General features: G+C 47.7%; 1 protein-coding gene across 2 annotated transcripts; it reads right to left on the bottom strand.

Annotated features, from left to right (window-relative positions):
- Positions 1 to 812: 812 nt before the first annotated feature.
- Positions 813 to 29,409, bottom strand: LOC146356537 (major histocompatibility complex class I-related protein 1-like). 2 transcript variants are annotated; one of them, XM_084841249.1, is made up of 9 exons: positions 29,234 to 29,409; positions 26,820 to 26,967; positions 19,921 to 20,193; positions 15,931 to 16,203; positions 7,061 to 7,345; positions 5,678 to 5,758; positions 3,265 to 3,297; positions 3,034 to 3,074; positions 819 to 2,322 (listed from the first exon to the last, which is right to left on the bottom strand). In XM_084841249.1, exons 2-5 carry the CDS (start codon positions 26,896 to 26,898, stop codon positions 7,116 to 7,118), a joined length of 855 nt encoding a protein of 284 aa, XP_084697375.1. In that variant the 5' UTR covers positions 26,899 to 26,967; positions 29,234 to 29,409; the 3' UTR covers positions 819 to 2,322; positions 3,034 to 3,074; positions 3,265 to 3,297; positions 5,678 to 5,758; positions 7,061 to 7,115. The 2 variants fall into 2 exon arrangements, with proteins under 2 accessions (XP_084697374.1, XP_084697375.1); XM_084841248.1 differs by lacking the exon at positions 29,234 to 29,409 and having other exon boundaries at positions 813 to 2,322; positions 26,820 to 26,969.
- Between the last annotated feature and the right edge of the window lie 31,539 nt (positions 29,410 to 60,948).

The raw sequence follows: 60,948 nt of genomic DNA, 5'->3' as shown, positions 1-60,948 counted from the left end.
TTGCAGTCAGAAGGGACCTGAAAGAGTTGCCACTGCAGCTGGACAATAGTAAAAGGTACTGCACTAGAGGTAATAATGACCAAGGGGAAATAAGGAGCCTCTGGTCTTAGGACAGGAAAAGTGTTCCAGGATTTATGAATTGAAGCAGAATCAAGGGCTGGATGAAGGATGGCTGGCCCTACCATTAGGCTGAGGGGAGCATCTACCTCAGACAGCATATCCTGGGGAGGAAAGAGAGGGGACACGATGTTGACAGACAGAGCTGTGTTTACCATGAGCCCTGCCTTGTGCCCTTAAGTTAGACTGCTGACTCCTGGTCCAGAGGGGGATGGTGCCCCATTCGGAGTGGTGCTGTAAATTTCTTCTGCCAGACTGGCCAGCATTGGTATGTGGAATTGGGGTTTTGTGGGGGGATAACCCTTTCTCCTTTGACTCTGGCAGCAAACTGTTGTGAGTCGGTCATGGAAGGGGAGATCATCAACCTTTGATGATTTTGTGCACACACCTTGGAAACGGTGTATCATTTGGCATGGCCAAAAACACCCTGTGCTTTCTTAAGTTTGGCTCCGAATACCTATTGAGGGAAATGGAGAAGGCTTTTTTCAACTGTAATAAAATGGGGGGTGGCTAAAGATGATTCTTCATACCAATTCCTCATGTGTTAAAATGATCGCATGACAGACAGACAGACAGACTCTGGGAGTGATCACAGCTCCTTTGTAGGCACTACAGAGGAACTTACCCACCTGACTCAGATTTTCCAGGGCAAATAAGGGAAGCGAAATTTTCTGAGAAAAGAAATCCATCCCAGGAAAGATTACTAACGATTTTAATATTACGTATCTCATATTTAATATTTAATCATTACTATGAATAATTTTGCAGACTAAAACTGATTTACTATGTAAGCATGTAACATGCAGTAAAACCTACTACATCTTTGCATGTGACCAAAAATAAGAAGAAAAACTCTCTGGTCTCATGCAACAAAATTCAACATTGATTTGGAATTCAACGTCCTTGTCTGGAACGAAGTATCGTCTGCATCTGAGCCTCCACGCTGAGCTTGAGAGGGACTGTGTTCAGCGGTGGAGCCTCTGCTTTGCATGCAGAAGATCCCGAGTTCAATCCCTGGCATCTCCAGGTCGGGCATAGAAAGAATCCTTCCTGAAACTCTGGAGAGCTGCTGCTGCCAGTCATTGTCGACAATACCGGGGTGAGATGGACCAAGCGTCTGACTCAGGAGAAGGCAGCTCCCCAGCTTCATGTTTCCTGTGTCATGTGCTCCTTGTCCCCCAGGTATTTAAGACAGGCCCCTTGCTAGAGGCACAAGGCTTTGACATGACCAGACGGGCTGTTTTTTCCCCCTCCTGGAATGCAAGAGTGGAGCTGGAGCCATGTTCTCACCTTGCCCTGGGGTGGGGTTGGGGGGCTTGAACTCCCACCTTTTGCTTCCAAGACCTACACTGAGTCACTTGTCTTAGGCAGCAGATTGGGATGGTTAGTGGAATAAGAGCCCTCTTCCCTGCTGCATTACCAGAGTTACCAAAGCAAGGGGGCGCCCTCCATGCAGCACTACTTGAAGTCACGCTGATGGGCACATCCTGCCAACCAGGCTGTAGGAGGCTGCTGGTGGGTCACTTTCTGTTCTCATCGAAATGCAGCCGCTGCCACACTTCAAAGAGACGGGGAAGCAAAGGACAGTGGCTAGGGTGGCCACGTGTCCTCTTTTAAGGAGGACAGTCCTCCATTTGAAGGGCTGTCCTGCCTAACTCCTGTTTAAAGATCAAGCACCATAGGGAAGTGGAGATAGTTCAATGGTAGAGCAGAAGCTTTGCATGCAGAAGGCCCTGAGTTCAATCTCCAGGTTGGGCCAGGAAAGAGTCCTGTCTTAAGCCTTGTCAGTGAGTCTTGGCAATACTGGTCTCAATGGATTCATGGTCTGATTCAGTATCGGGCAGCTTCCGATGTCTTTAAGAAATGCTTCCCAAGAAGAGTTAACACCACGACTGTCATTCCTGGCAAGAAATTCAAGGAGAGACCATTTTTTCTCTGGGCGATTTAACAGAACTCCAGTCCCAAGTTTTCCCTCTAGTATAAATGTGTCTTGGGCCTGGAGGTGTCAGAAAGCAATGCCAAGTCCACCCAAGCACCAGGCAAGCAGTCAATCAAAGTAGGACACCGCTAGCTTGTTGGAAATGAAGAAGACGTTCTCAAAGGGCACAGATGGATCCAGAGATCAGGAGGATCCACTCTGCCTCTCTCTCCTCACACAGGGGGACCTTCTATCTCCAAAGTCTGCTGGCAGCATGGGTCTTCATGCTGCAGAAAGAAAACAAAAGAGGGAGGGAGTCCATCTGGGTTGAAGTCAACATGATGAATCTACAGGAGCCAAGGGCTGGATCAGGGCAATGGTGCTGTGTATGGCAGGGCTTTCCTGCAAACCTGATGGCTGGAGCTGGGATCTCCCTCTGGAGAGTTTTGTTCACTTCCTGTCCTTACAGATCATGCCTTGCCCACCCATTTCTCCTTCTACCTTCAGATCTGATACCTGGCCAGGTTGCTCACTGGACTGAAGGGACCTCTGGGGATTTGCATGGAGCTTGATCCGCCTGTGATGGATCTTCAGATCAACCCAAGCACCTCCACATGGAACACCTCCAACTGTTGTCACAATGGATCTCTAACACTTCAGGTCACACATATTCTGGATGTGCTTCAGCCCTAACATGGCTGACAAGGACCAGGGGGTGCCCTGCCCTCTCTAGGACCAGCTTCTCCTAGCAATAAGTGATCCAAACAAGGTAGAAGAAGGGTCCAGCTGTCTCCAGCAGAACTCAGAGGGCAAAGGCATGCTCTCTGGATGTGCCTTATAGGTGGGTGTTTGTCTGTGTGAATACAATCCCAAAGGGATGGAGGATGTATTTGACTTGAGAAGCTGGTCTCTCTCTTCCACAACAGTCTTCCCCAACATCTTCCCCACAAGATGCAACTTTTCCCTGGCTATTTGGGATGGGATGTCCTCACACTTACCCCTGCCAGAGCAGTCTGGCCATTACACTGTTGGTTACATGCTGGAAGGAGAAAAATGAGATGGAATCAGTTGTTTTGGTTTGGAGAGGATTGGGCGGGAGGGGGCGTGATTCTCCCCAGCTTATCTTTCTCAGATACACACATTATTTATTCCTTTCATACAAACAAAGCTATTATTTGCCCCAAAGAACTCGTAATTATGTCAAAGTAGGGAAAAGGGTGAACACTCACTTGATGTTGCTTTGCATCCAAACTGCTTTTTCTCTGCAGGAACAGAACCAGAGAGGCAGAGTTAAAGGATACCTCCAAAGATCATCCAGTCCCTCACATTGCAGTGAGGCAACACACTCAGTTGCCCAACCCTCCCTGGCAAATGGTCCTCCAGTCTCTTCCTGAGCAGTGGGTGGGTCTCACTATCTTCCCAGGCAACTCTTGTTTCTAGAGTTTGGAATGCTTTCCAGGTATCAACCCACACTGCATGGCCTGTGGCCTGGCCCTCTGCAGCAATTCAGATTCCTAACAAGTATTTCCAGATATCAACCCCCACCCTGCTGTGCTCCAACTTCACTGCCTCGGTGTAGCAGTAAATTTGGAAGTGCAGGAGCTCATCGTGACAGCGGCCATTGTCACATGCCCAAGGAGAGTCCAAATATGCAGGCAGCTGTCATGATCATTATCAAGGAACCAGTTAGCAGTTTTCATCTCCACCAAGTGCAAGTCTTTGGAAAAGCTAATGTATCTTAAATGCCCATTCGAGGCCAAGCACCCCAAAGCATTTTGCCAAAGATATCAATATATTGTTTTTGGAAGAATTCGTTTCCCCCATCTAGGGATGTCAGAGAATTCCGCCATGGACTCCAGTGAGAATCTAAAGAATCCGCCCCACCCCCCGGAATCCACGGCAGAACGGCCTCCTGCCCCCCGCCACCCTGTGGAATCCCCCCGGGACGAAGCTTACCTGGGGCTGATGCGGCAGCGGCGGCTCCAGCTGGTCTCCTGGCCAGCCACTGCCAGGCTGCTGCAGCTGCAAATGGCGGCCATCATAGCGGCCGCCATTTGTGTGCTTGCAGGTAGCTGTGATAGGCTACGTAAGTATTTATGTAGCCTATCACGGCAAAGAACAGAGGTGCAAATGGCATAGCAGCCGCCATTTGCATCCCTGCTTTAGCCGTGATAAGCTACGTAAATATTTACGTAGCCTATCACGGGCTACCGTAGGGACGCAAATGGCGTTCCCTACGCAGGACACCATTTGCGTCTGCACCAGCCTGGCAGTGGCTGGAGGCCATGCTGCAGAGCCGCCAGCTGGGCCGGATTCCAGGAGGGAGGACCGGATCACCTCCCCCCCATCAAGGATTCCGTGGGGAGGAAGAGATCTCCTCCCCCCGCAGCAGATGCCCAGACCGGAACCAGGTAAGGGATTCCCAAATACTGTGGGGATTGCAGCTAAGCTCATAAGGAGCACGGGATTCTGAGCTCAGAGGGAGCATGGGATTCTGAGCTCAGAGGGAGCATGGGATTCTGAGGGGGGGTGATAGATGACATCAGCATTGCTGCTAATCAAAGAGCACTGGTGCTGCATCCCTGCACTCAATGACATCACTGTCTTTCCCTCTAGCACATGACCCTGGAGGACAAGTTGGGGCAGCATTAGAAAATGCCATTTTGGGTGGGCAGTAGTGATGGACGGGTGCCCCCCCCAATCTGGGACCTGCACTCAAGCCGCACGCCCACTCACCAAGTCATCCACACTTACCCAGGCCTGGCCTCCTCTGCTGTGATTGCAATAGACAAGGTACCCATAGACTTATGTGCGAAATGGCGCCACGAATCTTGCGTATATTGGTGATTCACAGTGCCAGTTTTGCGTATCAGTCTATGTGCAAAAAATGCGCATGTAGACATGTTTTTCAAAACATGGCGATCATGATGGAGGCGGATGGGGCCTGGGTAAGTTGTGGGCAGCTCAGCGAGCATGGGAGGGGGTTGAGTGGGGGCAGGGGCTCGGCAGGAGCGGCTTGGAGGGCCTGGGCATGGGTCCTCCACCAGAATCCCGGACCGAGACGGACACCCACAGCATCCCTAGTGAGTAGGAAAGGTTCTGAAGGGCTGGGAAAACAGTGAAAAACCTACAAGCATCCCAGTGCCTTCAGATATGACTGAATACCCTAGGAAGAGAGCTGCATATTTGGGGCTTGGGATACCAAGGCTGTAGGCTGCCAAGAGGGAGGGGAAAGTGCTCCATGCCACTGAGGTCACTTGGGCCTCTCAGAAGGTTGGATTAAGGAACACAACCGTATGGTCAGCCTGCCCTTTCAAAGGGAGTGGAAGCCCCCTTTGGATCTGGAATGTAAGTATGAGGTCTTCATAAATGTAAGCCTGGGGTCTTTAAGGGAGTCTTCTTTTCATCTCCCCAAAACCCTCATTCAGACTATCCAACCATTCCAGATTGAATCAGCCATCTGCAGTTCGAGGCAGCCTCTTCAGTCTGTTGTTAGCAAAATGATTTAACCCTTTCCATGCAAGAGTAATGCAGGTCAAGTTGGATCTCATCTCCCCAGACTTGGAAACCATCCACCTTATGGATACCGTCCTGAGTCTTCAGGTACCTCTTTGCAGTGACGCTCTACAACAGTTCACTTACTGACGAAAAATGTGATGCCAGCCACCATTAGCACGGCAGCCACGATCCCCAAGATGACTCCCACAAGGTGACCCACTGAGGCTGAAATGGAAAGAAGCAGAACAGAATAGGTGAAGGAAACCCCAAACATCTTCCTCCATAATTCTGTTGCAAGCCTACCCCATGCAGCACCAGCAGAGAAGGAGGGAGCAAAGCATCCCTGCAGCTGCCCAATAAAATGTTAAGAAAAATGCAGGAGCAGTCAAGGAGCAAGGTGGGCCCAGAAGTCACCTTGCTAAAGGCCCCATCAAACCTCTGCCTCCCATTCAGCAGATGTATTAATGAACTAACAAGACACTCAAACCTGCGGTGGTTGTATGTGTCTGAAAGGTGGTGGATATGATTTTGTGAGGAACTTTATTATATCCCTGTGGAAGCAGAGGGTTTTGAATGAAGGTTCTACTCTCTCCGAGCCAAAACAATCGACCCTCACCCAAGGTGGATTTGATCTCCTGTTTCTAGATCAGCATGGCCGACCCCCTGGAAGCAGTCACATCCCCTCCCCAGCTTACCTTCAACACGAGGGCACATCACCTGTTCTTCACTGAAAAGCACAGACATGTTTCTATTGGCTCTTGTTAATGCTGTGCGGGGGGCCCCGACCCACCTCGGACCGATCCAGAGCTGGGCCAATGAGCTTTGGCCTCTGGAACAAAAGTGAGATCCAGACAGCCAAAGCGCCTCCCAACTGCCCAGCCGCATGAGGCCCGCACCCACTCCCCGCCCAGCCACACAACCCCCCAGCTCCTCCTGACCTAGATCCATGGGCAACTCTCACAGCCACCACCATTTTGGAGGGAGCCGCCATTTCGGCAACTCTTCTTCTTCTGGTAAGTAAATGGTATGAAGGTTGTGGCTGTAAAGGGGCCATCAATGCATCATTACAGAAGTAAATGTCCCATTTATGCCTATAGTACTGCACAGGTGGCCCCTTTATGGCCTCAATATATGCACCATTTACTTATCAGAAGAAGTAGAGCTTCCATGGTGAATCCCTCTAAGATGGTGTCCGCTGCTGATGCTCCCCATGGGTTTAGGAAAGGAGTAGGGGGCTCACGCGGCTGGGCAGGCACCTTCCAGATCAGGCTGAAGTGGCCTAAAGTGCTTCAGGAGCAGTCCAACCCACTTCAGGGCACTTCGGTCCATTCCAAACCCACTCTGGAGCCAGACTGTTGTAGCTCGAATCACCCCGACCTGCTTCAGGATTCAGGATTCGGGCCGAAGCGGTGCATAGCCCCCGTTCTTGTGGCCTGACTGGCTTTTCTGAGTCTGTCCCTCCCCACTGCCCAGACTCCACCCCCTCAATACTCATGGGAGCCACTTCCCACCTACACATTCTCTCACCAGACTCCTGCCAGGCCAGGTCTAGAGGTTCCATCAGGCTGGCATGTTCCACTTGTCACTGGTACCGGTCCCTGTCCTTGGGGTCAATCTTGACATTGATCCAAGTGTGGTAGGTCCCATCTGAGTTGGGGACGACACCCCCATAGAAGGTCTCCTGCTCCCAGGGCATCCCGTCCTTCCTCCAGATGGCACTGATCTCCTTGGGATAGAAGCCATGGGCACGGCAGGTGAGAGTCTCCAGGCCATCAGAGCTCACCTTGTGTGTCACCTTCACTGTCGGTGGCTCTGTGGAAAGGTCAATGAAGGTCTTTACATAGATGGGGGGAACACTGCAGATAACACTGGACAGACACTGAAGAGGAAGCAAACCAAAAGGAAAGCCCATGATTTCATTATTTCTCTATTCTATAAATGAGAAGACGGTACCAGGAATTTTTTTTCTTAAAGCTGTTTCCTATCAAAAAGGAGAAGCACTGAGTGTATCTTCAGAGCTGCTTTGCTGTTGAATCCTGAAGAATAAAACCAACCTCCAATTTGCTGGAGGTAAAGCAGCCTGCACATCCTCAGATGCCCACAGCCTGGCATGCAAGAATAAACAAAAAACATGGCAACCCGGGCCAACCTCAAGGGTAAAATACTTGCAGAGAAGCCTCTGTGTGAAGGAAGAATGGAGACTCTCCCCTCCTCCATAAAATATTAGAGACCCTTGCCAACAAGGGGGAATGTACTGGGCTGAGCAAGGAACCCCTTTGGAAGGATGGGTGAACTCCCTCATGCCCACCTTGTACACAGCTTGCCAAACCCTGGCGGGCACACGCTACAACCCACTGAATGGTCCATGGGTGCCCAGTGAGAGCTCATGGTGTTCTGCTTGTCCGTTCTGCCATTTTGCGCTCTTTAGGGAAATCTCCATTTTGTGCAAAATGGTGGTTGTAAATACTGTAATTTATGCAAAACTGAAAGAGTAAATTATCTTTGCATAAAGTGTGCCATTTACAGCCGCCACTTTGCACAAAATGGTGATTTCCATAACATGCAATTTTGCGCAAAATGGTGGCTCATGGACAAGCAGGAAACCACGACCACGCCCAACTTGGGCAAGCTCGGGGATTTTCAAGCTAGTGTCCAGGGGGCTGAGCTGGTGAAAACTCCCTAGTTGACCCCCAAACCGGATTCATCCGACACCTCTACCCAGCCCCACCCCAAATGGAGGAGTTGCTACTTAGCATAGGGAGACAGAAGGGGACAGAGGAAAGACCAGGGGGGCAGGGGGTTCATTCAAAGCAGAAACAGATGATGGAGGATAGATGCTGCTCTCTATGCAGGAGTATTCAGACATGCAACACACTCCCCACTTAGCGTCGGAAATGGCAAAAACCTGCCCATGAATGATGTGTATGTTGATAATATTGTTAACCCCCTCACTACCACCACCATAACAAGCATTCTGTGGGCAGATTACAAACAGTTAAAAGAATGCAAGTCTTTAAAAGAATGTAATAAAATGAAATACAAATGACAAATGGTGCAGAGAGCTTCAGCTATTGGGCATTTTATCGTTGTTGTTGCGAGGATAAAATTGATAAAATGCGAGGATAAAATTGTTGTTGCGAGGATAAAATGGAGAGGAGGTGGACTAGGTAAGCCACACTGGGTTCCTTGTAAGAGGGGAAAAGTCAGGATATAAATGCAATAATAAATAGCTAAATAAATAAATAAATAAATAGGGTGTATTACCCCTGCAGTAGGCCTCCTAATTTAGAGGTGCCAAGATGGCGATATGTCAGATCCAGATTTGCTTACAAGGAGCCTTAATTGAGTACTTACAGCACACAGGTGTACCCAATGGTTGGATCAGACAGGTTCTCTGAACCCAGAGCCAAGGGGTACAATGGGTTTTATACCACACATGTTAGCAGTGAGGCAGCCTGACAACAGCAAGCGTTATTTAGCATTCATCTACAACTTTTCCCAGCATAGGCTAAATAACTGACTTATCACTATCTGACTTATCACTCTCTTGGCCCTTCTAAATTAGGAGGCCTACTGCAGGGGTAATACATAGGGTCACAGCAGCTTGGGGTGTAGGGAACAGTGTGGTTGTAACAGAGCTAGAGATTATTCCAGCCCCTTCATGCAACAGCACCCCTCTTCTAGGGCCCAGATCGAATGCCTTGGTAGTGTTCCTGACTAGTTAAGCCACATGGGGAGGGAAAAACCTCTCTAAATGAACTCTTTCAGACACCTCAGTCACACACTTCTCATCCAAATTAGAAAAAAGAAGAACAGAATGTTTATCAAAAATGGTTTTAAAGAGAAAAAAAAGGAGAACAGAGGTGAAGAGAAAAATAAATCTAACCTTTTAAACTATCTGCACAGACTCCAAACTTACTCCCCCACAAAAATCACCAGGGAAGGCTTCACATACCGCCACCTCGGTGTCAGGAGGGGAGCCAGTGTCCAGAACCATAACACATCCCGCTACCAAGAGATCCCCAGTCTCAAGGGACTAAGAGAAAGCCGAGTAACTCTAACCTGAAATGGTGCAGTCCACAATTTTACATGTTAATCTAGCACTGAAAAGGTTAAATAATTTTGCTAACAAAAGACTGAAGAGGCTACTTCAAATCAACAATGTGACCTGGAATGGTTGAACAGTCTGAATGAGAGTTTTTGGGAGACCTACAGGAAGACCCCCCCCCCCAGAAGCCCCCTGACTCATATTTAGGAAGACCCCATACTTATATTCCAAACCACTGACCCATGGACAAGAAGACCCTGAAATTTGGATTCTATGCTAGTTAATGTTATGGCATTAAAATACCTCTACCTAAGGCTTCTTCAGCAGTGACAGATTTTATTTTCTTGGGCTCCAAGATCACCACAGATGGTGACTGTAGCCATGAAATTAAAAGATGCTTGCTCCTTGGGAGGAAAGCTATGGCAAACCTGGACAGCATAGTAAGAAGCAGAGACATCACCTTGCCGACAAAGGTCCGCATAATCAAAGCTATGGTTTTCCCAGTAGCAACGTATGACTGTGAGAGCTGGACTATAAGGAAGGCTGAGCACCCAAGAACTGATGCTTTCAAACTGTGGTGCTGGAGAAGACTCTTACGAGTCCCCTGGACTGCAAGGAGGTCAGATCAGTCCATCCTAAAGGAAATCAACCCTGAGTGCTCATTGGAAGGACAGATACTGAAGCTGAAATATTTTGGCCACCTAATGCGAAGCGAAAACTCTCTGGAAAAGACCCTGCTGCTGAGAAAGACTGAAGGCAAAAGGAGAAGGGGACGGCAGAGGATGAGATGGCTAGATAGCATCACCGATGCAATGAATGTGGACTTGAGCACGCTCCGGGAGAGAGCGCAGGACAGGAAGGCCTGGCATGCCATGGTCCATGGGGTCATGAAGAGTCGGACATAACTGAACGACTGAACAACAACAAAGGCTTCTTCAGTCTAGCTTTGAAAGGAGAGGGTGGGGGGAATGGGGTTACCTTTTGCAAGCGGCTTCTGTAGAGCAATAGTGAGGTCACGGGTGAACTGTGCTGGCAGAGATGCTGATATTATTGGTGGAACCGGGGAACTGATGCACTCTCAGGTACCAACAAAGAGGGAAAAGCCCTGATAAAGCTGATCATTTGGTACACCTGTCTGATCGGAGATGCTGACGCATGCCCTATTGTTTAACCATAACAACAAGCGTAAAGAGAAGAGTTACAGCAGATGTCGCTGGATTTGTCCAAGCTTCAAGAAAGATGTACCGGGGAGAATCATGTCAATCAAGATAACATGCCAGATGGTAGACCTTTAGCAATATTTTAGGAAGTTCCACATTCACCTGTTAGGGATAATGCCAGAGTTGTTCCCAAAACATGGGGTATACAAGCTCACATTGCTGGGAAACAGATAGACACCTCACTACTAATTGGTGAGCAGGTGGTCTAACTACCCATTTTTGATTGGAAGATGATTGTCTCATCACTCATTGGACCCCCACCTCTGGCCAGGACAAGCACAGCAAATGACAGCTCTTTTTCTTCTTCTGCTTCACTTCATAGAATCATAGCATCATAGAATAGTAGGGTTGGAAGGGGCCTACAAGACCATCGAGTCCAACGCCCTGCTCAATGCAGGAATCCAAGTCAGAGCATCCCTGACAGATGGATGTCCAGCTTCATCTTGAATGCCTCCAGCATGGGAGAGCCCACCACCTCCCTAGGTAATTGGTTCCATTGTCATATTGCTCTAACTTCTATTTGGAAGTTCTCCTGATGTTCATGCTGCTTTGCCTCTGATTGGCTCTGTACCACTGGACCTAAGCATTTGGGTATCGATGGACCTCTTTAGACTCTTAGCCTCTAGAACTTGCAAACAACTATTTCTTGTCTAAAAATGGGCCTGATTTCCAAACTTGAAGCTGTCTTACAACCAAACTTGATTAACCCTTTTCATCTAAATGTGGTTAACCCCTTCTCTCTCCTTTTTATATTACCTCCTTTCTTTCTCTCTTTTTTTCTCTATTTCATTATTGATGGTTCCTCTTAAGAATACTGTAATGTTGGAAACTGTAGAAGATGATTATGTTGTTGGTGTTCCTTGGTTCATTTATAAACATAAAAGTAGAATAAAAAGTATTAGGGGAAAAAATTGGTTAACCCTTTCGATACCAGAAACAATTTTATTTAGATCCTGTCTGGCTTCTCCAGTCAACTGCTAAATCTTCACGTGCCTAGAGAAACTTAGTAAGGCTTTAGCTTAGCTTTTTGCATTCAAGTCATGTGAAGGAGGAAGAGAGAGTTAACAAATTTAGCATGCTTTAGTTTAGCTTTGATCTGCAAGTAGAATGCAGGAGGGCGGTGAGGAGGAGTCATAACCATAATGGTAGAAGCAGAATTTCTTATCTCACCCGCTACGTTTGTAGTGCCAGTTTTGTCAATTGCCATTCTTTTAGTTAATCTCATCTTTATGTTACGTTCTCTTTCACTACCAATAACATGATCACAGAGAAAACTTCTAATCCTCGTACAAACATCGTGCTAATTTTCTTAAGTTTGGTAATTTTCTTAAATAAAGCATTCAATGGATTCCAATTTGATTTTTGGTGTCTTTTTAATGTTTGCCTGTTTGGACTTGGTTTAGTGACCCACTACGCTTTCTAGTAGGGATGTTAAGAGTGCCCAGTTGGGTCCAGACTGGCCAGCAGACTCCCCCATGCCCCACCCCTGCCTCCACCTGGTCCCTGCTCCTGAGCCATGGGGCACTGATGGACCTGGTTGGCGAGCACCCCAGAGCTCCGCAAGCAGCCAGGAGCAACCCAGACTCCTCGCCTCACACACATCAACTGCTCTCCTCCTTGCAAGGAGTGTCACCCCTGCTCACCGAGCTGTGCACCCACAACCTCCTATCCTCTGTGTGATGAGGACTCTGGCATTTAAGCCCGCATGTGCATAATGCCCAAAAGGGCTTCATGCGCACAAGGGCTTGACAGCCGAGGTACTCATCACCAGGCATGTGCCAACCACTCTTGCCATCATGGCACAGAGGAGGGGTGCTTGTGGGGACACAGCTTGGTGGGCAGGGGCAATTCTCCTTTCTCCCTGTCCTATCCTGGGACAGCTACCATGGCGGCGGCACCTTGACAGGAGGAAGAGGAGAGGGAAGCCCCTCTCATCTTCCTCCTGTCAAGGTCCTGCCTTCCCGGTAGCCAGGGTGGGAGGGGGAGAAAGCAGCATTGCCCCTGCCCACTGAGCTGTGTGCCTGCAGCTGCCCTTCCTCAGTGCAAGTCACCATTGTATGTAGAAATGATGACTCATTCTTTTTCGTAAATTAAACCTTGTGCACGATGGCTGGCCTTAAAATGCCAGCCATTGCGCACAAGATTAAATTGACAGAAAACAGCAAGTTGACATTTTTACGTATAATGGCGACTTGCACAGAGGAAGGGTGGCTCGGGCATCTTGGCAGGCACGGAGGCTCAATGAGCACATCTGGGCCACACGAGTGAGGTGAGTCCATCCATCCATAGTTTCTAGAACCTGATTAATATTAGGGATGGCAGAGAATTCCACCATGGAATCCCCCTGGAATCCATGGTGGAACGGCCTCCTGCCCCCCCCCAGAATCCACTCTGATGGAACTTACCTGGGGCGGATGTGGCAGATTCGGCGGCAGCAGCGGTTCCAGAGGTGGTGGTGGCTCCGGAGGCTCCAGCGGTGGCTGGTCTCCTGGCTAGCCACGGCCGGGCTGCTGTGGCCACCATTGCCATCCTTGCAGCTGTGATAGGCTACGTAAGAATTTACCTAGCCTATCATGGCTACCCCCCCAAAAAAACAGCGTATGCAAATGGTGGCGGCTATGGCGGCCGCCATTTGCATTCCCTATTTTTCGCCGTTCTAGCCTACGGAAATATTTACGTAGGCAATTATGGCGAAAAAAAAGGGAACCACAAATAACGTAGTGGCGCTATTTGCGTTCTTCTTTTCCCCACCGTTTTATCCTACATAAATATTTACGTAGGTTTTTATGGCGAAAAAAACAAGAAACGCAAATAGCGCCCACTACGCTATTTGCGGTTCCCTTTTTTTCGCCTTAATTGCCTACATAAATATTTACGTAGGCTAGAACAGCAAAAAATAGGGAATGCAAATGGCAGCCACCGTAGCCGCCGCCATTTGTGTACACTGTTTTTTTTTGGGGGGGGTGGGCATGCCATGGTAGACTACGTAAATACTTACATAGCCTAGCACGGCAGCCTGGAAGGATGCAAATGGCGGCCGCTATGGCGGCCGCCATTTGCGTCTGCAGCAGCCCATCTGCGGCTGGAAGTCCAGCTGTGGACGGCCCTGGCCAGCTGCTCTGTGGAGCCGCCGCAGAGCAGAGCTGGCAGAGCAGGATTCCGGGGGGGGAGGACCGGATCGCCTCCCCCCCATCAAGGATTCTGGGGGGAGGGACGGAGCGCCTCCCCCCGCAGCAGATGCCCTGACTGGAACCAGGTAAGGGATTTATACATCCCTAATTAATATACGCTCTGAAGCTGAACAGGACCAAATGACAAGGCCCAACTTCAGTACTGCAGTGGGCTTTGTAGGTTATAGCCAGGATTTGATCAGAAGTAGCCTAGCTGGGTTTAGGCTTATTCAGTTTCTGGAATGTCAGAGTCTGTGTGAGCTTATCTCTATCAGTGTTCCAAGAGCAGAGCCAGGGGGGGTCACCCAACTCCCTGTCTGCCGGCTGGTCTGGCCTTGGCCTGTGAGAACCTGACAGAGGAGGGGTGGGGTTTGCAGAAGGGTCACCCAGGTTGAAGCGTAACTGCTGGAGGGCTGAGCTGTGCTACCCTGTTTATGCAGGGGCCTTGCTGAGAAGCTAAAGGCCCTTGTCTTTCAAGGGATCCAGAGGAGGTGTCCTACAGTCACGCCTTCCCATTTAAGCTGGTGCAGAGGCGAAGTGCCTTTGCTAGGAACATCTCGTCTTCTTCATTGCCTGAAGGCTTCTCTGTTTGGAACCATCATCGTCTGGGCTTTTGGAGGCACTCTGCACATAGACTGGAACTTTGGATTGTTAAAGACCTGCCATGAAAAGTACTGTGAGGGTTTTCATAGACTTGAACTGTTGTTGCTGTGGATTGTGTGTCTGTGTTTGTAGTCAGCTCAGGGTTCGACAGGCTAGGTTTGCTCTACAACTTTTGGACTTCGCTCTGCCACACCTCATGCAGCGTGGAGTTGCCAATGCGAAAGCCATGGCCTGGAACTCCTTGCATGTGTGGGCATGCCCTTCCCTTGATCTTGATGGGCCTTGACCATGTAGCCTGGAGTTATCAACAAAAGTTTCAAAGTTGGACTCTCTATGGGTGCGGGTTGTTTAGGCCTTTCAAGAAGTTATCCCTTGATTGCCTGATGGGTTCATTCCAGGAATCATTCCCTTTCCATGTCCGGGGTTGGAACCCTGTGAAAGGATTGTCTGGGTTAGGTACCCAGGAATCCCGAGTAGGGATGGGCAGATTCCCTACCTTCTGATCTGTAGGAGACCAGTCTGTACCTGGCAGTCTGTACCTGGTCTCCCACAGGGAGGAGGCGATCCATTCCTCCCCCCCAGAATCCTCTTTGGCCGGCTCCGCTCCACAGTAATTCCACAGAGCTTCCGGCCACTTCCGAAGCACCAGCGATACGGCTGCCATGCCATATCGCTGGCTGAAGGGGACTTGACTGCGGATGCAAATGGTGTGCTGAACATCATTTGCATCCATGCTTTTCATTCATGCGATAGGCTATGCAAATAGTTGTGTAGCCTATTGCGTGAAAAAGAAGGGCTGCAGATGGCATCCAGGACACCATTTGTGTCCCTGTTCTACGTTTATGGCTGCATTTACCTTAAACTAAGGCCTTTACAGCCGCAAATGGTGTCCTGGATGCCATTTGCGTCCACAGTCAGTCTCTTCAGCTAGCGATATGGCATAGCGGCTGTATTGCTGGAAATCCGGAGCTGGAGGAGAAACTATGGCAACGGAGAAACTATGTTGAGGATCTCAGTCACGGTAGCAGTGTTTTGGACTGCTCTGGAATTACATACAGCCTATAGCTACTGACCATCAGCTATATGATTTCTGAAGAGTGTAACCATTAAGGTTTTGCTATGGGATTCCCTGCAATAAAGAAATCTCACTGACTTGGGTGTCCAGTGTCAGATTGCCTGAGCGTGTGCGCTGGGGGGATTGGGAAACCTGACACCAAATTAGTATGACGCACACACCACAATCATGTGATGATCCAGTCTTGATTCCAGGGTTTGTACAGGAATGGGTGGGTGGGGGAAGAGAATGCTACCTTTCCATTGAACAAAGATCCACACACACACATATCCCATCCTCACCATTCCTCAGCAGAGTTTCCTTCCTGTACTCCCAGAATTTCTGCAGCCACTGATAGCAGTTCTGAAGCAATGCAACCCTGATGTGGGAAAAGGCTGGGTCAGCTTCCCACTCCCTCTTGATCACTTCTGCAGCCACATTAGCTGCAGTCCAGGTGAGGGTCTCAAAGTTGAAGTTGAGGAAATCCCTCCCATTGTAGCCATATTGGACAATCCCTCTTTTGCTCCCGTCCTCGCGCAGCTCACAGCCAGACCTCTGCTGCCAGGTGAGAACCCCTAAAGGAAAGACAGATGGCAGAAGCTGAGAGCAGACCCACATTCCACTCTATCAACCTCTCTTCAGGTTATATCTGTTCCACCATTGACCTGCATTGCCCAGCCCACAGGTTTCAAACTATTAATTTAGAGGTGCCAAGATAGTGATAAATCAGACCCAGGTTTACTTACAAGGAGATAGTTTATTGGGTAACTTACAGCACACAGGCATACACAATGGTTAGCTCAGACAGCTTCTCTGAACCCAGAGCCCTGGGGTACAATGGGTTTTATAGCATACATGTTAGCCATGAGGCAGCATGACACTAGCAAGCACCACCTAGCATTCATTCCCAGCATTAGGGATGGCGGAGAATTCCACCATGGATCTCAGTGAGGCTGAATGCCAGTGCATTCGGCCCCCCGAAATCTGTGGCAGAATGAAGCCCTCACACCCCCAACCCACGAAAGGCACGTGAAATGGAGCACTTACCTGCTGCTGTCCATGCTGACTTGCGAATGGCGGCCGCCCTGCGGCCACCATTCACTTCTTCTTCATAGCCATGATAGGCTACATAAATACTTACGTAGCCTATCATGGCTGATGCAGGGACACCTTTGGCATCCCTGCAGAGGCCGTGATAGGCTACGTAAGTATTTACATAGCCTATCAGGGCAAGCAAAAAAAAAAACACGTACGCAAACGGCGGTGGCTATGGCGGCCGCCATTTGCATTCCCTATTTTTTGCCATTTTAGCCTGCGTAAATATTTACATAGGCTATTATGGCAAAAAAAAAGGAATACAAATAGTGTAGTGGGCGCCATTTGTGTTCCTTTTTTTCCCTGCCGTTTTAGCCTACGTAAATATTTACGTACGCTGTTGTTTTTGTTTTGGCTTGCCGTGATAGGCTACGTAAATACTTATGTAGCCTATCATGGCAGCTTCGCAGGACGCAAATGGCAGCCGCAGCAGCCGCCATTTGTGTCCACAGCAGCCCGTCCGCGGCCGGAACTCCGGCTGCAGATGGCCCTAGCCGGCGACTCCGCAGAGCCGGCCAGGGAGGATTCCGGGGGGGAGGACCAGATCGCCTCCCCCCCGTCGAGGATTCCAGGGGGAAGAACGGATCACCTCCCCCCCCCCCAGCAGATGCCCCGACCGGAACCAGGTAATGAATTCGTACATCCCTATCCAGCATAGACTAGCATTGCTTGGTTCCCAGCACAGTCACCTGCAACTTTAAGGTGAACAAACTTCACTTCCCAGGCACATCTTGATTAGATACTCTACTCATTAGTATGGAATGTGCTAGGCCTCGCTCTCAGCCCTTTGACTCATCTTTACATGCTCAGAGGCTTACTAGCAAGGGAATTGCACTAATAATGAACTTAAGCAAGGTAATATGGATCTCTAGGCCCCTCTAACACTACAGGTGACTTGGTTATGCTCCTGGGGCCAATACACAACAAACTCTAGAAGTTGATATCAGAGGGTGGTGTCTCAAGGAATTTAGAAGTTGACTGGAGAAGCCAGACAGGATCTAAATAAAATTGTTTCTGGTATCTAAGGAGTTAACCAAATTTGGATTAAAGGGGTTAACCAAGTTTGGTTGTAAGACAGCTTCAAGGTTGGAAACAAGTAGGGATGTGTGAACTCACCCCATCCAGGTTCTCTAGATGCCCGCCCAGCCCCTGCCCCTGCTCGCCGGTCCCCAGACCACACCTGAGCTCCTCCGATGCTCGGTGAGCAGCCCGCACTCACCCCAATGGCCTCGTCAAACTCCGCAGTCGCTGTTTTTTTTAAAAAAAGAAAATGGCGATCACAAAAATGCACATGACTTTGTATGCATGAAAATGTGCATTTTGTGAATGTACATATTCTCATGTGTGAAATGCATAGTTTTGTGAAGGTGCATATTTGTGTGTGTTCAAAAATGCGTATTTGTTGGAAAATGCGTAATTTCACGCATAGGCGAATGTGCACATTTGCAAAATGCACATTTTCACGCATACAAAGACATACGCATTTTTGTGATCACCATTTTATTTCTCAAAAAATGGCAACCATGAAGCTCGACAAGACCAGTGGGGTGAATGCAGGCCATTCACCAAGTGGGGGCAAGGGGCGAGCAGGGGCTCGGCAAGCAGGGTTTGGGGGTGCGGGCAGGGGTGGTTCTGCTGGATTCCCAGACTGAATTGGGCGCCCATGCTATCCCTAGAAATGAGGGCCATTTTTAGACAAGAAATAATTATTTGCAAGTTCTAGAAGCTAAGAACCTAAAGAGGTCCATCAATACCCAAATGCTTGGGTCCAGTGGTCCATAGAAGATCAGAGGCAAAGCAACATGAGAGCGAAGTGAAGCAGCAGAAGAAAAAGAGCTGTCATTTACTGTGCTTTTATTCACTTGTCTTGGCCAGAGGTGGGGGCCCAATGAGTGATGAGACAACCATCTTCCAATCAAAAATGGGGTGCATGGGTAGTTAGACCACCTGCTCACCAATTAGTAGTGAGGTTTCTGGAGGAAAAGGCTATCAATGGTTACTAGTGTTAGACAGCATGCGTGCTTTTAAAAAATGCATAGAGTTCAGAAAGAATACATTTCAAAAGGCATACGTTTCAAGATGAGTAGATTTCAAAAACGTGCACAAATATGCTTTAATCATGGAAGGGGAATGCATACACTACAGAAATTCGCACAGTCAATGCGTACCTTTAGAAAAATGTGCATGGATTTTCTTGCCAAAAGAAAAGGAAATGCTCCCAATCTCATACAGAGTTGAATCAACACAAGCTTCAAGGTGTAATTTCAAGATCTGTGGCAAGCACGCTTTTTGCCGATTCTCACATAACTATATCAGATTCTTGAAGCATTGTCCTCAGTTTAGTTGACATCATTAACCTCCAGGGTGTCTCCCGCACCAAATGACCTTTATTCCATTTTCAAAAAGATTGGAGATAATGAGCTATCAAATTGCAGCGCTTGTGTTCTGCTTGAGTTCCCTCCGTGAAAAGAAGAAAATCCGCCAGAAGAGGAGCTAGACTACAGCGCCATCTAATGGCTGTAGAATGAAACATATGGAAGACTCAGATAAGGGGGGGAGGGGGGGGGAGGAAGCGTGTGTAACAAGAGACCATTGTGATCCTGCATTTTAAACAGGTGCAGAACGTCCAATTTTAATTGCAGGATTTTAGGCTGGTGTAGTGATGCTCATAGATAGAGAGATAGAGAGATAGAGAGATAGAGAGATAGAGAGATAGAGAGATAGAGAGATAGATAGATAGATAGACAGACAGACAGACAGACAGACAGACAGACAGACAGACACTTACATACATACAAACATACAAACATACACACACATACATACACACACATACATACAGGAAGGGACTGCAAGCAGTAAGCAAAATGAAATGTGTTTTGGCCCAAAGTTACATATGAACATGTGTTCTATACAAACTTTTACCCAATATCACCTAAGCCGGGGCTTGAGTGCATGCCCGGCCCAGCTGCCATCTGGGGGTGACTCTTACTTCGCCACCATGACTGCCCAGCATTTTGCAAGAAGGGGGAATGTCTGTGCTCCCATCCAAGATCCCCATCCTTAGAATGTGGGGGAGGGTGTGGATTGTACATTTAAAAACTACATACACATACATACACATATACCATGTCTGCCTCTCCCCATCTCCTGAGAGGAACCTAGAGGGATCCAAGCCCCTCCTGCCTTCTGCTCACCCTCACTCTGGTTGTAGTGTTTCCGCAGCAAATGCAGGTCACTTCTGAACTTCAGCTCGGTGCTTGATACCCTATCACTGTTCCAGTCCCAAAAGGAGGGGTCATCCTCCTCAGCTTTCTTTATCCAAGGGCCCTGAGGCAAGACCCGCCTCGTCCTGCTGTCGTAATGACCCCAGGGCTCGTCATCCAGGTATGCTGAAATCAGGAATGTGGGCAGCCCTTGGCCAGAGTCCCATATTACCGGGGAAAAGTACAAGGAATGTGAAGATAATCCTGCAAGGGATGAAAGGGGGACAAAGATAAAAGGCTGCAATCAAGGGCACCCAAGACCACCTCTGAATACTGTAAGAACATAAGAAGAGCCAGGTTGGATCAGACCAAGGGTCCATCTAGTCCAGCATTCTGTTCACACAGCGGTCAACTAGTGGTCGACCAGGAACCCACAAGCAGGGCATGAGCACAACAGCACCCTCCCACCCATGTTCCCCAGCAACTGGTGTACATAGGCACACTGCCTCTGATACTGGAGGTAGCACATAGCCATCATTACTAGTAGCCATTGATAGCCTTTTCCTCCAGGAATTTGTCTAACCCCCTTTTAAAGCTTTCCAAATGGGTGGCCATCACTACATCCTGTGGTAGAGGATTCCATAGTTTAACTATGCGCTGTGTGAAGGAGTCCTCCCTTTTATCTGGCCTGGATCTCCCAACAATCAGCTTCAAAGGATGACCCCATTGGGTTCTAGTATTTTGAGAGAGGGAAAAAAATGCCTCCCTGTCCACATTCACCACACCATGCATAATTTTGTAGACCTCTATCATGTCTCCCCTGACCCTCCTCTTTTCCAAGCTCAGCAATCCCAGCTGTTGTAACCTTCTCTCATAGGGGAGATGCTGCAGCCGCTGGATCGTTTCAGTTGCCCCTTTCTGCACCTTTTCCAGCTCTACAATATCTTTTTTTAGGTATGGTGACCAGAACTGTACACAGTATTCCAATGGTGGTCACACCATAGATCTGTATAGGGGCAGTATGATATTGGCAGTTCTATTCTCAATTCCTTTTCTAATTATGCCTAACACAGAGTTTGCCTTTTTTTTTTTTTTACAGTGGCCGCACACTGGGTTGGCATCTTCATTGAACTGTCCACCACGACCCCAAGATCTCTTTCCTGGTCAGTCACTGCTAGCACAGATCCCATCAGGCTATACTTGAAGTTGGGATTTTTTGCCCCAACATGCATCACTTTACACTTGCTTACATTGAACCACGTTTGCCATTTGGATGCCCATTCTCCCAGTCTGGAGAGATCCTTTTGGAGCTCTTCACAATCCCGTTTTGTTTTAACATCCCTAGGGATGTACGAAAGTGACTTACCTTTCCGCGGATTATGTTGATAGTGGGGGGAAGCGTTCCTTCCCTACCCCCGGAATCCTGGCCGGGGGGGGATGCACTCCGTTCCTCCCCACCAGAATCCTGGCTGGCCGGCTGTGCTCCGCAGTGATTCTGCAGAGCCGCCAGCCGGCTCCGCCAGCAGCCGGACATCAGGCCGCTGGCTAGCAGGGATGCAAATGGCAGCGGCCGTAGCCACTGCCATTTGCGTCCCTGCAGTCAGCCATGATAGGCTACGTAAATGTTTACATAGCCTATCACGGCTGATTTAGAACAAAAACAAAAAACACGCGTACGCAAATGGCGGCGACCATTGCCACCGCCATTTCCATTCTTTATTTTGGCACGTCTTAGTCTATGTAAACATTTATGTAGACTAAGACAGCGAAAATAAGGGGAACGCAAATAGCGTAGTGTCTAAATGTTTACGTAGACTAAGACGTGCCAAAATAAGGAATGCAAATGGCGGCGGCCATGGCCACCACCATTTGCGTACGCGCGTTTTTTGTTGTTGTTTTTTTAAGTCAGCCGTGATAGGCTATGTAAAGATTTACGTAGCCTATCACAGTGTTTTTTTTAAATCTAGGTGTGATAGGCTACGTAAATCTTTATGTAGCCTATCACTTTTTTTGTTTTTTGTTTTTTTTAACCTGGAAATGGCGGCGGCGGCAGCCGGTCGGAAGACCGGCTGTCGCCGCTGAACCGCCACCGAACCACCGCCAAACCGCCGCCGGAGCCGCCGCCGGAGCCGCCGCCGGAGCCGCCGCCGGAACCGCCGCCACCAGGAAGATCCACCCAAGGTAAGTCTCATCCCGGGGGGCGGGGGGGCCGTTCTGCCACCGATTTTGGGGGGCCGAATGTGCTGGTATTCGGCCTCCCCATGATCCATGGTGGAATTCTCTGACATCCCTAAATTACCCTAAATAATTTGGTGTCATCCACAAACTTGGCCACTTCACTGCTCACTCCTAATTCCAGATCATTCATGAACATGTTGAAAAGCCTTGGTCCTAATACAGATCCCTGTAGGATCCCACTATTCACTTCCCTCCACTGGGAGAATTTACCATTTATTCCTACTCTGTTTTCTCTTCTTTAACCAGTTACTGATCCGTAAGAGGGTCTTTCTACTTATTCCATAACTGCTAAGTTTGCTCAGGAGTCTTTGGTGAGGGACTTTATCAAAAGCCTTTTGGGAGTCCAAGTAAACAATGTCTACCAGATCACCACTGTCTACATGTTTATTGACACTCTCAAAGAACTCCAAATGTTAGTGAGACAGGATATACCTTTGGGGAAGCCATGTTGATTCTTTGTCAGCATGGCTTGTCCTTCTATATGGTTTCTAATTTTATCTTTCATAATGCCTTCAACCAATTCACCTGGAACAGAATTAAGCTAACTTACCTGTAATTTTCCAGATGCCCCCCCGCATCCCTTTTTGAAAATCGGTGCTACGTTGGCCATCTTCCAGTCCTCTGCTATAGAAGATGATCTTAGGTACATGTTGCATATTTTGGTTAGAAGATCAGCAATTTCATATTTGAGTTCTTTGAGAACTCTAGGATGGATGCCTTCTGGGCCTGGTGATTTATTTGCTTCCAATTTATCAATAAGGTTGAGAACTTCATCTTTTGTCACCACTATTTGCCTCAGTTCCTCAGACTCCCTCCCTGAAAACATCAATTCAGGCACAAGTATCTGTCCTATATTTTCTGTAGTGAAAACGAATGAAAAGAATGAAAAGTGCTTCTGCAGAACTGCCTTCCCTTTTTAGGGGTTCTAGGGATTCATCACACAGAGCTTTTATCCTGCTATTGAGATGGCTCTCTCTCAGAAGTTTGCGGGCTCTTTAGATGATGCCATTACCCTCCAGGGTGTCTCCCACCATTTCCTCCAGCCTAACTTATGTTTTCCCCAATCACAAAAAAATTAGTATTTTTTCCAGCCCATGGAACAGGCGCGCCATGACCTCCCTGTGAAATTCTCCAATAGCAGAAGAAACCGCTGTGTCTGCCTGCGGTGGGCGTTTGTTTCCAGTTACTGGGGGCATGGTCAGGATGAGATCTGACAGGAACAAGGGCAAGAATGCTTGTTGATTACGTCTCCTGCCTCTGCATTTCTCAGCTGGAGGGAGAAGAGGGTAAAATGCCTCCCTGCAACAAAAGGAGACACATCTGATCCCCACCCCACCAAGCTCAGAAGCAACATCCTCTGTTGTTTCAGAGTACCCTATTAAGTTCAATGGGGCTTACTCCCAAGTAAGTGTGCTGAGGGCTGCAGATTTACAAGGCAATCGTATGTCTACTCAGAAGTAAGTCCCATTGAGTTCAATGTGGCTTACTCCCACATAAGTGTGCCATGGGTAGCAGACTTACAGCACAATCTTACATTTTATGTCTTCTCAGAAGTAAGTCAGAGGTTTCCTGGGTAGGGATGTACGAAACTGCCCTTACCTGTCTCCGCCAGGTTCCACTGGGGGGGGGAGGTGCTTCATCCCTCCCCCCAGAATCCTGGCTGGCTGGCTCCACTCCACGGGGATTCCGCGGAGCCGCCGGCTGGCTCCGCCAGCAGCCGGACATCCGGCCGCTGGCTAACAGGGACACAAATGGCGGCAGCCATAGCTGCCACCGTTTGTGTCCCTGCAGTCAGCCGTGATAGGCTACGTAAAGGTTTACGTAGCCTATCACTTTTTTTTTTTTTTAACCTAGCCTATGGAAATCTTTACATAGCCTATCATGTCTTTTTTTTTTTTTTTACACTGGAAATGGCAGTGGAGGCAGCTGGTCGGAAGACCGGCTGCCGCAGCTGCCGCAGCTAGACCGCTGCCAGAGCTGCCAACGGAGCCGCCGCCACCTGGAAGATCCGCCCCAGGTAAGTCTCGTCCAGGGGGGAATCCGGGGGGGGCGGAGGGGGTGGCAGGCCATTCTGACACGGAGTTCGGGGGGCCGAATGCACCGGCATTCGGCCTCACCAAGATCCATGGCGGAATTCTCTGCTATCCCTATTCCTGGGGGCTGCAAGAAAACAGTACAGGAGAAGTTAAGCGATGGAAACAAGACACGCACCCCTCCTTTGCACACATGCCAGGGAGGGAAGGAGACACTCCTTCAGTGCAAGCCACTCGGCTGCCGTGTAAAGAAGCCCTTCCTAATCCCGCAAAGAAACCCAAACCAGGAAGCTCCAGAAAGGATGTGGGGCTTTGCGGGGCATTTTGCTTAATGTAGAAGCACTCCTAGTCCGCTTGACACTATGCCCTTTTTGACGTACAGGGCAACACCTCTCCCAATACGCCCTCCTTCTATAGAATTTAAATCCAGAGATGACCGTATCCCACTGTTGCTATTTGCGTTGCCCTTATTTTCGCCGTAGTCTACGTAAAGATTTACATAGACTACAGCGACCAAATAAGGGATGCGAATGGCGGCTCCCTATGGGGGCCGCCATTAGCGTACGCGCTTTTTTTTTTTAAGTCACCCGTGATAGGCTACGTGACGATTAACGTAGCCTATCACGGCTGACTTTGCAGATCTAGCCGTGGTAGGCTACGTTAATCGTCACGTAGCCTATCACGGGGGCGTTTTTGTTTTGTTTTTTAAACTTTGGAGTTCGCGGCTGGGCGAGGCGGGAAGCCTCCTCCCCGGCCTGAATTTCGGCCAGGCGAGGCGGGAAGCCTCCCCCCCGGCCTGAATTTCGGCCGGGCGAGGTGGGAAGCCTCCCCCCCCCGGCCTGAACTTCGCGGGGGGAGCAGCGAAGTGCCTCCCCCCCACCGCGAACAAGCTTCGACGACAGGTAAATGACTTTCATGGGTTTTTCTTCTTCTCTACTTTTCTAAGCATGCTGGGGAGAATGTGAGCAGGATGCTGTGGTATCTTCTCCCTGCTATTGCTGCTCTTCAGTTAGATGAAAAGGAACACAAACAACAACAAAGCGAAGGGTGAGAAGGAACACCTGCAGGAAATAAATACCAGTCCCCAGCAAATTGGACAAGTTCATCACATTTGTTGAACTGCCTGCTCACTTCCTCAGAGGAGTAATACAGTTCCTCACAAAATCATATCTACCATCTTTCAAACACAGAGAAGCACCCCAGTTTTCAATGTCTTGTTAGTTCATAGAATCATAGAATAGTAGGGTTGGAAGGGGCCTACAAGACCATCAAGTCCAACCCCCTGCTCAATGCAGGAATCCATCAGAGCATCCCTGACAGGTGGCTGTCCAGCCTTGTCTTGAATGCCTCCGGTGTGGTAGGGCCCACCACCTCCCTAGGTCATCAGCTCCATTGTCGTATTATTGTCATTATTCCATGTCCTGCATCCTGGGATGATCAAGAAGGTCATGAGTACGTCTGCTTAACTGGAGGCAGAAGCACTACCAGGTTTGAGGGGACCCTTGGCAAGGTAACTTCTCCCCCCCACCCAGCTCATCTGACTGCTTTTGTATTTTTAAAAATATTTTGCTGGACAGCAGATTCTTTGCTCCCAACTTTGCTGCTGCAGCTGCATAGGGTGGGCTTGCAAGGGAACTAAGGGGGAAAATGGCTTCACCAAGAACCATCAACTGTGGTCTGCAAAGTCTGCACCAACGTGATGCACTTTGCACATGCTCCGCAGCACTCAGCCCAGGGTGTCAACATTTTGGTAAATTTTTGTAAATGGACCCTGTTGCATACCCATAACACAAACAATGCCAGTTAATCTATTAAACTATCTGAACAACTAAAAGGGTTAGGGAGCGACCCTGTGGCCCCTGGACAGCATCTGAGGGGCCTTAGCATAGTTGAGATTCCCAGCACCAAGGTCAGAGACACCGCGCCAACCTCGGAGGAGGGACTCGGGGATCCGACACCTCTTCCCCTGCCGGTGGAAGACAGCCAGTGCGGAAAGAACTCAGCCTTAAAGAGGGAGAAAAGGGGGGTGTTTCTGTGGATGGGAAGGGGAGGAGACTGGAGAGGCCTCCTTTGTCTCCTCGGATCTCATTCCATCCCCCTCCAAAACACCTTCACTAGATAAGCAAAAAGGCCCATCTGCAAGAAATGCGGAGCAGAAGAAATGGGGAAGAGGCAGTCATGATGCAGCACTGCAGATAAATACATTACAGAGACATACAGCATTTCTCATCAGCATTGTCACCAACAGTCCCAAAATCCCGGAAGTTAGTGTAGTTGTGTGAGTGCACCAGTATAAACATATCTTCAAAGCTCAGAGATCCAGGATTGTAGCGCAGCTGTGTTTGGGCACCAGCAAGTTCACACAGAAGCAAAAAGTAGCAGGAGAGATCGGAGTTCACACTCTTTGTATCTCAGGGGATACCAAGTGCTCTGCTCATTTTACAGTGCCAGGAAGGAACCGATTTACAGTGCTGGGAAGGAAATGTGAAAAAATTTCCACATTTGTGCATGTGCTCGCTAGAACCACACTGCGTGCATCCCACCTCACTAGGCTGGTGGCACATGCTTTTTTCCCTGGAAATAGGGGTGTTTAGCTTTCCCCCACCCCCCAGTACTCACCAGAGCATCCCCCCAGAAGCAGAAGAACAGATGCCCACAGAGGAAAGAGGCATCTCCAGAGTGCACAGCCAGTTTGCATGTTTTTTTTGTATGCCGTCTGTTTCTGTAGCTGAACTCTCCTCGATCCTCCGGCAGCTGTTGGGTGGTGCTGTGACCAAAGCAAGGACACATTCAGAGCAGGGGTAGGGTTAGTGGAGAAGGAACTAGTCTACCAATAGGAAAAATGTGTTTGTGCAGTTGCTGGGTAGATCTTGCCTGAGAAAGAACATAAGAAGAGCCCTGCTGGATCAGACCAAGGGTCCATCTAGTCCAGCACTCTGTTCACACAGGGACCAACCAGCTCCCCACAGGAAACCTACAAGCAGGACAGGAGTGCAATAGCACCTGCCTGCCCATGTTCCCCAGCAACTGGTATACATAGACTCACTGCCCCTGATACTATGGGTAGCATAGAGCCATCAGGACTAGTAGTTGCTGATAGAGTTCTCCAGGAATTTGTCTAATCCCCTTTTAACGCCATCCAATTTGGTGGCTATCAGGGTCTTGAACACAGATGGCAGTACTGGGTGTTATTCTACAATTAAAAACAAAAACAAAACATTTTTGTTCGTGTGGCAACTGGCAAGTGAAAGCTTCACTGTTCTGGGGTGATAATTTGAAACACAAATACTGGTGTAGCAGGTTACCTAATGACTTTATAGAAGGATAAGTAACTTCTCTTCAATGATTTTGTAATAAGGAGACCAGGATGGGAAATGCTTCCCTTGTTCCACAATTCAGCAGCATTTCTCACAGTGTATAGGTAGGGCCAGCCCAAGAAATTTGGCTGCCTAAGGGAAAGGAGCAAATTCCCCAATCCCACAAATGAAATCATAAGTGAGCCAGGACTTACTTTTGCAGAAGCCATGCTGATTTTTCTTTAGAAATACTTGTTCTTCTATATTGTTACATCATCAGGGAGTCAGAATTTGGGGAAATTTCTGTTTCAGATGCTCAAGTAACTTCATGACAGTGGGTACCAGACACCTTGATTGTGAGTGTGTGTGTGTGTTTAGAGTTTTTTCAGAATGTCGACAAGCAACTGGATAGAGGTGACTTTGATGGTTATTGTGACAAAATATTATCATTTTACATATACGCTGTTTTGTTTAATAGTTTCATGCCCCACCGTTCCTCCAGTGAGCTAAAAGCAGTATACATAGTTTCTTCTCTCTCTCTCTCTCTCTCCTCATTTGAACTTCATGACAACCCTGTGAGGTAAGTGAGGCTGAGAAGCAGTGATTGTCCCATGACCATCCCATGAGCTCCCTATTGGACTGGCAATTTTACTATGCATCTCCCCACTCCTAGTATTTCTATTGTCCATGTCCTCTAGAAATGATGCAAATTGCAGTCAAACACAACTGGAGGGCACCGGGTTTTTTTGGGGGGGGACTGCTCTTACCACTATATTGGAGTAGCTCTGAATGGCTCTGAGTTGCCTGCTTGTGGTTTCCTGGTCGACACCTCGTTGGACACTGAACAGATTTATGGTGTGGCAACACTTTAAATAGTTTTATACTTGCTACTTCTTAAATATGGCCACTGGTGGCAACTTAACTTTGGTCTCAAAAGCTAAGCAGGGCCATAGAATCATAGAATAGTAGGGTTGGAAGGGGCCTACAAGACCATTAAGTCCAACCCACTGCTCAATGCAGGAATCTAAGTCAGAGCATCCCTGACAGGTGGCTGTCCAGCCTCATCTTGAATGCCTCCAGTGTGGGAGAGCCCACCACCTCCCTGGGTCATTAGTTCCACTGTCATGTTGCTCTAACAGTCAGGACGTTTTTCCTGATGTTCAAGCAGAATCTGGCTTCCTGTAACTTGAGCCCATGATTCGGTGTCCTGCACTCTGGGGTGATCGAGGAGAGATCCTGGCCTTCCTCTCTGTGACAACCTTTCAAGTACTTGAAGATCGCTATTATATCTCCCCTCAGTCTTCTCTTCTCAAGGCTACACATGCCCAGTTCTTTCAGTCTGTCTTCATAGGGCTTTGTTTCCAGTCCCCTGATCATCTTCATTGCTCTCCTCTGAACCCTCTCCAGCTTGTCTTCATCCTTCTTCAAGTGCGGTGCCCAGAACTGGACACAGTACTCCAGAGGAGGCCTAACCAGTGCTGAGTAGAGGGGAACTAGTACTTCCCAGGATTTGGAAGCTATGCTTCTATTAATGCAGCCCAAAAGAGCATTTGCTTTTTTTGCAGCCACATCACATTGCTGGCTCATATTCAGCTTGTGATCTACAACAATTCCCAGATCCTTCTCGCTTGTAGTGTTGTTGAGCCACGTATCCCCCATCTTGTAGCTGAGCATTTGGTTTCTTTTTCCTAGGTGCACAACTTGGCATTTATCTAGGGATGGATGAAAGGGACTTACCTTGTCCCGCAGCTTGCTTCACGGTGGGGGGAGGCGCTTTGGTTCTCCCCACAAAGTTCAGGCGAGGAGGGGAGGCATCCTGCCTCGCCCGGCCGAAATTCAGGCTGGGGGGGAGGCGCCCCATCCCTCGCTGGCGAAATTCAGGCTGGGGAGGAGTGCCCCGTCTCCCCGGCCGCGAAAAAAAAAGTAAAAAAAACAACACACACCCGTGATAGGCTACGTAATGATTTTCGTAGCCTATCACGGCTAGATTTCCAAAGTCAGCCATAATAGGCTACATAAATCGTCACGTAGCCTATCACGGGTGACTTTGGGGGGAAAAAAAAGTGCGTACACAAATGGCGGCGCCCCATGGGCGCCGCCATTTGCATTCCTTATTTTGGCACGTCTAGTCTACGTAAAGATTTATGTAGACTACGGCGAAAATAAGGGCAATGCAAATAGTGTTCCCTTATTTTCACCGTAGTCTACATAAATCTTTATGTAGACTACAGGGACCAAATAAGGAATGCAAATGGCGGCGCCCCATGGGGGCCGCCATTTGCGTATGAGCTTTTTTTTTTTTTTCCAAATTCACCCGTGATAGGCTATGTAACGATTAACGTAGCCTGACTTTGCAAATCTAGCCGTGATAGGCTGCGTAAATTGTTACGTAGTCTATCACGGGGTTTGTTTGTTTTTTACTTTCGTCATTCACGGCCGGGGAGATGGGGCGCTTCTCCCCGGCCTGAATTTTGGCCGGGCGAGGTGGGGCGCCTCCCCCCCCCAGCCTGAATTTCGGCCGGGCGAGGCAGGGCGCCTCTGCCCCTGGCCTGAACTTCGGGGGGAGAACCGAAGTGCCTCCCCCCCACCGCGAAGCAAGCTGCGAGACCAGGTAAGTGACTTTCGTACATCCCTAGCTACTACATCAGATCGCTTTATGGAGGATTGGCATAAGTGGTAGTAGTAATTATCATACTAGTGGTATGATGGCCATTTTGAACCCCCATGTTTTAAAGGCAGTATGAAATGCCACTGGGTAATAGATGAATTAAATACCACTGATTGGCAGCCTGCCCTTAATGAACCTTTGGAATGATCCAGAAGGGGTTTTCTTACATTTTTATGTCCTACTGTTTGGGTGGTGAAAGATGGTATATCTTTCTGTGCAAAAGTCTTAGGCCACCACCAGCTTTGTTGTTTTAGCAAAGTTTTAATGACCATCCATAATTATTTTTTGGTCTCTGTATTAAGATACAAACAGAAAATACAGGAAATATGTACAGGCAAAAGTCAGTATTTAGTGTGACCTCCCTTGGCTCTAAGCACATCTTGAACTCTTTTGGGGAGACTATCCTGAAGTTTTCTGAAGTAATCTTCTGGTATATTATACCAGGCTTCCTTTAGCACTTCCCAGAGTTCTTCTTTAGATGCAGGTTGTCTTTTATTTCTTTCTCTGTCCAGGTGATCCCATACTGCCTCTATAATATTCAGGTCTGGACTCTGTGGAGGCCAGTCCATGACTGTCAGTGCTTTATCAGCTGTTTACCTCGCTAAATATGGTTTCACTGCATGATCATGCTGAAAAATGAAACCATTCCCAATCTTGCGCTTTCCAGAAGGAATGGCATGATGAATTAAAACCTGTCTGTACTTTTCAGCATTCATGATCCCATCAATACAGACAAGATTACCAACACCACTGGCAGAAATGCAGCCCCAAACCAGGACAGACCCTCCATGTTTCACCGAAGTCCGCAAGCACTCATTCATCCATCTCTCTCCAACTCTTCTTCTCACATATTGTCGACGATTGGACCCCAAAATTTCAAACTTGGATTCATCACTCCATAATATGCTTTTCCACTGATCCCCATTCCAATCTTTGTTAGCTTTATCGTATCTTAAGCCTTTTTACCCTCTTCCCCTTCTGAAAAAGTTGTTTCTTGGCTGCTACCCTTCCACGAAGACCATTCCTGGCCAGGCGCCTGCTGTTACTCTAGTGTAAGGGGAGGTCACACTAAATTCTTGCCACTTTAGCCTATGGAAGCTGTTTTTTCTTATTATTTTTTTCTATTGTTGAATACCGCATACAGATTTCCTGTTCTGGTTGTATTCTAATGAAGAGACTGAGAAATAATTATATATGGTTATTATACCATTGCTAAAACAACAAATCTAATGGTGGCCTAAGACTTTTGCACAGTACTGTATGTTAAGAGGATGATGACGGCCACAACAACAACAACCATTTTTTGTGGAATTGGGTTTTTGTGGATGAATAACACTTTCAACTTTGTCTCTCGAACCAAGGGGCTGTAGGTCAGCCATGGAAAGGGGAAGATCTTCAGCCTTTCACAATTTTGTGCAAAGACCTTGGAAACAGTGTATCATCTGGCATGGCCAAAAACACCCTGTGCTTTCTTACATTTGCCTCTGAATAAATATGACAAATGATGAAACAGCCTCGTTTAATTCTTATAATTTTGTGCTAAACATAAATATTCATATGCCTACCAATTCCTCATGTGCTAAAATGATCACATGAGAGAGTGAAAGAGACTTTGGGAGTGGTGCCAGTTCCTTTGTAGTTACTTCAGAGGGACTTTCTGGCTTGACTCAGACATTATTTCAGGCACAAAAAGAGGATTTTCTAAGGAAAAAATCCCACACAGGAAAGATCATCAACAATTGTGAAATAAAAGTGATTTACGTCATAAGCATTTTACAGGCAGCAAAACCTCTTGAATCTATCTATACATGAGACAAAAAAGACAATGAAAACAAACCCTCCGCTTTCATACAGCAAAATTCAACACTGATTTCATAGAATCATAGAATAATAGGGTTGGAAGGGGCCTATGAGACCATGGAGTCCAACCCCCTGCTCCATGTCTGAGCATCCCCGACAAATGGCTGTCCAGCCTCATCTTGAATGCCTCCAGTGTGGGAGAGCCCACCACCTCCCTACGTCATTGGTTCCATTGTTGTATTGCTCTAACAGTCAGGAATCTTTTTCCTGATGTTCAAGCAGAATCTCACTTCCTGTAACCTGAGCCCATGATTCCGTGTCCTGCACTCTGGGAGGATCAAGGAGAGATCCTGGCCTTCCTCTCTGTGACAACCTTTCAAGTATTTGAAGAGTGCTATCCTATCTCCCCTCAGTCTTCTCTTCTCAAGGCTAAACATGCCCAGTTCTTTCAGTCTCTCTTCATAGGGCTTTGTTCCCAGTCCCCTGATCATCTTTGTTGCCCTCCTCTGAACCCTCTCCAGTTTGTCTGCATCCTTCTTAAAGTGTGGTGCCCAGAACTGAATTTGCCTTTCAAAGACAGCTCTTGTTTGGAACGAAGTATCGTCTGCATATGAGCCTCCACGCTGAGCTTCAGAGGGACTGTGTTCAGCGGTGGAGCCTCTGCTTTGCATGCAGAAGGTCCCGGGATCGATCCCTGGCATCTCGAGGTCGGGCGTAGAAAGCATCCTGCCTGAAACTCTGGAGAGCCACTGCTGCCAGTCAATGTCGACGATACCGGGGTGAGATGGACCAAGGGTCTGACTCAGGAGAAGGCAGCTCCCCAGCTTCATGTTTCCTGTGTCATGTGCTCCTCGCCCCCCAGGTATTTAAGACAGGCCCCTTGCTAGAGGCACAAGGCTTTGGTTTGACCAGACGGGCGGTTTCCCCCTCCCGGAATGCAAGAGCGGAGCTGGAGCCATGTTCTCACCTTGCCCTGAGGTGGGGTTGGGGGCTTGAACTCCCACCTTTACTTCCCAGACCTATACTGAGTCACTTGTCTTAGGCAGCAGATTGGGGGGGGGAGTGGAACAACAAGTGCCCCCTTCCCCTTCCCTGCTGCATTACCAGAGTTACCAAAGCAAGGGGGCGCCCTCCATGCAGCACTACGGGAAGTCACGCTGATGGGCGCATCCTGCCAACCAGGCGGTAGGAGGCTGCTGGTGGGTCGCTTTCTGTTCTCATCGAAATGCAGCCGCTGCCACACTTCAAAGAGAAGGGGAAGCAAAGAGCAGTGGCTAGGGTGGCCACATGTCCAATTTTATAGAGGGTAGTCCTCTAGTTGAAGGACTGCTCTGCCCAATTCCCATTTAAAGCTAAATACCATAGCTCAGTGGTAGAAAGCACCTGCTTTGCATGCAGAAGGTCACCTTTTCGATCCTTGACATCTCCGGGTAGGGATAGGAAATAATCCTTCCTTAAAAATTGGGGAGTGACTGTCATTTAGTCATTTCAATACTGGGCTAGATGGACTCAGGATCTAATTCAGTTTCAGGCAGCTTCATATGTCTTGAAAAATTGGTTCCCATCAAGGGTTAGCACCATTCCTGGCAGGAAATTCAAGGGGAAACCAATTTTTTCTCTGGGCAAGTTAACATAACTCCAGGCCCAAGTTTTCCTTTGGTTTAAACGTGTCTTTGCTCTCAGTGTGTCAGAAAGCAATGCCAAGTCCACCCAAGCCATCAGCAGAGACAGGACACAGCTAGCTTGTTAGGAATGGAGAAGACCTTCCCAAAGCACACAGAAGCATCACGGGAGGTCCACTCTGCCTCTCTCTCCTTCCACCCGGGCATGTGCCAGCTCCAAGGTCTGCAGACAGCACAAGTTTTCATGCTGCTGAAAGAAAACACAAAACAGGGAGAGAAGTCAACATGATGAAGCCTCAGGGGCCTATTATTATTATTATTATTATTATTATTATTATTATTATTATTATTATTATTGACATTCTATACCATCCCATAGGGTATTTTATTTTTAAAGGATTATTATTATTGTTGTTGTTGTTGTTGTTATTGTTATTGTTATTATTATTTACATTTCAATACCACCCCATTGACTACGCTAAAGCCTTTGATTGTGTGGATCACAACAAACTGTGGCAAATTCTGAAAGTGATGGGAGTACCAGACCACCTTACCTGTCTCCTGAGAAACCTGTACGAGGGTCAAGAAGCAACAGTAAGAACCAGACATGCAACAACCGATTGGTTCAAAATTGGGAAAGGAGTACGACAAGGCTGCATATTGTCACCCTGCTTATTTAACTTATATGCAGAGTACATCATGAGAAATGCCGGGTTGGATGAATCAGAGGTCGGAATAAAGATTGCTGGGAGAATTATCAACAACCTCCGATATGCAGACGATACCACCCTAATGGCAGAAAGCGAAGAGGATCTCAAGAGCCTCTTGCTGAGGGTGAAAGAGGAGAGTGCAAAAGCTGGTTTGAAACTCAACATTAAAAAAACTAAGATCATGGCATCTGGCCCCATCACTTCCTGGCATATAGAAGGGGAAGAAATGGAAGCAGTGACAGATTTTACTTTCTTGGGCTCCAAGATCACCGCAGACGGTGACTGTAGCCATGAAATTAAAAGACGCTTGCTCCTTGGGAGGAGAGCTATGGCCAACCTAGACAGCATAGTAAGAAGCAGAGACATCACCTTGCTGACAAAGGTCCGTCTAATCCAAGCTATGGTTTTCCCAGTAGTAATGTATGGCTGTGAGAGCTGGACTATAAGAAAGGCTGAGCGCCGAAGAATCGATGCTTTCGAACTGTGGTGCTGGAGAAGACTCTTACGAGTCCCCTGGACTGCAAGGAGGTCAAATCAGTCAATCCTAAAGGAAATCAACTCTGACTGCTCATTGGAAGGACAGATACTGAAGCTGAAGCTGAAATATTTTGGCAACCTAATGCGAAGAGAAAACTCTCTGGAAAAGACCCTGATGCTGGGAAAGACTGAAGGCAAAAGGAGAAGGGGACGGCAGAGGATGAGATGGCTAGATAGCATTGCTGATGCAATGAATATGGACTTGAGCACGCTCTGGGAGAGAGCGCAGGACAGGAAGGCCTGGCGTGCTATGGTCCATGGGGTCACGAAGAGTCGGACACGACTGAACGACTGAACAACAACAACAACAACCACCCCATAGGGTTTTTTATGTTTAAAGTTTATTATTATTATTATTATTATTATTATTATTATTATCATCATTATTATCATTATTTACATTTCTATACCACCCATAGGGTATTTTATTTTTAAAATGTTTATCATCATCATCGTCATTATACATTTCTATATTGCCCCATAGCTGAAACTCTCTGGGTGGTTTACAGAAGATAAAACATTAAACGCAATATAAAAAGTTTAAAAGCCATTTGCAGAAAAGCACCCAGACACTATACACCGACCACATATAATGAAAAACAACTCTGAACAGTCAGTCATAACTAAAGACACATCCAGGACTGATTCAAACTCATCATGTGGTGCCAAATGCCTGCGAAAAAAGGGAGGTCTTAACCTGGCACCGAAAAGATAACGATGTTGGTGCCAGGCGAACCTCATCAGGGAACTCTTTCCACAGAAGGGGGGCCACCACTGAGAAGGCCATCTCCCTTGTTGCTTCCTGTGGAGGAGGCACATGGAAGTGGGTCTTAGCCGCTGAACATAGCGTATGGGTAGGTTCATTTCGGGAGAGGCATGCCATCAGGTACTGTGGTCCCAAGCCATGCTGGGCTTCATCGGTTAAAACCAGCCCTTTGAACAGAGCTCAGAAGCTCGGAAGTAGCGGTTCAGGGTGATAGTGCTGCGTGTGGCAGCTGTGGGCTGAAGGCACAAGCTGGTCGTGATATCTGGACTGGTGCAGGAGTGTTGAACCTCTTTCGTCCTGAGGGCCAAATCCAATTTTGGAGAAGCTCTCCAGAGCCGCATTCAAGGGGTGGGTGGGCCAAAGGCAGATCAGTTAGAACCCAAAATACCAAAACTGCTGTAAGGGTGAAATCCTATGCATGTTCACACAGAAAAAAGGCCTACAGCTCCCAGCATCCCCCAGCCAGCCATGCTCTGGGTTTTAGGGATTTTTTCTGTCTAAATATGCATAGGAAAATGGCACAAAAGCTGGGAAACCAGTGAACAATCAGAGCTCAGGGCAGGGGGAAGGTATTTATATATTTCATTTCTATGCCGCCCAATAGCTAAAGCTCTCTGGGCAGTTCACAAAAATTAAAACCACAGAGTGCAACATAAAACAATATAACATATGAAAGCTTAAAACCACAATAAAACAGTACAACTGGAATAAAACCTAGCAGCAATGCAGAGATTTAAAACACAGATTTAAAACACCAGAGCTAAAAGATTAGGAAGCTAAAATGCTCAAATACTGGGAGAAGAAAAACTCCTTCACCTGGTGCTAGGGATGTGTGAACCCACCCCCATGCGGGTTCTGTGGGTACCCGCCCAGCCCCTGCCCACCAGTCCCCAGACCATGCTCAAGCCCCTCCTGCTCTCAGCGAGCAGCCCGCACTCACCCTGGTGGCCTCGTCGAGCTCCGCAGTCACCATTTTTTGAAAAATGAAATGGCAATTGCAAAAATGCTCATATTTGTGAATGCACAAAGATGCACGTTGTGCACATGTGCAAAAATGCACATTTTGTGCTTGCCCAAATATGTGCATCCTCAAAAATGCTCATTTTCATGGATGCACAAATATGCGCATTTTTGCGATCGCCATTTTCTTTTTCAAAAAATAGTGACCATGGAGCTCGACGAGGCTGCCAGGGTGAGTGTGGGCCGCTTGCCGAGCACAGGCAAGGGGCAAGCGAGGGCAAGGGCTTGGTAAGCGGGGCTTGGGGGGCAAGAGGGGCTTGGGGGCGAGCGGGGCTTGGGGGGTGGGCAGGGGGAGTTCTGCCAGATTCCCAGACGGAATCAGGCACCCCCACCATCCCTGCATGGCGTTGAAAGGAACACAACATAGGTGCCAGGGAAACCTGTCTAGGGAGATCATTCCACAGCCGGGGTACCACAGTATGGCCATCTGGGGAAACCACGGCGGGATGTCAGGCCTGGGGTTCGACAGACCTTGGCTCAAAAGATGGTGAGCAGTTCATCCATATTGGAAACAAGGAGGACGGGTATTTTTGACTGCTCGGGACTCCTTGTTTCCAGGGTATGTGAGTGGGAGAGATCGACCATCTGGCTGTGGGGAGTAGGGGGCTCAACCACCTGACACAGACTCCCCAAGAGAGCATCACAACATCGTGACACACAGACAACACTGAGTCAGCAAGCATGGGGAACTCCAGTTTCTGCAAATTGGACTGAGGGGGATCTGAAGTTGTTCTGCATTGAAAGGCAGTGGCTTATCATTATCAAGTTGTGCAATTCTCAAGTAGGGATGTTAGAGGATTCCGCCACGGATCTCGGTGAGGACGAATGCCAGTGCATTCGGCCCCCCGAAATCTATGGCAGAACGAAGCCCCCCACCCCACCACCCCGCAAAAGGTGCATGAAACGGGACACTTACCCGGTCCCGTTTGCGCTGCTTTGCGACTGGCAGCCACGTCTGTGCCGCCATTCGCTTCCCTATTTTTGCCGTGATAGGCTACATAAATACTTACGTAGCCTATGATTATCACGGCTAACGCAGGGATGCCATTTGCGTCCCTGCAGAGGCCGTGAGCTACGTAAATATTTACATAGCCTATCACGGAAAAAAAGGGAACGCAAATGGCGGCTGCTGTAGCTGCCGCCATTTGCATTCCCTTTTTGTTTGCCATGATAGGCTATGTAAATATTTATGTAGCCTATCATGGAAAAAAAAGGGAACGCAAATGGTGGCCGCCATAGCTGCTGCCATTTGCATTCCCTTTTTTTTTGCCGTGATAGGCTATGTAAATATGTACATAGCCTATCACGGCGAAAGTCAGGGGTGCAAATGGCATAGTGGCCACCATTTGTGCCCCTGTTTTTTTGCCGTGATAGGCTATGTAAATATTTACGTAGCCTATCACAGCAAAAAAACTGGGGCACAAATGGCAGCCGCTACGCCATTTGCACCCCTGTTTTGTTTTTTTTCCATCATAGGCTACGTAAATATTTACGTAGCCTATCATGGCCAAAAAACAGGAATGCAAATGGTGGCCACCGTAGCCGCTGCCATTTGCGTCCGCAGGCTCCACGTGGCACCTGCGAATGCACCTGGCCGGCGGCTCCGTGGAGTTGCTGCGGAGTGGAGCCAGCCGGGTTAGGATTTCGGGGGGAGGCGTGGAGCGCCTCCCCCCCACCGTGAATCACCCCATCGCAAAGGTGACTTTCGTACATCCCTATTCTTTAGTGTTTCACTTTCACATTCTCATCCCCACACTGGCTTGTGCTTGCCACAGAGGCCTGGTCGGATCATGGCCTCGCTCCACATGAAGGGGTGGCCAGCAAGGAGTCGTTGGGCTGAGACGTCCCAAAAGACAGTGGTGTTTTCTGCAGGGGTTGTGGTGGGGCAGGAAACTCTTCACCACTTTATGTGATGAATAGCTCCCCCACCTTCAACTCCCAGCCCAGTGAAGAGTGGGAAACATTACAAGGAGGCCGGCAGAATCCAGACCTTCAAAGATGAGGCAGGGGAGCAGCAGGGGACAGGTCTGGGATCCCAGCATGTGTTCAAGGAGAGGAGAGAACTGGTCTTTCTCTTTCCATCCAGAGGGAAAGGGCTCAGGGGGTTCCATGACTGACCATTATTAATGAGGGAAGAGACTGGATAGCTCTGACAGCTGTTCCTCTGAGCAGTTTCATTTCCTGAGATGGACAGCTGAAGGGTTGGGAGGGGTCAAAGAGGGGTTTTCTGGAGGGCCATATTGGGACCCCAGGAGGGCCAGATTTTACCCTGAGGTTCCCCACCCCTGCCCCAATCCATTTCATTTCCTGGATAGACAGCTTGGGGTGGGGAAAGAGAGGAGATCCAAGAGGGGTTTCCTGAAAATCTGATGTCTGGAGCTGGGATCTCCCTCTGTAGACTTCCAGATCATTCCCCTCACACCCATCCCTCCCTATTTGCTACCTGGCCTGGTTGCTCGCTACACTGAAGGGACCTCTGGGGCTTTGCATGGTCCTTGATCTACCTGTGATGGATCCTAAGAGGAGCCCAATGGAACCTCAAACTGTTGGCATCTATAACACTTCTGGTTACACACATTCTGGATGTGCTTCAGCCTAAACATGGCTGAGAAGGACCAGAGGGTGATTTGGCATCTCCAGAACTGGCTTCTCCTGGCAATAAGTGATCCAAACAGGGGAGAAGAAAGATCCAGCCATCTCCAGCTGAACTCAGAGGGCAGAGACGTGCTGCATGGGCATGTCTTATGGATGGGTGCTTGTCTGTATGAATGCAACCCCAAAGGCATTGAGGACGCATTTAACTTGAGTAACTGGTCTCTGTCTTCCATAACAGTCTCCACCAGATGCAAAAAGCCTCTGGCTAGTTGGGATGGCATTCCTTCACACTTACCCTTGCCAGAACTCTCCGGCCATGACGTCGCCGGTTACATACTGGAAGGAGAGAAATGAGATGGAATCAGTTGCTTTGACTTGGAGAGGATTGGGGTGGGGATGATTCTCTCTCTCTCTCTCACACACACACACACTTCATCACTTTCAGACACATGACATTGCAATTTGCGGGCATGTATTGGAGTATTAGGCCAAATAAGGAGATTGGGGAGACGCTTGACGTTGCTCTGCAGCCATCCTGCCATTTCTCTGCAGAGACAGAACCAGAGAACTGGAGTTGAAAGAAACCTCCCAAGGTCATCCACTCCCTCCCCCTGAAGTCAGGCAGGGCACTCAGATCCACAACCCTCCTTTTCAGATGCTCCTCCTGTCTCTCCTGGGGGGTAGGGTGTCCCACAAGCTTCCCAGACAACTCTTATCTGTAGAGTTTGGAATGCTTTCCAGGTACCAACGCACTGTGCATTGCCTCTGGTCCTGCCCTCATGAGCAAGTCAGGTTCCTAACAAGGATGTCCAGCAATCAACCCCCATCCTGCTTTGCTCCAACTTAAGCCCAATGTCTCAAGTCCTTTTCTGATGGTGTAGTGCTTTGTGATGACGTGCAGGCACTCATCATGAGAGCCTCCATTGCCACACTCCCAAGGAGAGTCCCAAAAGGCAAGCAGTTCTGTTGATCCATTTCAACAGATGAGTTCTAGCAGTTTTCATCTCCACCATAAGCAGGTCTTTTGAAACGTGAATGGATGTTGATAGTCCGTTCAAGACCAAGCCACCCCCCAAAATGCTTGACATTACAGCAGGGAACAATATAATGTTGCTGGGAATTTTAATTTTACCCAGCTACTGTGAGAATTACAGCTGGAAATTTTTTTTTTTTCGGGGGGAGAGGGAGAGAGAGAGATGAAATCAGCATGCCTGCTAATAAACAAGTGTTGGTGCTGCTTCCCTACGAGCCCTGTTTCCACTACACTACGGTCATTCCCTCCAGCACAACCCTGGAAGACAAATCAGGGAAGCATCAGAAGATGCCAGCTGGGTGGGTAGGAAAAGTTCCGAAGGGTTGGAAAAGTAGTGGAAAGCCTACAAGCATCCCAGTGCCTTCAGATATGACTGAATACCCTAGGAAGAGAGCTGCATATTTGGGGCTTGGGAAACCAAAGCTGTAGGCTGCCAGAAGGGAGGGGAAAATGCTCCATGCCACTGAGGTAACTTGGGTCTCTCATTTATTTATTTATTTTATTTATTATTAAATTTATTAATTGCCCATCTGGCTGGTCACCCAGCCACTCTGGGCGATGTACACCATATAATGAAATAGTTTAAAACAATAAAATTCTGCAATAAAAACGTTTTCTAAAATAACATAACCCACGCCAAATGCCTGCCTGAACAACCATGTTTTTAATGCATGGCGGAAGCTCATTAAAGAGGGAGCATGGCGGAGTTCCCTAGGGAGGGAGTTCCACAGAGTGGGGGCCACCTAGGGATGTACAAAAGGTACTTACCTTTCCGTGGATTATGCTGATGCTGGGGGGGAGGCGTTCCATCCCTCCACCCGGAATCCTGGCTGGGGGAGGAGGCGCTCTGTTCCTCCCCCCGGAATCCTGGCCGGCCGGCTTCACTCCGCAGGGATTCTGCGGAACCGCCGGCCGGCTCTGCCAGCAGCCGAACATCCGGCCGCTGGCTAGCAGGGATGCAAATGGCGGCAGCCATAGCCGCCGCCGTTTGCGTCCCTGCAGTCAGCCGTGATAGGCTACATAAATGTTTACGTAGCCTATCACAGCTGATAAAAAAAAACGTGTGTACACAAATGGCGGCGCCCATGGGTGCCGCCATTTGTGTTCCTTATTTTGGCATGTCTTAGTCTACGTAAACATTTACATAGACTAAGACAGCGAAACTAAGGGGAACGCAAATAGCGTAGCGTCTACGCTATTTGCGTTCCCCTAATTTTCGCCGTCTTAGTCTACGTAAATGTTTACGTAGACTAAGACGTGCCAAAATAAGGAACGCAAATGGTGGCGGACATGGCCCCCGCCATTTGCGTACACGCGTTTGTTTGTTTTTTAAGTCAGCCGTGATAGGCTACGTAAAGATTTACGTAGCCTATCACAGTGTTTTTTTAAAATCTAGCCGTGATAGGCTACGTAAATCTTTACGTAGCGTATCACATGTTTTTGTTTTTGTTTTTTGTTTTACTTGGAAATGGTGGTGGCGGCAGCTGGTCAGAAGACCGGCTGCCGCCGCCACCGCCACCAAACCACCACCGGAGCCGCCGCTGGAGCCGCCACTGCCAGGAAGATCCTCCTAAGATAAGTCCCGTTCTGGGGGGGGGGGGCGTTCCACCACCGATTTCGGGGGGCCGAATGCACTGGCATTCGGCCTCCCCGAGATCCGTGGCGGAACTTTCGTACATCCCTAGGGCCACCACAGAAAAGGCCCTCTCCCTCGTCCCCACCAGTCCAGCTGTCCTGGATGATGGGACAGAGAGAAGGCCATCCGAGGCTGATCTTGTTAAGCGGCCTGTCTGGTGTTGCTCAACCTTCATGAGAAGGTTGGATTAAGGAGCACAACCAGATGGTCAGCCTGCTCTTTCAAAGGGAGTGGAAGCCCCCTGTGGATCTAGAATGTAAGGATGAGGTCTTCATAAATGGAAGTCTGAGATCTTTAAGGGAGTCTTCTTGTAGGTCTCCCCAAAACCCTCCTTTACACCATTCAACCATTCCAGATCAAATCAGACATCTCCAGTTGAAGGCAGCCTCTTCTGTCTTTTGTTAGCAAAATTAATTAACCCTTTCAGTGCAGCAGAAACACAGATCATGTTGAATGTGTCTCCCCAGACTCGGAAACCACCCATCTTATGGATACCGGCCTGAGTCTTCAGATACCTGTTCCCAGTGACACTCTACAACAGCTTACTTACTAATGTAAAATGTGATGCCAGCCACCATTAGCACGGCAGCCATAACCCCAAAGATGACTCCCACGAAGCTCCCCACTGAGGCTAAAATGGAAAAAATGGAACAAATTATTTGAAGGAAACCCAGATCATCTTCCTCCTTAGTTCCTTTGCAAGCAGCAGTAGAGAAGGAGAGAGCAAAGCATCCCTGCAGCTTCCCTCCCCCCTTTAAAAAATATACAGGAGCAGTCAGAGGAGCAAGATGGGGCCAGAAGTCAACTTGCCAAAGACATCTCAAACCTGGCAGCGCCTCAGCTTCCTGTAATGCATATGTATTCATTAACTACCAAGACACTCAAAATTGGGGTCCTTGTATGTGTCTGAAAGGTGATGGATGTAATTTTGTGTTCCTTTGGAAGCAGAGGGCTTTGCATGATGATTCTCCTTTTTCAAAGCCACAACTGGGGCTTAAACTGAGAGTCAAAGTAGAATTGCTCCCCTGTTCCCAGTTGCCCACCCTCTACCTCACCTGTTCCACACTGAAAAGCACATGAAAATTTCTATTGGTTCTTGTGGCCTGTGAGACTTTCCTTTGAGTCCTTCCTTCTTCACTTCCCAGAATCCACCCCCCTCGACGCACATGGGAGCCACCCCCCACATCTCACCAGATTCCTGCTGGGGAAGGTCTAGAGGCTCCAGCGGGCCAGCATGTTCCACTTGACACCGGTACTGGTCCCTGTCCTTGGGGTCAATCTTGATGTTGATCCAAGTGTGGTAGGTCCCATCTGAGTTGGGGAAGACACCCCCATAGAAGGTCTCCTGCTCCCAGGGCATCCCCTCCTTCTTCCAGGTGGCATTGATCTCCTTGGGATAGAAGCCGTGGGCATGGCAGGTGAGGGTCTCCAGGCCATCAGAGTTTGCCTTGTGTGTCACCTTCATGGTTGATGACTCTGTGGAAAGGGCAATGATGGTCTTTACATGGATAGGAGGAATGGTAGTTTGAACTGTGTGCGACCACACTTGGAATATTGTGTACAGTTCTGATCACCACACCTAAAAAGAGATATTGTAGAGCTGGAAAAGGTGCAGAAAATGATCAAGGGGATGGAGCAGCTCCCCTATAAGAGAAGGTTACAACAGCTGGGATCGCTGAGTTTGAAAAAACAGAGGGGAAGGGGAGACATGATAGAGGGGTACAAAAAGATGCAGGGTGTGGAGAATGTGAATAGGGAGACATTTTTCTCCCTCTCTCAAAATACTAGAGCCCAAAGGGGTCATCCCATGAAGCTGATTGGTGGGAGATTCAGGACCAATGAAAGGAAGGACTTCTTCACACAGAGCAGAGTTAAACTATGGAACTCGCTACCACAGGATGCAGTGATGTCCACCAATTTGGATGGCTTTAAAAGGGGGTTGGACAAATTCTGGGAGGAAAAGGCTATCAAATGGCTACTAGCCTTGGTGGCTATGTATTACCTCCAGGACCAGAGGCAGTGAGCCTAGGTACACCAGTTGCTGGGGAACATGGGTGGGAGGGTGCTGTTGTGCTCATGCCCTGCTTGTCCTGGGTTTCCCATCCACAGCTGGTTGGCCACTGTGTGAACAGAATGCTGGACTAGATGGACCCTTGGTCTGAACCAGCATGGCTCTTCTTATGTTCGGATGTTCTCATGTGATGTCCGCAGGGAAACAAACCAAAGGCAAAACCAGTAATTCAGATTTCTCTACTTTCTAAAATAAAATAAAAAATTGATACCCATTGATGTTTCTTGTTAAAGCTGTTTTCTATCACAGCCGCCTTGCCCTTGAATCCTAAATATCAACTTTCAGTTAGGTCAAGGTAAAACAGCTTGCATATGCTCAGATGCACAAAGCCCCAAATGCAAGAATTGGCAAGAAAAGATGCCAGCTCTGGCCAACCTCAAGGGTAACATACTTGCAGGGAAGCCTCCGTGTGAGGAAAGAATGAATCTCCCCTCCACCTAAAAATTGTGGAGCCCCCATTTCTGCCTCCCTTCAGTTATCACCTTTCTTCCCCACGGGTGGGTATGCAATGAGCAGCACAAGGGCCCATGGAGCACAAACATGTTTGGAGGGCTGCAAAGGACCCTGCTCAAGTAAGCTCCATAAATACCGAAGACGAGCCCTGCTGGATCAGACCAAGGGTCCATCCAGTCCAGCATCCCATTCACACAGTGGCCAACCAGCTGTTGACCAGGAATCCACAAGCTGGGCATGAGCGCAACAGCACCCTCCCACCCATTTCCCCCAGCAAATGGTGCACATCATGGGCTCACTGCCTCTGTACTGGAGGTAGAGCAGGTATTGTCTGCATTGCACATTTGCGATGGATAGTGGAGGTAGCTAGGGATGTCTGTCTCTCACCAGGAAATCCATCCCTTTTTGGCTTGCATTTGCGAGCTGAGCCATGGTTTTTTCCCCCTAAATCCAGGAACAGTTCCATATTCTTTAAAATTATTTTTTTATTTGCAGAAACAGACATAACGGCCATCCTGTCCTAGAAGTCTAATCTTTAATGTGTTGTTCTAATTATTTTACTGCTGGCTCTTTAATACTTTTAATATTTTAATGTTTTTACCTTTTAATTTCTGATTTTTTAATATCAAATTTAATATATTATATACTGAATACAGTATAATCCAAAAATGTTTCGATAGTTTTATTGTTGTATTGATTGAGTAGTTATTTCATTATTTCTAGTTTTGTTATGATTAGAAACTATCTGAGGGAATTTGCCCACTGGGTTGTAAATAAAATAAAATAAAATAAAATAAAATAAAATAAAATAAAATATGGATGGATGGATGGATGGATGGATGATGATGATGATGATGATGATAGATAGATAGATAGATAGATAGACAGATTTATTTATTTATTTACAATATTTGTGTATTGCTCTACATCCAAAGACCTTGGAGTGGTGAACAGCAAACAGGATAAAGTATAAAGACACCGTGTGTGTGTGTGTGTGTGTGTGTGTGGGAACAGAGTTCTGATAACACCATGTTTAATAAATTGCACCTTGGTCACTTGAGGAAGGGTTCCTGAAATAGCAATGTTTTCAGGAGGTGCTGAAAGAAATACAATATGGTGCCCACCTGCCTGACCTCTAAAGGCAGGGAATTCCATAGGAAGGGGGCCACCACATTAAAGGCTCTTCTTCTCCTGGTGGACTCCAATTGGGCCATGGGTTAGATGACTGATATAGATGACAGAGAGAGAGAGAGAGAGAGAGAGGATAGACAGATGTGTTATATATGCACTGTTGTTGTGCAAGGGGATGGGGAATCCATTTTTATATCTCTCGTATTTTTTATATTTGTATTGTTATTGCAGGGCTATGACTTTCAGGCTGCAATTTATGAGTTTACCCTTTGTTGTCGCTGTGCTATTGCTGTGGGACCAAGGGCTAGATTTGGGCTAGCCCAAAGCTTAGTAAGGAACAGGGGCTGTGCAACTCCCGCTTTGAACTGCTCCAAACGATACTTCCACATTTGGAAGAGCATCCTCTTTTTCTACTTCCTTTCTCTATGATTGGCTAAAATATGCTTGACAATGCCCTCTACAGACAGAAAGCTTTGGACCAGACAGGACTCAATGACTCATTTGGAGAGGTTCAAAGCTAAGTGTCAGGTGCACAGCTCCAGTTCAATATTGGTTTCTATCAACTTTGGCTATTATTGACATAGTGTGCAATGCTTGACAATGCTCTATGCTCACACGGACTCACAAGTCTTCATCCCAACTTATAGAGGACACCATGCTGGATATATGGGTGTATGATTTCGGGCAGCCCAGTTCTTCTTGTGGGCTGTGCAACCCCATGTCAGGAATGAATCTGAGTGTGTGGAGATGTCTGGCAGCTCAGATTCAGAATTAGAATGGGAACAGCCAGAACAGGGGGAGGCAACATCCCGAGTGAGCCCAGATATGGCGAGACTTTCTTCCCTAGTCCTTGACACACAGGTGGCACAAGCTGAATGGATCCCCCAATCCTCCACCATGGGAGCGCAAGTTTCAGAGGAGGAGGGGGTGTGAAGGGTGTGATTTGAAGGATGCGAGTTCATCGCAAGGCGAAGTGGGAAAAGTTAGGGGCAGAGCTAAGATGCTCTGCCTGGTAGGACACTCATGATAGCCATCATAGGAGGGAGCCACCCTAAGGGAGGGGCATCCCTGTGAAGCACATCTGGTCCTGAAGTTCATGTCTAGACTGCTGGCAACTTTCCAAACTTCCACTTCGTATCCTCTATTGATATTCATAGATGTGTGGATTAGCTGGTTCATTGCAGCCTGAGAGTTTCCTAGAATTTACATTTGTAATATGAAGCTAGTTGTTAACCAATAAAGTAGTGTTAGCCTGGAGCTTTGTTTCATGGCATGTTTTGATTGCCAAGGAAGAGGACAGAGGAACGTGACACCCCACTCCTTTTGGTTCTCTGCCTATTTTTCTAATTATTAACATGGGAGCACCAGTCTGAGTGTGGCCTGATACATACAACTCAATGCTATCTTGTAGAGGACATCCTGCTGCTTATGTGGGTATATGGTTTGGGGCGGCCCAAAGCTTAATTTGGGGTGCAGAGGACCTGTACTTTCTTTGTCATTGTCATTGGAGATCATCACACATCAATGTGTATTGCATAAAAATGATTGTTTTGACTGGAGAGAATTGCTCTTTTTCTTCCAGGGGACAGCATCCCGATCATGGAGATACATGATATGAAGTAGCTCCAAGCTTAGTTTGGGGTGCAGGAACATTGAAACATGAGGTCCTCATTCTATTCACTGGTTGGGCTGTCTTTCAAAATTTCGCACAAATAAGGTGCTGGGAACTAGTAGCAATCAACTTCAGCATCGTAGGAGTTTGTCTGTGTGTGAACAGCCCCTGCTTTTCATCCTCACCTTTCCTCTGCAGAGCTTACTTCACATATTCCAAGAATTTCTGCAGCCGCTGAACGCAGTCCTCCTCTATGTTGACCTTATTTGCCTGGGAATATGCCCTGTTCGCTTCCCACTCCCTCTTGATCACTTGTGCGGCCACATCAGCTGCTGTCCAGGTGAGGGTCTCAAAGTCGAAGGTGAGGAAATCCCTCCCATTGTAGCTGTACCGGTCAAACCCTGTCTTACTCCCATCCTCGCGTAGCTCACAGCCAGACCTCCGCTGCCAGATGAAAACCCCTAAAAGAAAGACAGAAGCCAGGAGCTCAGAGCAGACTCACACCCCACTCCACCAATGTACATTCAGGTTATATTTTGCCAGGTGGGCTTCTGTTCCCCCATCACCCTGCTCTAGAATTTGATAGAGGATGGTGTTTTGAGGGTATTTCAGGTAATATATGGGGGCTGCAGATCAGGGGTAGAGCAGTAGCTTTGCAACCCAGGTTTGAAACCCAATATCTCCAGGTGGGCCCCTTCATGGATCACTGCCTTGTTGTGGCGAAGGGGCTTGCGTAACTCAGGGAAGCCATAAGCTATGCCGTGCAGGGTCACCCAAGACGGACAGGTCATGGCGGAGAGTTCTGACAAAATGTGGTCCACTGGAGAAGGAAATGGCAACCCACTCCAGTATCCTTGCCAAGAAAACCCCATGGAATGTATCACAAGGCTAAAAGAGATGATGCCGGAAGATGAGCCCCTCAGGTCGGAAGGTGTCCAATATACTACTGGGGAAGAGCAGAGGGTATTTTCAAGTAGCGCCAGAAAGAGTGAAGCGGCTGGGCCAAAGCCGAAAGGACACTCAGCTGTGGATGTGTCTGGTGGTGAAAAGAAAATCCGATGCTGTAAAGAACAATATTGTTTAGGAACCTGGAATGTCAGATCAATGAATCAAGGTAAGCTGGAGGTGGTCAAACATGAGATGGCAAGATTGAACATGGACATCTTGGGAATCAGCGAACTAAAATGGACAGGCATGGGCGAATTTAATTCAGGTGACCATCATATCTACTATTGTGGGCAAGAATCCCTTAGAAGATATGGAGTAGCACTCATAGTCAACAAAAGGGTGGGAAAAGCAGTACTGGGGTACAATCTTAAAAATGATAGAATGATCTCAGTACGAATCCAAGGCAAACCATTCAACATCACAGTAATTCAAGTCTATGCCCCAACCACTGATGCTGAAGAAGCTGAGGTTGATCAGTTCTATGAAGACCTACAACACCTTCTTGAACTATCACCAAAAAAAGATGTCCTCTTCATCATAGGGGATTGGAATGCTAAAGTAGGAAGTCAAGAAATCACTGGGATAACAGGCAGGCATGGCCTTGGTGTACAAAAGGAAGCAGGACAAAAGCTAATAGAGTTTTGCCAAGAGAACACGCTGATCATAGCAAACACTCTTTTCCAACAGCACAAGAGGCGACTCTACACATGGACATCACCAGATGGTCAATATCGAAATCAGATTGATTATGTCCTTTGCAGCCAAAGATGGAGAAGCTCTATACAGTACGTCAAAACAAGACCTGGAGCTGACTGTGGCTCAGATCATGAGCTTCTTGTTGCAACATTTTGGCTTAAATTGAAGAACGTAGGGAAAACCACTAAACCATTCAGGTATGATCTAAATCATATCCATTACGAATATACACTGGAGGTGAGGAATAGATTTCAGGGATTAGACCTGATAGACAGAGTGCCTGAGGAACTATGAATGGAGGTCCGTAACATTGTTCAGGAGGCAGCAACGAAATCCATCCCAAAGAAAAAGAAATGCAAGAAAGCCAAGTGGCTGTCTGATGAGGCTTTACTAGTAGCTGAGGAAAGAAGGGAAGCGAAAAGCAAGGGAGAAAGGGGAAGATATATCCAACTGAATGCAGAGTTCCAGAGAATAGCAAGGAGAGACAAGAAGGCCTTCTTAAATGAACAATGCAAAGAAATCGAGGAAAACAATGGAATGGGAAAGACTAGAGATCTCTCCAAGAAAATCGGAGATCTCAAGGGAACGTTTTGTGCAAAGATGGGCATGATAAAGGACAAAGAAGGCAGGGACCTAACAGAAGCAGATGAGATGAAGAAGAGGTGGAAAGAATACACAGAAGAACTATACAGGACAGATCTTAATGTCCCGGATAGCCATGATAGTGCGGTCACTGAACGTGAACATCCTCGAGAGTGAAATCAAGTGGGCCTTAGGAAGCATTCCTAACAACAAAGCTAGCGGAGATGACAGTATTCCAGCTGAGCTATTTAAGATCCTAAAAGATGATGCTGTTAAAGTGCTGCACTCAATATGCCAACACATTTGGAACACTCAGCAGTGGCCACAAGACTGGAAAAGGTCAGTTTACATTCCAATTCCAAAGAAGGGCAATGCCAAAGAGTGTTCAAACTACCACACAATTGCGCTCATTTCACATGCCAGCAAGGTGATGCTCAAAATCCTACAAGCTAGGCTTCAGCAGTATGCGAACCGAGAACTTCCGGAAGTACAAGCTGGGTGTCGAAGAGGCAGAGGAACTAGAGATCAAATCGCCAACATTCGCTGCATCATGGAGAAAGCAAGAGAATTCCAGAAAAACGTCTATTTCTGCTTCATTGACTATGCTAAAGCCTTTGATTGTGTGGATCACAACAAACTGTGGCAAATTCTTAAAGTGATGGGAGTACCAGACCACCTTACCTGTCTCCTGAGAAACCTGTACGAGGGTCAAGAAGCAACAGTAAGAACCAGACATGGAACAACCTAGTGGTTCAAAATTGGGAAAGGAGCACGACAAGGCTGCATATTGTCACCCTGCTTATTTAACTTATATGCAGAGTACATCATGAGAAATGCCAGGTTGGATGAATCAGAAGTCGGAATTAAGATTGCTGGGAGAATTATCAACAACCTCCGATATGCAGATGATATCACCCTAATGGCAGAAAGCGAAGAGGATCTCAAGAGCCTCTTGTTGAGGGTGAAAGAGGAGAGTGCAAAAGCTGGTTTGAAACTCAACATTAAAAAAACTAAGATCATGGCATCTGGCCCCATCACTTCCTGGCATATAGAAGGGGAAGAAATGGAAGCAGTAACAGATTTTACTTTCTTGGGCTCCAAGATCACCGCAGACGGTGACTGTAGCCATGAAATTAAAAGACGCTTGCTCCTTGGGAGGAAAGCTATGGCAAACCTAGAAAGCATAGTAAGAAGCAGAGACATCACCTTGCCGACAAAGGTCCATCTAATCAAAGCTATGGTTTTCCCAGTAGTAATGTATGGCTGTGAGAGCTGGACTATAAGGAGCGCCGAAGAATTGATGCTTTTGAACTGTGGTGCTGGAGAAGACTCTTACGAGTCCCTTGGACTGCAAGGAGGTCAAATCAGTCCATCCTAAAGGAAATCAACCCTGAGTGCTCATTGGAAGGACAGATACTGCAGCTGAAGCTCAAATATTTTGGCCACCTAATGCGAAGAGAAAACTCTCTGGAAAAGACCCTGATGCTGGGAAAGACTGAGGGCAAAAGGAGAAGGGGACGGCAGAGGATGAGATGGCTAGATAGCATCACTGATGCAATGAATATGAACTTGAGTACGCTCCGGGAGAGAGCGCAGGACAGGAAGGCCTGGCGTGCTGTGGTCCATGGGGTCACGAAGAGTCAGACACGACTGAACGACTAAACAAAAATCTCCAGGTGGGACAAGGGGGAAAAAACACTACCTGAAGCCCTGGAGAGCCACTGCTGGTCATTGTTGACAATACAGAGCTAAGATGGATTAAGGGTCTGACTTAGCTTCTTATGTTCCTTGGAGATTTTATTATATTAAGTGGTGTATACATGATAGTTAAGAAAAAATAGGGCTGGCTGACATTTGGCATCTCCAGTCTTTAGGCTTACAGATTAGGGGGATGGACAAATTCCTGGAGGAGAAGGCTATCAATGGCTACTTGTCTTGATGGCTATGTGCTACCTCCAGTACCAGAGGCAGTGAGCATATGTACACCAGTTGCTGGGAACATGGGTGGGAGGGTGCTGTTTCTCTCATTCCCTGCTTGTTGGTCCATGGTCAACAGCTGGTTGGCCACTGTGTGAACAGAATGCTGGACTAGATGGATGCTGGGTCTGATCCAGCAGGGTTCTTCTCGTGTTCTTATGTTCTTACACAAACAACGTATCACTAAAAACAACTTTGAGCTAAAAACAGTTTAACAAAAAATCCAACAATAAAAACAACACAGCTTAAAAACAACACAGCTTACAAACAGTATGCAGAAGTCAGCAAAAGGAAGAAGAGTTCTAAAAAGGGACGGCCTGCTGGAATAACAGAGTCTTTAATTCCTGCTTAAAGAACTTCAAAGAGGTCTGCAGGCACATTTCAACTGGCAGGTCACTTCTCAACTGAGGGGCAGCAAAGGAAAAGGTCCTCTTATGCGAGGGTTGTTTAACCCCCGAATAACCCTTGGTCTGATCCAGCATGGCTCTTCTTATGTTCTGATGTTCTTATGAGATGTTCACAAGGAAACAAACCAAAGGTAAAGTCAATAATTTCACATTCCTCTACTTTCTAAAATAATAATAATAAAATGATACCCAGTGATGTTTCTTGTTAAAGCTGTATTCTATCAAAGCTGCCTTGCCCTTGAATCCTAAATATTAAGTTTCTGTTAGGTCACAGTAAAATAGCCTGCACAAGATGCACAAAGCCCAGAATGCAAGAAGTGGTAAGTAAAGATGGGACCCCTGGTCAATCTCATGTCCTGCTTGTGGGTTTCTGGTGGACAGCTGGTTGGCCATGGTGTGAACAGAATGCTGGACTAGATGGACCCTTGGTCTGATCCATCAGGGCTCTTCTGATGTTCTTATTAACCTTGTGGTGCTGATGAGACACAAAGGTATACATCCATGGTACTGATAGTCATAGATGATGACAATATTTATATGCAGATGCATTGCAATTTTTCATCCCTGAGTGCAACATTCATGAGGATCTATGATGTTTTCAGGCCACAACAATGCCATGAAATGCTGGATACATTATGATGCAATTCATGGTCTTGGATGAGAACTACAACTAGGCAGTCGTTTTTGTACCATGTCGAAAGATCTGTGATCTTATCTCATGCATTTTTCAAGCCACCCAAATACACTTTGCTATCACAGATCACATTCATGCCAAGAGAATCTCTCATAAAGGGGGGGGGGTGTTGGGGGTGGGGAGGCATCCATGAAGATCTCTACCTCTGATATATATTTTTGTGGCCCAGCAATGTAACAAATGCTAGGTCTGTTCTGTGGTGCAGTCCATAGTGAACATAGATGTGAGTTCTTTTTAGATGGTGGGTCATTACACTGTGCTACCTCCAGTATCACAGGCAGTGTGCCTATGTACACCAGTTGCTGGGGAACATGGGCGGGAGGGTGCTGTTGCACTTAAAAACTCCAAACACACACACACCATGTTTGTTTCTCCCCATCTCCTGGGAGGAGCCTAGAGGAACCCACGCCCCTCCTGCCCTCTACTCACCCTCACTCTGATTGTAGTGTTTCCGCAGCAACTGCAGGTCACCCAAAAAGAGGGGTTGTCCTCCTCAACTTTCTTTATCCAGGGCCCCCGAGGCAGGGCCCACCTTGCCTTGCTGTCATAATGACCCCAGAGCTGGTCATCCAGGTATGCTGAAACCAGGGATGTGGGCAGCCCTTGGCCAGAGTCCCACATAACCTGGGAAAAGCACAGGGAATGTGAAGAGAAGCCTGCAAGGGAAAAGAGGGGGCAGAGATAAGGGGGCTGTAGCGAAGGGCACCCCAAAGCAGCTCTGCAAACCACCTCCCCATACCATTATCCTTCCCCCTCCATGAAGGCAGCAAGAGACTCCTTTGCCCCACTGTTACACCCAGAAGCTCATTTAAACTATGCAAATACATCCTTGGTATCCCAGTCCATCCTCCCCAAATCCTAGCACCCCAATATGCAGAATATGTGAATTGCTGGTTAATTATGAAAAATAATATTAATTTGGCAGCCTCCTACCAACTACTGTGTGTTTACTGTGCTGATGCCAGGGAGAAGAGGTCTCTCCTTCAACCACAAGGCCTGAAGTAGGTTCCTGGTTGCCTTCAGTTCCTCATTCAACACAGACTTGAGTAAGGAAGCAAAATTAGCATGAATAACATCCACCTCCTCCTCTCCCATCTCTTCTGCCTAATCTCTCTCCCCACCTCCATCCCTCTCCCTCCCCCTCCCCCTCCCCCTCTCTCTCTCAGAGTCTCTGAATGTTGGGGAGATCTGGGACAGGATGCTGTGGTTTCCTTTCCCTGTTTCTGATGCTCTTCATTTATGTAAAAAAAAAAAAGGCCAAGTGTGCACGAAATAACGGCCCACAACGGATTGGGCAAGTTTCTCACATTTGTTGAACTGCCTCCTCACTTTCTAGGCCATGGTTTCAATCATTGCCCTGTGAGAGGTAGGCATGGCCTGCCTGTTCCACCTACACAATGCTGGGATCTTGGGGTTGTCAACTTCCTATATGCAAGAGCTCAAGTACATTTCACAGGTGCAGATATTTAGCATGGCACTGGAGCCTGACCAGAAAACAACAGCTGAGATCTCATCTGATCTCGGAAGCTACACAGGGTCAGCCCTGGTTTGTACTTGGATGGCAGACCGCCTGGGAATCAGGCTTCCTGCAGTGAGCAGGGGGTTGGACTCGGTCTTGTAGGCCCCTTCCAGCCCTATGATTCTATGTCTATGTCTACCGTATTAGTTGCTACTTACTTAGGTAGGCCTGTTGGCTGGTGGCTCCAGTTCCGGTGAGGCTGTGAGTCTATTCTGGGTTTCCATCAGAACCAGCCAAAACTCTAAAGGAGCTATCCAAGGTGCTGAAACACATCCCCAAACTAGGTTCAGCACCTTGGATAGCTCTTGTAGACTTCTGGCTGGTTCTGACGTAAACTCAGAACTGATTTACAGCCCCACCGAAACTGGGGCCACCTGCCCCCACACTCTGACAGGAGGGGAAGGATTCTTTTCTCGGAAGAAATCCACTCTGCACAGCTTCAGTTCAGCACAGGGTGGCAAGGTTTTGGCAAATGAATTGGATCGCAAACCTGCCTTTGTTCCTGTGTTGCCCCAGCTGTGGGCGTTGAACTCTTAGGTTAGAGGTGCCAAGATCATGATAAATCAGATTCAAAGGTTTAATTGCAAGGAGACTTTACTGGGTAACTTACAGCACACAGGTGTACCAATGGTTGGAGCAGACAGCTTCTCTGAACCCCGAGCCACTGGGCCCAACGGGTCTTATATTCTACATGTTGGCAATAAGGCAGCATAGCACTAGCAAGCATCCCTAGCGTTCATTGCCAGCACAGGCTAGAAGTGTTTGGTTCTCAAGCACAGCCACCTGTAAACAAACTCTGCTTCCCAGGCAGAATGCTTGATAAGGCTTTCTGCTCATTAGTAAGGAATGCACTGAGAAGGCTGTTAATGGCCTTTTGACCCATCTGCACATGCTCAGAGGATACTAGCATGGGAATTGCACCAATAATGAACTTAAGCAAGCATTATGGAACTCTAGGCCCCTCTCTCTCTCACTAATCTTTTAGAGTTCTTTGAGAGTGGCAACAGCCATGTGGATAGGGTTGATCTGTAGAGGTTATATACAAGGTTGTCACAGAGAGGAAGGCCAGGATCTCTTCTCAATCATCCCAGAGTGCAGAACATGGAATCATGGGCTCAAGTTATGGGAAACCAGATTCTGGCTGAAAATCAGGAAAAACTTCCTAACTGTTAGAGCAATGTGACAATGGAAACAATGACCTAGGGAGGTGGTGGGCTCTCCCCTACTGGAGGCATTCAAGACGAGGCTGGACAGCCATCTGTCAGGGATGCTCTGACTTGGACTCCTGCATTGAGCAGGGGGTTGGACTCGATGGTCTTATAGGCCCCTTCCAACCCTACTATATGATTCATGTCTATGAGTCATGAGTCTATGATTCTATGATTCTATGACTTTGATGGAAATTAGGACAAAATATTCTAACTTTACATATACACAATTTGTTTTAATTTATTCATTTTATGCCCCACCTTTCCTCCAGTGGCAGTGAGCCTTGAAGTGCAGGAGGCACTGAGCTAGGGGTGGGTGGATCACTCACTGCCCGTACCGTGATGGTGTCTGCCCGGGGGGTGGGGAGGTGATCCATCCCTCCCCCCGGAATCCTCTTCGGCCGACTCCACACTGTGGTGATTCCATGGAGCAGGCCACCAGCTCCGTATCATTGGCAATATGGCCAGCTGCCACTGCCGTGCCATATCGCTGAGATAAGGGCTGACTCTGGATACAAATGGCATAGTGGACACCTTTTGCGGCCATAAAGCTCTTAGAGTAACCCAAATGCAGCTATTAATGACTGCATTTAGCTTAAACTAAGGGCTTTACGGCCGCAAATGGTGTCCAGTAGGCCATTTGCGTCTGTGGTTTTTCCCGCGATAGGTTAGCATTCCCATAAATGGCTGCATTTAGGTTAATCTAAGAGCTTTACAGCTGCAAATGGCGTCCACTACGCCATTTGTGTCCGAAGTCAGCCCTTAACCTAGGGATATGGCACAGCAATGGCGGCCGTATGGCCGGCGATACGGAGTCGGCCAGTGGCTCCGCGGAGTCACGGCGGGAAGGATCCGGCTCCGGACGGTTCCGGGGAGGAGGTGGACGTAAGCGATCTGTTCCGCCATGGACTCCGGATTCAAAAGAATCCGTCCTCATTGGGATCCATGGCAGATTTCTCTGCCATCCCTACACTGAGCACACATGGGCGTCACATAAAAAAGAAAAAAAATGGGGGGCGGTAGACATACTCTCTTTTATTATTTTTATTTAAGCAGGAAGCTGAGCAGTATAACAAGGTATGGAGAGTAGCATTAAAACAAACATTGACTCAAAAGCTATGCAAAGAAAAAGGACAAAAGAAAATAGATACTTTGCTGCCCTGTGGTGAACGTTTATTGCATATATGAATAAAGATAGTAGTACACATTTTACTAATATTTGGTTTACATGAGGCATAAACCAATTTGGATGGCTTTAAAAGAGGGTTAGACAAATTCCTGGAGGAAAAGGTTTTCAATGGCTACTAGTCTTGATGATGATGTGCTATGTGCAGTACCAGAGGCAGTGAGCCTATGTGCAGTGCACACCAGTTGCTGGGGAACATGGGTGGGAGGGTGCTGTTGCACTTATGCCCTGCTTGTGGGTTCCCAGTTGACAGCAGGTTGGCCACTGTGTGAACAGAATGCTGGACTAGATGGGCCCTTGGTCTGATCCAGCATGGCTTCTCTTATGTTTTTATGTTCTTATGTTCTTATCCATGAGGCTTTGAATGAAGGGGGTTCTGTTAACAATGAGCCCCCAAACTAGGCTCTCCTCAAAACATATGCCAAAGTTTTGTGCTAGTTCTGTGCCATTTTGTGCCACAATCCCAAGTTTTGTGCCAGTACCCGAAGTGTGAAAATGACATTCCCTTAGATGTGGCATAGCAAATTATTTTTTTAAAAAAAATCCACATTCTCATATCTCCTTGAAACTTATGCCAACGTTTTTTGTGCCAGTCTTGTGCCATTGAGTGCCACAAATCCCAAGTTTAGTGCCAGCACCAAAACCATGGAAATGATATGCCCTAATGTGGGGCCTGGTAAAGACGGAAAAATCAACATTGTCATATCACCTCTGAACTTGTGCCAAAGGTTGTGCTAATTTGTGCTGGTTTTTGCCATGAATCAGGGGTTTTGGGCGGGCACTGGAAGAATGAAAATGACCTACCCCTCTGTGGGATCTGTCAAAGGCTGAAAAATCCACATTTTCATATCATCTCTGAACTTGTGACAAAGTTTTGTGCTAGTTTTGTGCAATTATGTGCCACAAACCCCCAGTTTTGTGCCAGCACCAACAGCATGAAATCTGAATTTGAAGACTTCTTTGTGAACCCAGTCCTCCAGATCTCCCCACCCCACCCCACCCCAATTTCACCGCTTCCCAGCAGTCTGCTTCAAATTCAGTCTTGAAATACAGATTTCAGCATGCCTATTTTGGAAGGAGTTCTTCTCCTTCTCCTTCTCATTCTCATTCTCATTATTATGTTCCTCTTTTTGTTTCTCAGAACTCCTTTGGGAGATGTTGGCACCCAATCCTGTACAGATAAAGGACAGATAGGACACACACACAACCCCCTTAGTATCTTTGTCCTGGCAAGTCCATGAGCTTGCCAGACACCCCCTATTTGCTTCCCTCATTTCCTCTGCTTTTCTGGGGAACTCTGTCAGTTGTTCCCTGCTTTCTCTGCCTCTTCCCTGGGCTCATGAGGCTCCAGGGACTTGCTAGCTGCCTCTCATTGCTCACAACGCTCAGCTAGGACCGTTGTTGGTCTCCTTCATTCCCATGCTATTGTTCACATCCATTTCTGCACCTGAGCCAATCAGCAGGAGAGATGCCTGGACCAATAGCCAGGCACCATCGTCAGCATATAGCAACGACGTGCACAGTTAAGTGGATTTACAGATTATATTAATAATATTTTTAAATGATTGGAAAAGGGGTTTTGTATCATTAATAAATTTCAAAATATTAAAAAATATTTATTTCATCTTTATCTCATCCTGTTTAATTTCTGTTTTGTGTATGTTTTATAATGTATGTAATATATTAGTACAGTAGTATATGAATATAATTTATAAATAAATATAAATATATTGGTGGGGTGTGCTCAATTTTTTTTTACTGATAGGGGTGCACGATCAAAAATATTAGAAAATCAGGTGACTGATACCCCCACCCTTCCTGCTGGAGAGGAAGAACAGGGTTATCAGTTGTGCTCTCCAGACCTCTACATCAGGCAGGATGTTAAGCAAAATGTGGGAGAGGGGAGAAACTGGCCTGATATTGAGGCTACAATGTCTGCATTTAGTTCCAGTCTTGAAATATGATGATGATGATTTATATAACGCCCCATATCTGAAGCTCTCTGGGCAGTTTCCAAAGTTAAAACATTAAAATACTGTATACAAAGATTAAAAACCATTTACATAAAAGCATACAGACAATATAGACCAACAACATATATCCAAAAACAAATTTGAACTTAAAAAATCCAACAACAACACAATACAGCTTAAAACAACACTGCTTAAAGACAGTATACAACACTCAGCAAAAGGAACAAGAGTTCTAGAAAAGAAAGGACTGCCGGAATAATAGAGTGTTTAATGCCTGCTTTAAAACTAGGGATGTACAAATTGTGTACCTTCCATGCCCCTTGACTTCCACAGTTTGTGGCCAGTGCTCCGTACCGTCGTTCCCAAGCACCCGGAATTCTCCTCTTTTTTTTCCGCTCCGAGAATTATGAAGAAAATGCAAACCAACAGCCGTAATTCTGTTGCCCAGCCATCTCTGTGAGTCTGCATAACTTCCGTAAGAAAGACTATTTTTTGTGGATATTTACGTATTTTTCGTAGATATTTACGTATTACGTAGCTCAATATCAAACCTGTTAGTTATCTCACTGGGTGACTTTGGGCTGGACTCTAACCACTACATCATACTTCCGTTATATGTAAGGATGGACGGAATACTTACCTTCCATTCCGTTCTGTTTCCGCTGGGGGGGGAGGCGCTCTGTCCCTCCCCCTGGAATATTCGACGGGGGGGGAGGCGATCCGGTCCTTCCCCGCAGAATCCTGCCCTGCCGGCTCCGCTCTGTGACCAGGCTGCGGAGCCGCCAGCCGGCTCTGCCTGCCCACAAGCCGGACATCTGGCCGCTGGGAAGCCTGCAGGGACATAAATGGCAGTGGCTGTAGCCACCGCCATTTGCGTCCCTGCAGAGGCCATGATAGGCTACGTAAATATTTACGTAGCCTATCACGGCCTCCGCGGGGATGCAAATGGCATCCCTGCATTAGCCATAATAGGCTCCGTAAGTATTCACGTAGCCTATCATGGCTATAAGGACGAAGCAGACATGGCCGCCATTCGCTATGCAGCGCGGACAGCAGCAGGTAGGTGCTCCGTTCCGAGCCATTTCATGGGGTGGGGGGGCGGGGGGGCTTTGTTCCGCCACAGATTTCGGGGGGCCGAAATTCCGAATGCACTGGCATTCAGCCTCACTGAGATCTGTGGCGGAATTCTCCGCCATGCCTACGGAGGCTATCATGGATAATGCAGGGATGCCAGTTGCGTCCCTGTCTTTTGCCGTGGTAGGCTACGTAAATATATACATAGCCTATCACGGCTAATGCGGGGACGCAAATGGTGTAGAGGTGGTAGCCATTGATAGGCTACGTATATATTTATGTAGCCTATCATGGCAAAAGGCAGGGGTGCAACTGGCATTTGCGGCCGCAGCCCAGCAGTGGACGGAGGTCCAGCTGTGGGCAGCCCTGGTGGCGGCTCCACGGAGTTGCCACGGAGTGGAGCCAGCCAGGTAGGATTCAGGGGGGAGTGCCTCCCTCTGATGGCCACAGCAGAACAAGGTAAGTGTTTCATACACCCCTAGCTTTCACTAATCAAAAACACATGTCCACACTTCAGGTACTTTCAGAGGAGCAGCTCCTAGTACCTATCTAATCATTGCTGTTTTGCTGTAAGCTACAAGTGGAATCACAATTGACTGTCTACATTTCAAGGGATATTGCACATTTTCCATGTGTACATCCTGCTACATTTCATCCATGCTAGTGGAAGTGACATAACCTGGTGTGCAAGGGAGGGTCTCACTGCACCTGAGCAGCCATATTTTCAACCACTACTAGTATTTTCTTTTCCCAACTAGCTTTCTAAATCAGCCTCTTTAGTTTTGATCATTAGATGCCCCCTTGTGTTTAGATCAGGCCTCAATACAATGATGTAGCACTTGGGAAGAAAGATACAGCACAACAACCCACCACTGGAGGCCAAGATGGAGAAGAGCTGCACAGCTACCATGTATTTGCCCTTGGTGCTCAGGTAGGTGGGCACAAAGGACACCCAGACGCTGCAGAAGACCAGCATGCTGAAGGTGATCAGCTTGGCTTCGTTGAAGGCCCCAGGCAGCTTCCGGGCTAGGAGAGCCACCGTGAAGCAGATGGCAGCCAGGAAGCCCATGTAGCCAAAGGCAGTATAAAACATGGTGACAGACCCTTCATTGCATTGCAGTAGGATTTCTACAGGCTGAGAGTGCATGTCAGAGTCAGGGAATGGGGGAGAGATGACCAGCCAGATGGCGCAGATGATAACTTGGACACCAGAACAAGAAATGACAATAGCATTTGCCAAACTCTTCCCCAGCCATCTCCTCACCCTGTTCCCTGGTTTGGTGGCCAGGAAGGCCAGCACCACAGTGATGGTTTTTGTCAACACAGAAGATACAGCAACAGAGAAGATAATGCTGAAGACCATTTGCTGAAGAAGGCAGGTTGCTTTTCTTGGTCGGCCAATGAATAGGAAGGAGGACAAGAAGGTAAGCAGGAGGGAGATGAGGAGAGTGTAGGAAAGGTCACGGTTGTTTGCCTTGACTATTGGTGTTTCTAAGTATTTGATGAAGATTGCTAACACAAAGGCTGTGGTTAA

This window comes from Heloderma suspectum, chromosome 2 (assembly GCF_057233095.1).
Source record: "Heloderma suspectum isolate Gila_16-S chromosome 2, 16-S_ref, whole genome shotgun sequence".
Lineage (NCBI taxonomy): Eukaryota > Metazoa > Chordata > Lepidosauria > Squamata > Helodermatidae > Heloderma > Heloderma suspectum.
This window is presented reverse-complemented; position numbering and strand designations above follow the sequence as displayed.

What these genes read in the sequence shown, in the direction of transcription:
- LOC146356537 (XM_084841249.1), bottom strand. Translation starts at nt 26,898, where the DNA reads ATGCAAACTGGCTGTGCACTCTGGAGATGCCTCTTTCCTCTGTGGGCA. An exon ending in ACACTACAACCAGAGTGAGG is followed by an intron (nt 16,204 to 19,920) that starts GTGAGCAGAAGG and finishes TCTTTCCTTTAG; the next exon opens with GGGTTCTCACCTGGCAGCAG. An exon ending in GGAAACTCTGCTGAGGAATG is followed by an intron (nt 7,346 to 15,930) that starts GTGAGGATGGGA and finishes ACCTTTCCACAG; the next exon opens with AGCCACCGACAGTGAAGGTG.